This window comes from Cherax quadricarinatus, chromosome 84 (genome assembly GCF_038502225.1).
Source record: "Cherax quadricarinatus isolate ZL_2023a chromosome 84, ASM3850222v1, whole genome shotgun sequence".
Classification (NCBI taxonomy): domain Eukaryota; kingdom Metazoa; phylum Arthropoda; class Malacostraca; order Decapoda; family Parastacidae; genus Cherax; species Cherax quadricarinatus.
The window spans coordinates 8,424,286-8,496,374 of record NC_091375.1 but is presented as its reverse complement, the minus strand read 5'-3'; the positions used below and the strand labels follow the sequence as shown (position 1 = coordinate 8,496,374).

The 72,089-nt window shown below is 41.4% G+C and overlaps 1 protein-coding gene across 2 annotated transcripts; it reads right to left on the bottom strand.

The window, feature by feature from the left end:
• Positions 1-24,842: 24,842 nt before the first annotated feature.
• LOC128704447 (long-chain specific acyl-CoA dehydrogenase, mitochondrial) lies at positions 24,843-61,032 on the bottom strand. 2 transcript variants are annotated; one of them, XM_070103028.1, is made up of 11 exons: positions 60,873-61,032; positions 56,976-57,155; positions 55,676-55,813; positions 54,578-54,742; positions 51,540-51,771; positions 50,153-50,254; positions 46,813-46,926; positions 44,690-44,817; positions 41,464-41,714; positions 36,548-36,608; positions 24,843-24,977 (listed from the first exon to the last, which is right to left on the bottom strand). In XM_070103028.1, exons 1-9 carry the CDS (start codon positions 60,962-60,964, stop codon positions 41,528-41,530), a joined length of 1,338 nt encoding a protein of 445 aa, XP_069959129.1. In that variant the 5' UTR covers positions 60,965-61,032; the 3' UTR covers positions 24,843-24,977; positions 36,548-36,608; positions 41,464-41,527. The 2 variants fall into 2 exon arrangements, with proteins under 2 accessions (XP_069959129.1, XP_069959128.1); XM_070103027.1 differs by lacking the exon at positions 24,843-24,977 and having other exon boundaries at positions 36,007-36,608.
• Between the last annotated feature and the right edge of the window lie 11,057 nt (positions 61,033-72,089).

Below are 72,089 nucleotides of genomic sequence, written 5' to 3'. Positions count from 1 at the left end.
AGCACATCTTGTGTACTTAGCTGTCAGGGACTTGGAAACCTTACTTCCAGTCCTTGCATGTCATCCGCCCCCCCGCTGAAGTTGCTGCGAGGGCCTGCTTTGGGCCTCCATTGCACTGCACACCAGCCACTGTTAGTGCACACTAACGTTTGGTACGTCATCTGGCCATAGGGCCGGTGAGGTACCCCCCCCTTCCTGCTGAAGACCTGCCACACAGGTGCAAGTAAAGATAAATGTCACTTCCCTACCCGGGGAGCCAATGCCGGGTCACCAAAATGGAAGAGACCCGGGCCGGGATTACCGGCGAATCAAATAGAATAGAATAGAATAGAATAGTGAGGTCACAGACCCTGAGCTGCTTTGGGGATTAGTGTGGACGGTTACAAAGCATGGCTTGCTTCTGCAGTGTTTTAAAAATTGAGGTTGGAGAGTTGAAGGAGGAGGTCTTGCTTCTCCAGGAGGAGATTAGGAGGCTGAAGGTCCACCTCAATGGGTCTGGGAGAGAGTGTGAGGTGGCTGGAGTTGTGGGGAATGAGGCTTCTAGCAGCGAGGTGCAGTCTGTCTCTCGCTGTGAGGAGGCTGTAGTTGGGGAGGCAGCAACGGCTACCAGCAGTGAGGTGCAGCCCAGCACCTGCTACAAGTGGCGAGTAGTTCACAGTAATGGAAGGCGCATCAGAGTAAGGAAAGTTAAGAGTGAAGATCTGAAGGTAGGAAATCGCTTCTCTGTTCTTCAGGATGAATGTACTTCAGTGGCCAGTGAAGGTAAGGGTACTACTGCCCCTGCTAATGGAGGTAAGCGCATTCTTGTGGTTGGTGACTCTCAGGTAAGATACATTGACCATGCTTTTTGTAATAGGAATAAGAAGATGAGAGATAGAGTGTGCTTCCCTGGAGCTGGTGTTGGGGACATTGTCAACAGGCTGGATAATATCATGTCAGGTAATGGGAGCAAGCCCATTATCTGTCTCAGTGCTGGTGGAAATGATATTGGGAAGGGTAGGAGAGAAGAGCTGCTAGATAAGTACAGGTCAGCTATAGATTTCATTAAGTCTAAGGGAGGGATCCCAATCATATGTAGCATCTTGCCTAGAAGGGGAGTAGGAAATGAATGGTTGTCTAGGGCAATTGGTGTAAATTGCTGGCTAGACAGATACTGCAAGGAACTTGCAATCCCATTCATTGACAACTGGAACAACTTTTATGGCAAACATGATATGTATGCAAGGGATGGGGTACATCTCTCTGGGGCTGGGGTGGTAGCACTTGCAGACTCGATTGAGAAGGCCATTGGTGAAATGCCTATGATTTTAAACTGATGGAAGATAGAGGTATGGGTGTGTGTGGGAAACAAGCAGGTTGCAACACTTGGGTTGGAAACAGTAAATGTATAAAAGGCATTCAGCATGAAGTTATAAATAAAGACAATAGATCAGGTCAGCAAACAAAGGGGGACAGCAGAGGGCAGCAAGGGACTAGCTCCCTTAAGGTTTACTATACTAATAGCAGGAGTGTAAGAAATAAGATAGATGAGCTAAGATTAATTGCAAGTGCAGGAAACATAGATATTATTGCTATAACAGAGACCTGGCTCAATCTGAAAGATAGAGAGATGCCCTCTGAATGTCACATACAAGGCTATAAATTATTCCACACTGACAGGGTCAACAGGAAAGGTGGTGGAGTAGCGATGTATGTCAGAGACAATTTAAATTGTTGTGTTAGACAGGATATTAAATTAGAAGCGTCAGCCACTGAATCTGTTTGATTACAGCTTCTCGAGGGCCGAGAAAAACTAATTTTGGGTGTGATTTACAGGGCCCCAAATCTTGATAGGGAGTGCAGTAAACTTCTATGGGACGAAATTCGTAAGGCATCTACATACGAAAATGTTGTGCTAATGGGAGATTTCAACTATAGACAGATTGACTGGAGCAATTTGACAGGAAATTTAGAGTCAGGTGACTTTCTTGATACGATCCAGGATTGTTTTTTAAAACAGTTTGTGACAGAGCCAACTAGGGGAAATAACCTCCTTGACTTGGTTCTTGCCAGTAGGGAAACACTAATTAATAATCTTGAGGTTAATGATGAGCTTGGGGAAAGTGATCACAAATCACTCAGTTTTAATATATCATGGAATTCCCCTAATAATGGCAATCAAGTCTCCGTCCCTGACTTTCGCTTGGCTGATTTCATAGGACTGAAAAATTACTTAGGTGGGCTGAACTGGAATGACCTGACTAAGGGTCAGGTAGGTGGTGATGGTTGCCGATATGATGCTTTCCAGGGCATAGTTCTAGCTGCTCAGTCAAATTATGTTCCAAATAGGGAAATCAGATCAAACAAAAATGATCCTAAATGGATGAACAATAGATTAAAATATCTGATTGGTCAAAAGAGAGGCATATATAGGCAAATCAAAAGAGGAGAGGGGCAATTGAGAAATCGATATATTCAGTTAAAGAGAGAAATAAAAAAGGGAATTAGAAAAGCAAAAAGAGATTATGAGGTTAAAGTTGCAAGAGAATCGAAGACTAACCCAAAAGGATTCTTTCAGGTATACAGAAGTAAGATCAGGGACAAGATAGGCCCACTCAAAAGTTCCTCGGGTCAGCTCACTGACAGTGATAAGGAAATGTGTAGAATTTTTAACACATACTTCCTCTCAGTTTTTACACAGGAGGATACCAGCGATATTCCAGTAATGATAAATTATGTAGAACAGGACGATAATAAACTGTGCACTATTAGGGTCACAAGTGACATGGTCCTTAGGCAAATAGATAAATTAAAACCTAACAAATCCCCAGGCCCTGATGAACTGTATGCAAGGGTTCTAAAGGAATGTAAAGAAGAGCTTAGCACACCTTTGGCTAATCTTTTCAACATATCACTACAAACTGGCATGGTGCCAGATAAGTGGAAAATGGCAAATGTGATACCTATTTTCAAAACAGGTGAGAGGTCCTTAGCTTCGAACTATAGACCAATAAGCCTAACCTCCATAGTGGGAAAATTTATGGAATCAATAATTGCCGAGGCAGTTCGTAGCCACCTTGAAAAGCATAAATTAATCAACGAATCTCAGCATGGTTTTACAAAGGGGCGTTCCTGCCTTATGAATTTATTAACTTTTTTCACTAAGGTATTTGAGGAGGTAGATCATGGTAATGAATATGATATTGTGTATATGGACTTCAGTAAGGCTTTTGACAGGGTCCCACATCAGAGACTATTGAGGAAAATTAAAGCACATGGAATAGGAGGAGAAATTTTTTCCTGGATAGAGGCATGGTTGACAAATAGGCAGCAGAGAGTTTGCATAAATGGGGAGAAATCAGAGTGGGGAAGTGTCACGAGCGGTGTTCCACAGGGGTCAGTGTTGGGCCCCCTGCTGTTCACTATCTACATAAACGACATAGATGAGGGCATAAAGAGCGACATCGGCAAGTTTGCCGATGACACCAAAATAGGCCGTTGAATTCATTCTGACGAGGACATTCGAGCACTCCAGGAAGATTTGAATAGACTGATGCAGTGGTCGGAGAAGTGGCAGATGCAGTTTAATATAGACAAATGCAAAGTTCTAAATGTTGGACAGGACAATAACCATGCCACATATAAACTAAATAATGTAGATCTTAATATTACGGATTGCGAAAAAGATTTAGGAGTTCTGGTTAGCAGTAATCTGAAACCAAGACAACAGTGCATAAGTGTTCGCAATAAAGCTAATAGAATCCTTGGCTTCATATCAAGAAGCATAAATAATAGGAGTCCTCAGGTTGTTCTTCAACTCTATACATCCTTGGTTAGGCCTCATTTAGATTATGCTGCACAGTTTTGGTCACCTTATTACAGAATGGATATAAATTCTCTGGAAAATGTACAAAGGAGGATGACAAAGTTGATCCCATGTATCAGAAACCTTCCCTATGAGGATAGACTAAGGGCCCTGAATCTGCACTCTCTAGAAAGACGTAGAATTAGGGGGGATATGATTGAGGTGTATAAATGGAAGACAGGAATAAATAAAGGGGATGTAAATAGTGTGCTGAAAATATCTAGCCTAGACAGGACTCGCAGCAATGGTTTTAAGTTGGAAAAATTAAGATTCAGGAAGGATATAGGAAAGTACTGGTTTGGTAATAGAGTTGTGGATGAGTGGAACAAACTCCCAAGTACAGTTATAGAGGCCAGAACGTTGTGTAGCTTTAAAAATAGGTTGGATAAATACATGAGTGGATGTGGGTGGGTGTGAGTTAGACCTGATAGCTTGTGCTACCAGGTCGGTTACCGTGTTCCTCCCTTAAGTCAATGTGACCTGACCTGACTAGGTTGGGTGCATTGGCTTAAGCCGGTAGGAGACTTGGACCTGCCTCGCATGGGCCAGTAGGCCTTCTGCAGTGTTCCATCGTTCTTATGTTCTTATATGTAAAGTAAAAGGACACAAGTGCAACTAATGTGACATTTATTGTGGCAACGTTTCGCTCTCCAGGAGCTTGATCAAGCCATTACAAACAATACATGGACACAGAGGGTATATAAAGGCTCAGAGTGAGGTGCAATACTAGTGAGGTAATATTTCGATGTTCACTAGTGGTAGTAGTAGTAGTAGTAGTAGTAGTAGTAGTAGTAGTAGTAGTGACAAAATTAATACAATATGATAGAGCAATTAATTCGTACAAGAGTAAAAGGATATAAAAGCTATTACTTGGGTAACATAAAAATAGATTGGACAAATATAGACTGGAAAGAGGCAGCTTGTTTCAGTGTTCACTCTCTGTAATGTGCTATAACAGGAGAGACTATGTGATGGCAGGGTTTACTGTTTTCAGGAGGATTCTTGCTAAGACTTCGGAGATGGTGAAGCTGCCGTTGTTTTGTTTAATTGTATTCGAAACAGCGATCAGTGCTGATTCGAGGCACTTGCGTCTGCGGAAATTAGTTTCTTTGATCACTAGTTGGGCGCCTCTGAATTTCATGAGATGATTGGTGAAATTTCGGTGTTGTACACAGGCGTTGTTCAAGTTATCGTTCCTACATGCGTACATGTGTTCATTGAGGCGGGTGTCGAGGTTTCTTGCTGTTTCACCTACGTAAATCTTGTCACAGCCTCCATATATTGTATTACTTTTGTCACTACCACCACTACTACTACCAGTGAACATCGAAATGTTACCTCACTAGTATTGTACCCCACTCTGAGCCTTTATATACCCTCTGTGTCCATGTATTGTTTGTAATGGCTTGATCAAGCTCCTGGAGAGCGAAATGTTGCCACAATAAATGTCACATTAGTTGCACTTGTGTCCTTTTACTTTACATTACATGCATATGAGTAATCTCCTTGGAAGACAACAACGATATTGTTTACCATAGTCACCCATGTAGACATGTGAGAAAACTTAACCACCTCTGGTCACTGCAGGTGGCCCCTCGACCCTCACAATCTTATCCATATCTATCCGAGACCAGTATAAATTGGGTAGCACCCTCAAGTACGGCGCTACTAATTAATTGTGGACTGTATAGATTATATTAGTTTAACTGAATGAAGGGGGGGGGGTAGGTTACACATGGATATACCCATCAAGGAAAAAACACTTGTATATAATCCCACCACTTACCAGATATTCTCTGGTGGTCACTTGATGTGGTTGGATCACCCATAACCTATCCAATTAAAACATACCTAACTGGCCAGTATCAGTCTGCTATAACTAGAAAGGTTACTTAACTGTGGGTGATTGATGCTCCTTATTTCCTCCATACACCATCTCTTTTCGATATCCTGCTACACCGACACGGTTCTTATTCCAGCAGGACGAGGTATCCGTTGGTTTGTCCCGGTTTAGAAGTCGTGATTCCATGAACTTCACTTTCCTCGTGGCGGGAACAACGTGGTCTAGCGTGTTCACTCGGAGCAAGGCGACTTATTTCACTTCACGCATTCTCTTAACTTAGCGTTATTATCATTAATTACATTGCAATTTACAAGACGATTTAATGTCTCATAATTATTATACACATTAGAGATCACTCCATTAAGATCTGAGACCAATGAGTGATGATTAAACCAAGGGTAATTTTCCCCGGGACACAGTCGATGGCGACGCGCCAGTCACCCGGTCCTACCCTTATTCACTCATTTTACCACTTTATTACGGTGGTACCGTAAATCACGTTCCCTCACTCTCCACCAGGAACAGTTACGACACTTCCTAGTATGAAATGAGGCCTATATTAATCCTTAGGCTGCCGTGAATGCCAATTTCCTGGTTCCATGCTTTCCCAGCCTCCTCACTACCTTCAAAAACCTCCCACCTCACATGCCCCAGTTCGACCTATACCCCCGCACATCTGCGCATGCGCAGCGGGAACCCAGTTGGTTTCATTCAAAATACAAATACATGTTGACCCAAATCAACACATTAAACACTTATGAGGCACTATAGCTTCGGAAATTAAATAATTTCCACACCTTGTAACTTGGTCACGATTGTGACCAGATCTACCTGGTAATTATTGTTAGTACTGTGTGATAGTTATTAATACTGTATGGTAGATATTTTCCTTGCAGTTGTAAAAATAACATTGTTGTGACTTTTACAAGTCAGAGGGTCTCACTTTTAAAGATCACAGCAGTGTCATTATCACATTTGCTGGGAAAATGGTAGGATGGATAATGAGAACCTTCAAATCTATGGACACCAAGCCCATGATGACTCTTCAAATCACTTGTTCTCTCTAGGCTGGAACACTGCTGTACACTAATGGCCCCTTTCAAGGTAGGTGAAATTGCAGACCTTGAGAATATACAGAGAACTTTCACTGCATGCATACCTGGAGTTTACCTGGAGAGAGTTCCGGGGGTTAACGCCCCCGCGGCCCGGTCTGTGACCAGGCCTCCTGGTGGGTCAGAGCCTGATCAACCAGGCTGTTGGTGCTGGCTGCACGCAAACCAACGTACGAGCCACAGCCCGGCTGATCAGGAACTGACTTTAGGTGCTTGTCCAGTGCCAGCTTGAAGACTGCCAGGGGTCTGTTGGTAATCCCCCTTATGTGTGCTGGGAGGCAGTTGAACAGTCTCGGGCCCCTGACACTTATTGTATGGTCTCTTAACGTGCTAGTGACACCCCTGCTTTTCATTGGGGGGATGGTGCATCGTCTGCCAAGTCTTTTGCTTTCGTAGTGAGTGATTTTCGTGTGCAAGTTCGGTACTAGTCCCTCTAGGATTTTCCCTGCGTTCCAGGGAATACAGGTTTAGGAACCTCAAGCGCTCCCAGTAATTGAGGTGTTTTATCTCCGTTATGCGCGCCGTGAAAGTTCTCTGTACATTTTCTAGGTCGGCAATTTCACCTGCCTTGAAAGGTGCTGTTAGTGTGCAGCAATATTCCAGCCTAGATAGAACAAGTGACCTGAAGAGTGTCATCATGGGCTTGGCCTCCCTAGTTTTGAAGGTTCTCATTATCCATCCTGTCATTTTTCTAGCAGATGCGATTGATACAATGTTATGGTCCTTGAAGGTGAGATCCTCCGACATAATCACTCCTAGGTCTTTGACGTTGGTGTTTTGCTCTATTTTGTGGCCAGAATTTGTTTTGTACTCTGATGAAGATTTAATTTCCTCATGTTTACCATATCTGAGTAATTGAAATTTCTCATCGTTGAACTTCATATTGTTTTCTGCAGCCCATTGAAAGATTTGGTTGATGTCCGCCTGGAGCCTTGCAGTGTCTGCAATGGAAGACACTGTCATGCAGATTCGGGTGTCATCTGCAAAGGAAGACACGGTGCTGTGGCTGACATCCTTGTCTATGTCGGATATGAGGATGAGGAACAAGATGGGAGCGAGTACTCTGCCTTGTGGAACAGAGCTTTTCACCGTAGCTGCCTCGGACTTTACTCTGTTGACGACTACTCTCTGTGTTCTGTTAGTGAGGAAATTATAGATCCATCGACCGACTTCTCCTGTTATTCCTTTAGCACGCATTTTGTGCGCTATTACGCCATGGTCACACTTGTCGAAGGCTTTTGCAAAGTCTGTATATATTACATCTGCATTCTTTTTGTCTTCTAGTGCATTTAGGACCTTGTTGTAGTGATCCAATAGTTGAGACAGACAGGAGCGACCTGTTCTAAACCCATGTTGCCCTGGGTTGTGTAACTGATGGGTTTCTAGATGGGTGGTGATCTTGCTTCTTAGGACCCTTTCAAAGATTTTTATTATATGGGATGTTAGTGCTATTGGTCTGTAGTTCTTTGCTGTTGCTTTACTGCCCCCTTTGTGGAGTGGGGCTATGTCTGTTGTTTTTAGTAACTGTGGGACGACCCCCGTGTCCATGCTCTCTCTCCATAGGATGGAAAAGGCTCTTGATGAACACAGAGTTCCATGAGTCTGGCCCTGGGGCAGAGTGCATGGGCATGTCATTTATCGCCTGTTCGAAGTCATTTGGCGTCAGGATAACATCGGATAGGCTTGTGTTAATCAAATTTTGTGGCTCTCTCATAAAAAATTAATTTTGATCTTCGACTCTCAGTCTGGTTAGCGGCTTGCTAAAAACTGAGTCATACTGGGACTTGAGTAGCTCACTCATTTCCTTGCTGTCATCTGTGTAGGACCCATCTTGTTTAAGTAGGGGCCCAATACTGGACGTTGTTCTCGATTTTGATTTGGCATAGGAGAAGAAATACTTTGGGTTTCTTTCCATTTCATTTATGGCTTTTAGTTCTTCCCGCGATTCCTGACTCCTAAAGGGTTCTTTTAGCTTAAGTTCGATGCTTGCTATTTCTCTGACCAGTGTCTCCCTACGCATTTCAGATATATTGACCTCTTTTAGCCGCTCTGTTATTCTTTTCCGTCGCCTGTAAAGGGAGCGCCTGTCTCTTTCTATTTTACATCTACTCCTCCTTTTTCTTAGAGGAATAAGCCTTGTGCATACATCGAGTGCCACCGAGTTAATCTGTTCTAGGCATAAGTTGGGGTCTGTGTTGCTTAGTATATCTTCCCAGCTTATATCGGTTAGGACTTGATTTACTTGGTCCCACTTTATGTTTTTGTTATTGAAGTTGAATTTGGTGAATGCTCCCTCGTGACTAGTCTCATTATGTCGGTCTGGGGCTCCACGCATACATGTCTGAACCTCAATTATGTTGTGATCTGAGTATATTGTTTTTGATATGGTGACATTTCTTATCAGATCATCCTTGTTAGTGAAGATGAGGTCTAGTGTATTCTCCAGTCTAGTAGGCTCTATTATTTGCTGGTTTAAATTGAATTTTGTGCAGAAATTTAAAAGCTCGTGTGAGTGTGAGTTTTCATCAGAGCTGCCTCCTGGTGTTATTACTGCAACAATATTATTTGCTATATTCCTCCATTTTAGGTGCCTTAAGTTGAAATCCCCCAGGAGCAAGATGTTGGGTGCAGGAGCTGTTAGATTTTCCAGACAGTGGTCAATTTTTAACAGCTGTTCCTGGAATTGCTGCGATGTTGCATCCGGAGGCTTGTAGACTACCACAATGACTAGGTTTTGGTTCTCGACCTTTACTGCTAAAACTTCCACTACATCATTTGAGGCATTAAGCAGTTCTGTGCAAACAAGTGACTCTGCAATGTACAGGCCAACCCCCCCCTTTTGCCTGTTCACTCTGTCACATCTGTATAGGTTGTAACCTGGGATCCATATTTCGTTGTCCAAGTGATCCTTTATGTGGGTCTCAGTGAAAGCTGCGAACATTGCCTTTGCCTCTGCAAGCAGTCCACGGATGAAAGGTATTTTGTTGTTTGTTGCTGGCTTTAGACCTTGTATATTTGCAAAGAAGAATGTTATCGGACTGGTGGTATTGTTGGTACTGGGGGGGGATTTTTTTTTCCGGCATTAGTATCTGTATCTGTTGGTTTGGAGTGGAGGCCATCGACTGTGGTTCCACTCCAGGAATGACTGGATTTGGTGTACGATTTCTGCCATTTCCTGCCAGTTTTTTTTCCTTCCTGGCACTAAAAAACCTCTCCCTCTTGAGTGGCTGTGGCTACCCAGGTTTTCCCATGGCCTGGATGTTTTGTATCTTTTTGTCCCCTTTAGATGGTATGCCTGGCAATTTATGTTATAGCACAGTCTTTCCTGTACTGAAGAGGTACACAGTTCAGGGTGAAAAAGCTTACAGGAAGGGAGTTTGCATTTTCCTGTTGTCATATGGGCATGGCATTTTCTAGGGTGGTCATAGTTGCACGTCCCATCTGTTTTTCCAGATTTCCCATGCCAGCAGATACCAAGTGCATAGTATGTGCACAGGCTTGGTTTCCGTTTGCCTTGGGTTTCCGTGACTGTATTCCCTGTTGGTGCATGTTTCCCTGTCTTACTTGTATCCTCCCAAGCACCAACAATGGAGCTCCCACCAGTTGTTTTTGGTAATATATCCTCACTATTGCTAGTGGAGTCCTCTTGTTTGCTATTTCCTGCGGTATTTCTAGTTTGCAATATTGGTTTTATCTTATCTTTGACTACACTTGTTTCCCTACTATGGCTCCTGTCCCCTATGAGGTCATTTATATGTATTCCTTCCTGCGTATAATTCCCGACTACCTGGACAAAATCTCCAGCTTCACCATTACTGTCTCCCAGGACAGCATCTCCAGCTTCACCATTATTATTATTATAATCAAAAAGAAGCGCTAAGCCACAAGGGCTATACAGCGCTGCAGGGTAGGGAAGGAAGCAAGGGAATTGGATGGCAGAAGGGAGGGGGGATGATCAGCAGGTTACAGAAAACAGCGGGGCAGGGGATAGTACGGGGGTAGAGGGTAGCAAGAGATACAAGTAGAAAGGGCTGAAAGTATCAGAATTTGTGAAGTAAGTCAGTCGTTGTCAAAAAGTCAATGAGAGAGTCCGGATGAAAGGTGGGTCCATCAGCGAGAAGGGAAGGTAAAGAGAGAGCAGCGGGGCGAAGACGACGACAGAGGTAAATTCTGCGTGCTCGTTGATAAAGTGGGCAGTCCAACAGAATGTGGCTGACTGATAATGGAGCTTGGCAATTCTCACAGAGAGGAGCAAGACGCCTCTCCATGAGATATCCATGAGTAAGACGAGTATGGCCAATGCGAAGACGGGAGAGAGTAGTCTCCCAACCTCGACACTGGTGATAAGAAGACGGCCAGTAACCTATACTCGGTTTAATAGACTGAAGTTTGTTGCCGAGCATAGTAGACCAACGTTGTTGCCAACGGGTGTGAAGGTGGGAAGATATTACAGCAAAATAGTCCGTACATGGAATACCTCTATAAGAAACTGGTAGGTCATGTACTGCTGACCGCGCAGCAGTGTCTGCCTGTTCATTGCCCTGTACGTCAACATGACCAGGGACCCAACAAAAAACAATATCTTTATGCTTAGTAAAGATGCGGCGTAGCCAAAGTTGGATACGGAGGACTAAGGGGTGAGGTGTATCAAATTTTTGTATAGCCTGTAAAGCACTAAGGGAGTCTGAGACAACCACAAATGATGACACAGGCATAGATGCAATACGGATAAGTGCTGTAAGGATGGCATATAATTCAGCAGTAAAAATACTAGCTGAAGATAGTAAATGCCCTTGTACGACGCTGTCCGGAAACACTGCTGCGAATCCTACGCCGTCAGAAGACTTAGAGCCATCTGTGTACACAGCAATGGCATGAGAATGAGAGTGAAAGTGGTCAAGAAAAAGTGAGCGGGAAGCGACCGTAGACAGTTGGGCTTTCAAGCAAGGGAGGGAGAAAGAACAGACTCGAACAGCTGGAACTTCCCAGGGGGGTAGGGAAAAGTGAGATGCTACATGTACATAGAAAGGTGGTAGTTGAAGAGAAGACAAGAGCGAATGAAGGCGAAGAGAGAAGGGACGGAGTAAGCAGGGGCGGCGAACAAATAAAGAATGTCTACTAATATCAGTGACCATTCTATAAATGGAAGGATTGCGGAGATCATGAGAGCGTACATAGTAGCGCAGGCAATGGGCATCACGGCGATCGGATAAGGATGGAACGTTCGCTTCTGCATAGAGGCTTTCGACAGGGGAAGAGCGAAAAGCACCAAGGCATAAACGTAATCCTTGGTGATGAATGGGGTTAAGGCTAGAGAGAGTAGCAGGAGATGCCGCTGAATAGATCTGGTCACCATAATCAAGTTTCGATAAAATAAGGGTGGAATGTAGGTGAAGGAGGGTTCGACGATCAGCTCCCCACGAAAGATGAGCAAGGGTTTTAAGAAGGTTCAGCCGGCTGTGACAAGTTGCCTTCAGAGAGGTAATGTGAGGTTTCCAGGATAACCTACGATCAAAGAGGAGGCCCAGAAACTTGACTGTATCACGTTCAGGGATACGTGAGCCATAGAGGTACAAAGGATGATCAGAGATGACAGAGCGTCTAGTGAAAGTGATTTGGTGGGTTTTAGTGCTGGAAAATTTAAACCCATGTGTGGTGGCCCAATTGGAAACACGGTCGACTGCATGCTGGAGAGAAACTGTAAGGAGGTGACAGTCAGCGCCTGCACAGGCAATAGCGAAGTCATCAACATAGAGTGATGACCAAATATTTGATGGAAGACTAGAGGCCAAATCATTAATAGCAAGGAGAAAAAGTGTTGTGCTCAGAACACATCCCTGGGGGACACCTTCAGCTTGGACAAAGTCCGGGGAGAGCACATTATTAACCCGAACACGGAAATGCCTGTCAGTTAAAAAGTTCTTAAGGAAGGATGGTAGATTGCCTCGAAGGCCTAAGGAGTGGACTTGGGCTAAAATATTATACCTCCAAGTTGTGTCATATGCCTTCTCAAGGTCAAAAAATATGGCAATAACTGAGTGGTTATTCGCAAAGGCATTACGAACATACGTATCCAAGCGCAGTAAGGGGTCTATGGTAGAACGTCCCTTACGAAAGCCATATTGACGAGTGGAGAGACTGTTGTGTGTCTCTAAATACCACACTAAACGTCTATTTACTAGACGTTCCATTACTTTGCAAACTGCACTGGTAAGAGCAATGGGACGATAGTGGGAGGTTTCATGTCCCGTAGTGCCTGGTTTGCGGAAAGGGAGAACAATGGCGGATTTCCACAGCTGTGGAAGAACTCCTTGTGACCAAATAAGATTGTAAAGGCGTAATAGGACTGCAAGGGCTGACTGATGTAAATGTTGTAGCATACGAATATGAATGTCGTCGGGCCCAGCTGCCGATGATCGACAAGCTGAGAGTGTTGCCTCCAGTTCTTGAAGTGTAAAAGGCACATTATACTGTTCTTCTCTGAGAGAAGAAAAGTCCAAGGGTGCTAACTCTCTGGCAGACTTTGAGGAAAGAAATGAGGGGCATAGATGGAGTCCCTGAGAAATACGGACCAGATGATTGCCAATTTCATTGGCAACATCTAGTGGGTTTGCTATATCAACACCGGCAACTCGCAGAACAGGAGCCGGGTCAGGAGAATATTTACCACTCAGTTTTCGTACTTTTTTCCAGACTGCACTCATAGAGGAAGCAGAGGTGATGGTGGAGACATAATCTCGCCAGCAAGTGCGTTTAGCGTCACGGATGACACGGCGAGCGATCGCACGCTTCTGTTTAAAATCAAGGAGTCGCTCTGTGGTTCTATTGTACCGGTACCTGCCCCATGCAGCGCGTTTCAAACGTACTGCACGAGCACAAGCAGGAGACCACCAAGGCACGCATTTCTGAGAATGCCTGCCCGAAGTTTGGGGTATAGAATGAGAAGCTGCGGTGAAAACGGAGGACGAGAAGAGGTGTAAAAGCTCATCGATGGAGGACGAAGAAGGAACCTCTTTAAAAACAGTCAGGTGTGAGTAAAGGTTCCAATTTGCCCGATTAAATTGCCAGCGTGGGGTGCGAAGAGGTGGCGAATATGAAGGGGAAGAAAGAATGATTGGGAAATGATCACTGTCATGTAAGTCCGGGAGAACAGACCAAGTAAAGTCTAATGCGGCGGAGGAAGAGCAAACTGAGAGATCGATGCAAGAGAGAGTATGAGTCCGAGGATCAAAATGGGTGTGAGTACCTGTATTTAAAACATGGAGGGGGTGGGTGGCAAGAAAAGCCTCTAACTGAATTCCACGGGAATCACAGTGAGACCCTCCCCAGAGGAAATGGTGGGCATTAAAATCACCAAGTAACAGAATCGGTGGCGGTAATGACGAAACAAGGAAGGCAAAATCCGGAATAGATAATGCCCGAGAAGGAGAGAGATATAAAGAACAGAGCGTATACCACCTATGTAAGTGGATACGGGCTGCTGTGTAATGCAGCGAAGTATGAATAAATAGTTGATGGTACGGAATATCAGTGCGGAGAAGAAGGGCACTTTCATTAAAGGTCCCATCAGGAAAAGGATCTGAAGAATACAACAAATTATAGCCTGAGATGTGAGAAATAACAGCAGAGTGTAATTTTGGTTCCTGTAAGCAAACACCAACAGGGGCAAACTGGGAGAGTAACATCTGAAGCTCACCCCGATTACCCCTGAGGCCGCGTATATTCCACTGTAAAAAGGCCATGATTGGCAATGATAAAGATACTTGAAATCCGCAGGTAAGGGTTCCTACGGACTAGAAGGGTTAGAAAAGTCCACATGCGGAGGCAGTGGAAAATGTTCAAGCAGCGAAGGAACGGTGCGCTGTGAAGAAAGGAGTTGCGCAGATGGAGCAGAGGAGAGAGAAAGAGCGGAAGGTGGATCAGTGTCCATTGATGGTTTGGTCTCTGCAATATATTCAGAGATTGCTTCAAGTGTTTCGGAATTCAGAGATGTCGTATGGGAGACAATATTGGGAATGGTAGGGGGAGGATGAGTAAAGATTGGAACTGTATTGGACTGTACCAAGGTAGAGGGGGGCGAAAGGGTGGAGGGAACTGGAGAAGCGTGGCAGGGGACAGAAGAGACAGGAACCTGGGAGGTGGCAGAAGAGGAAGAAACTTGGGAGGGAACAGGGGAGGAAGGTACATTACGAGGAGGAGGGTGAACCTCTGCACTTGTAACCGAGCCAGTGAGAGGGGAAGAACTAGGGACAGAGACAGGGAGGGTAAAATGAGGAGGTGGAAGATGGGTAGGAGGTGTTACCGGACCTTTTTTTGACTTTTGAGAAGTAGAGGGACGATTGGGAAGAGGTGTCGTACGAGGTCTCGTCGATACTGAGGCTTGTGAGAGAGAACTCGAAGAAGCGAGATTAGACTGAGGCGTTGAAGTAGGGACGTCTGAGCCGAGGACAGCAAAAGGATTAGATACAGGAGTGATTATGGGAGAGGTAACCACAGAGGTGGGTGTAGAAGATGGGATACCAGAAGTGGGGGGACGTTTTGAAACACGGGAATAAGAAACACGTGGGAGTCTCCCTTGGAGGCGGAGATGAGAAACTGCCATGGCATAAGGGAGACCTTCTGTCTCTTTGAGGTAACGGATTTCCCGCTCGTTTAAATAGACCTGACAACGGCGAGAGTACGAAGGGTGAGCCTCATGACAGTTAAGGCAAGAGGGAGATCGATTGCAAGACGTATTAGAATGGTCATTGGCACCACAGACTGGGCATTCGGCGATAGATCTGCAATATTTCGCTGGATGGCCAAATCGCCAGCAATTTCTACACTGTTGTGGTGTAGGGATCACCTTTCGAACTTGCAACCGATGTCCTGCTATATAAACGGAGGATGGGAGTTCTCGGCTGTCAAAAGTTAAACGAGCCACATTGCTAGGGTATCGTCTCCGCCCACGGGCAGGAAGAACGTAAGTGTCTACCTTGAGGATTGGGAGATCTTGGAGTTCCAGCTGTTCGAGAATGTCGGTGCCACATGTCTGGAAATTTTGTTGAACTATGGTATGGGGCAGAATAACGGTACCACTACAAGAATTGAGGGAATGATGTTTTTCAAGGGTGACAGGAACAGTATCTATATGGGAAAGACGAGAGAGCTCACGAGCCTGGGTAGCATTCTGTACGGTAATGATGCGCGTACCGCTCTTAAGAGCATGAAAAGAAATATCTTTACCAACATGGCGTAGGAGTGCCTTGCCAATACTATGGTCAGAAAGATAGGCAGTAGAGGAAGTTGGTCGTAAAGTGAAGAATTTAGTCCACTGTTCAGTCTGAAACTGAGCGTGGAAAGGTAGTGAAGGACGTGTCAATCGTTTCTGAGAAGAACGAGAAGGTGAAGGTGGAGAAGTATCATCAGCAGGTAATTGTCGTTGACGTTTAGGCGTGGGACCAGAGTTGGTCCGACGTGGAACGGGTCGGCGATTTGAAAATTGCCGCACCGTAGAGGGAGAGGCCGGAAGCATAGTCAGAGGAGAGCGAAGGTCTGATAAATCGAAGGAGTCAGTCGAGGCCTCAGTACCTGAAGCGGGTGAGGAAACAGCACCGGCAATAGGTACAGAGGCATGAGGAATGTCTGAAGAGTGGTCCAAAGACGAGGCGGGGTCAGAACGGGGTGCGGTATCAAGAAGGGGCCCGGGGGTACTAGGTTCATGGACTAGGGCTGCCATGGTTAGGTTACTTCTTTCTTTTTGTTTTTAAGAAAAAAAAAGAAAGAAGAAAAGAAAATAAAAACAAAAAAAAGAAAAAAAAAGGGGGGACCGGGGAGGGATAGTTCCTAGGAGGAATGAAAGGGCCAGAAATCTCCCTCCGCGCCCAAGAGGACTCGACACCGCTAGTAGCGCAGATGCAGCATGGAACCCGTGCCATACCCTACCCTTCATGCCAGTAAACCAGCAATCTGGGATAGCAACCTCACATCTGCCGAGCTACCTCGGTGGACAAAAGAGAGGGCGGCCGGATATCCGCCACAAAGCATACCTCCTTCAGCCACCACCCCCGGAATCCGAAAGGTGGCTTCCAGAGATACACCCGTCGCCCAAAAGACACCCAAAGCTACTCCGGGATACCGGAGAGGGATCGGGACATCCCTAGGCAATCCAGATTCCACGGCAAACTACGCCACCGCCAAGAAACCTCAACGGAATGGGATGGACCCCGGTGTCCTTTCCCCTACCTAGGAACTAGCGCGCCTGTGGGAGAAATCACGAAGGCTAGAAAGAGGAAGGGCAAAAGGGAGGGGTGAGGAGGAGGAGGAGGAATGGAAAAAGGGGAGGATGGGGAGGATGGGATAGGGGAGGGGAGAATGGGGGGTAATTAGGTTCGGTCTGAGGAAGAAGACCGACAGGGCTAATTCCTCAGACCAAGAGCCTCTTCACCACGCCAAGGAGCCCCCCTTGAAGAGGAGCTTCACCATTACTGTCTCCCAGGACAGCACCTCCAGCTTCACCATTACTGTCTCCCAGGACAGCACCTCCAGCTTCACCATTACTGTCTCCCAGGACAGCACTATCAGCCCCACATTTACTGACTACCAGGACATGACCTCCAGCCTTACAGTTTCTGACTACATGGCCAGTACCATTCAGCCCAGACTTTTTTAGGTTCCCATCTGTTGTAGAAAGCTTCCAGGTTTTCTATGAAAGCAGCTTTGATGTTGTTCTCTTTTAATACCCTTGTGATTTTAGTCCACAGATTTATCTCATTTGGGCATACCCAAAAACACTTCCCTGTTTTAACACTGCTTGTAGCTAGTTCTTGGATATCTGCACAAGGGGCGTGACACCAATTTCCACAAAAATGACAATTTACCCATGTGGAAGCCCGTTTGTTTGACTGACCACAGACTACACACAGCTTCATAATGATTTGAATGGTTGATTTACTGCAATTCTACTAGCAACCTCTTGAATATTCTATTAATAACCTCCTTAAATGAAGCTCTAGCTATTTGTATTTCTGTTTCTAACTGTTTTTGTATATTGGACAGCTTACCGTGCACATTCCTGATTTATATTTAATGTTTGTGTTTATAAGGGCGCCTACAACCCCATCCGTTTACAGTCTGCTTTATTGTCCAACGAAACCGTTTGAAACCAGTCAAGGGTTCGGACCAGACAAGGGTTCAGACCAGTCAAGGGTTCGGACCAGTCAAGGGTTCGGACCAGTCGATCTGATCTGATCAGTGGGTCACTTATTTAAAACATACTGGTCGGTGATTTGAGCTAACACATGTACAATAAAACACCTAAATTACTGGGAACGGTTGAAGTCCCTCGTATGATTCGTTTATTATTCCACCAGTGGGTTTTAGCTTCACGTGCTGTGGCTGCATCATGGAAGAGCTGGATGACGAATTCTTGAGGCAGAAGTTTCCCTAGATAGACTGATTACATCATCTTCATTTCACTACTACACCTGCTGCCTCTGTATTTGACTGAAGAAGCCTACTGTGTAGGTGAAACGTTTCACCAATAAGGATATCCAACTGTTGGACATATGTTTTAATCATCAACTTGTCAGTATTTTGTCATTTTCAATATAAAGGTTTCTCTCCCCGACAGGAATCGTGGGGAGACTTCTTGTGGAGAGTTGCTACTACCTGCCTGCTTGTCTGTGGTGAGGTCAGCAGCGAAATCATAACATCAATGGGTTCAGTAGTTAAGTCTCCCTAGGTGAGGCAATATTCCAGCTTAATATAGAAGGTTTATACGAGTTTTGTTCCATTATAGAAGTCTTGGTATAGTGCTTAGTTTCTCAGCTTAATGAAAGAAATTGCTTAACAGAAAACAAACATTATCAATGTCACCAGGATTTCCTTCTCCATGAATCTCTTGAGTGCACTTCCAGTATGGAGGCCGAGGGGGAGGCACTGTTTACAGAAATCACGACGCTCTTTGTCTGTGAATATATGACAGGTGGCACTACTACGAAATGTATGACATTTGAGTGCAGCCAGTTCTGATGTCATTATATATGTGCTTAAGTATTTGTGTAGTCACAGTTGATTATTGTTCACTGCCTGTATCTTGTTACATGTTGATTATGTACCCATATACAGTGGACCCCCGATTAACGATATTTTTTCATTCCAGAAGTATGTTCAGGTGCCAGTACTGACCGAATTTGTTCCCATAAGGAATATTGTGAAGTAGATTAGTCCATTTCAGACCCCCAAACATACACGTACAAACGCACTTATATAAATACACTTACATAATTGGTCACATTAGGAGGTGATCGTTAAGCGGGGGTCCACTGTATTTTGTACCTGAGTTTTAAATAAAATAAAAAAAAAAAAAATGAATGACAGGTGGCACTACCACTAAATATGACAGGTGGCACTACCACTGAATGTATGACAGGTGGCACTACCACTAAATATATGACATATGGCACTACCACTGATGTATGACAGGTGGCACTACCACTGATGTATGACAGGTGGCACTACCACTGATGTATGACAGGTGACACTACCACTCACATCCCCCTCACGCTTATCATTACACTCATTATTATTACTATCATCATCGACACTACCCTCATTATAGCCATTACATGTATTATCAACACCACCATTATATTCATCAACATTATCATCATAAAGGACACCACCTCGGAATTCCCTCCAGATTTCAGATTCCTCCAGTTCTGATATGTGCGAGGGCATATTGTATATAATTATAGTAAGACTTACCTCACCTAGAGACATGAAGAGCCAGTCAGCTGAGACTGGTGGCTGACTGACTAATGATTTAGCTAGGCTGGTTGTGTCAACACAAGCAACATCACAAGTGTGAGAAGCAGAGGTGATGGACCTCCGGCAATGCGCTCCCCAAGTTACTTGCTCAGCCCCACTGTCTGAAGTCAGGAGAATTGATAGGGAACAGTGTAGTAAAGAAATTTGTCTTCCACGAATACCATTCCGGAGGGGTTCAAAGAGGCCACAGTTATTCCTAGCTTCAAGAAAAATAGTAGGTCTGACGTCAGCAACTATAGGCCTCTTAGTATACTCGACGTGAATTCCAAAATTCTAGAGAAAGCAGTGTACTGTCAAGTAGTTGAGTATCTTTATAACAACAACATTCTCCATAGTTATCAATCAAGTTTCAGATCTTATGTGACTGACACCTCCCTAATTAATCTGATGGACTACCTGAGAACTCAGATGTCGCTCTGGAATCTCATAGGTATGGTGACCTTAGACTTGCAAAAGTCCTTCGATACGGTCAACCATAATATATTATGTAAGAAACTACAAGCTATCAGAATAGATTCTGTAGACTGGTTTAAGTCCTAGCTGAACAACAGGAAACAAATTGCCCCAGATCAACAATACATAATCAGAACCCTTGCCAGAAGCATGTAAAGTTCCCCAAGGTACTATTCTGCATCACTTATTGTTCCTATGTTATGTGAATGGCATGTCTATCAGTGTCAAGTGCAAGCTTCTGTTGTATGCAGACAACAGTGCTCTGTTAGTGTCAGGTAAAGACCCACAAGATACAGCTAATGTACTATCACTGGAATGGGAGTCCTGCATCAAATGGTTAGTAAACGACAAATTATCGTTACACTCTGGGAAAATGGAAGCCATACTCTTTGGCACGAAAAAATAAACTGAAAAGGGTAAATAATTTTAATGTCTAGTGTAATGGGGAACCCATCACTTCAATATCTTCGGTGAAATATCTTGGAATCCCCTTTGACCCATGCATGTCAGGAGAATAATAGTGAACAGTGTAGTAAAGAAAGTGAATGCCAGACTGAAGTTCCTCTACAGAGAAGCTCAGTGTTTACCTACTGAGGCTCGCAGGACCCTATGTCTAGCTCTTATACAGTGCCATATAGATTACTCTTGCCCTTCATGGTACTCTTCCTTAACAAAAAAGCTGATAGACTACAAATCAACCAGAACAAAATGGTGAGATTCATCCTGGACCTGGGTCCAAGAGAGCATGTAGACCAGGATGAATTACAACAACTGGATATGATGAAACAACTAGAGTTAAATCATGTTTACAAAACTGCTCACAAGAGTCCAAAATATCTTGCTACCAAGTTTGTCAAGGATGGGAACCAAAACAAGCATAGTACCAGGGGAAGTGAACACAACTTTGTAGTAACCACAGTAGGTAGTCAGGCTTCAAACACCTTTTAATGTTCAGCAGTAAAGGAGTGGAATGGACTGCCTTCACACGTCATAGCATAGGCCAGTTCAGAAAGAGAGCTAAAAGGTACCTAATGAATGAAGCTACAGAAAGGGAGGAGAGTGATTTTTGTATTTATGTATACCTGTACCTGAATAAACTTACTGGTATCTGGAAGGCCTAGGGCCTCATCCTTGAGTGTGTAGGGTAAGGTGGGAACCCTGCAGCTGGTTGTGATGTGGGCAGCCCTCACACTGCAGTCACCATGTGCTGCCATGACTCCTGACGTCTTACAGTTGATTCATTTTACTGCAATGGTCTGGCTTCTTTAATCATAACACTGGCATGATGTACGAGTCTTTGCACACATTGCACACCAGTGTGACTGAGCTGGGCATTTCTTAGCAATGTGACCCCAGCACTGACACTTGTAGCATTGACGGTGAGGTGGTCTGTATAAGGCAATGTTCTAGAGCATATTAGCTTACTGATCTCACTCTACAACTTTTTCTTATTTTCAGCAAAGGGTGTTGAAAAACATCACCCACTCTCATTGGCTTTTTTACATACTCTCCCCTCCATAAATCACTTGTACATTGCAAAAACCTTCCACATACAGTATGTACTTACTTTTTCTCCTTTACCACCCTCTCTATGTCATTATTCCACCAGTTGCTCCTCTTCCCTCCTATACCCATAAATGTCTGCTGCACACACTAACATTGCATTCTTAACTCTACCCCATACCTCTTTAACTCTCTCCTCATTACTTGTACTCATCTTTCTCCCAACAGTTGTTTATATTATACCCTCACCATCACCTTTACTTTAATAACTTTCACTTCTCTCTTACTCACTGAGAACATTCTCCTTGTACTGCATTTACCTCTTACTTTCACTGTAGCTACAACTAAACAATGATCTAGCTGTTGCCCTTCTAAATACATGCACATCCAGAAGTCTACCCATCAACCATTTACCTACTAATACATAGTCTAACAAACTGCTGTTATTACACACTATGTCATATTGTATAAACTTATTTATCCTCTTTTTTTTCAAAGCATATACGTATTGCCTATTACCAAACCTTGGGGTGGCCCGGTGGCCTGGTGGCTAAAGCTCCCGCTTCACACACGGAGGGCCCGGGTTCGATTCCCGGTGGGTGGAAACATTTCGACACGTTTCCTTACACCTGTTGTCCTGTTCACCTAGCAGCAAATAGGTACCTGGGTGTTAGTCGACTGGTGTGGGTCGCATCCTGGGGGACAAGATTAAGGACCCCAATGGAAATAAGTTAGACAGTCCTCGATGACGCATTGACTTTCTTGGGTTATCCTGGGTGGCTAACCCTCCGGGGTTAAAAATCCAAACGAAATCTTATCTTATCTTATCTTCTGTACATAGTTCAGTCAGAGGCCTTCATTGTTATTTACCCCTGGCACTCCAGACTTACCTACTATGCCCTCTTAGTTTCTCCCACTTTAGTAATTAAGTCCCCTACAACAATTATCTTATCACTTAGTTCAAAACTCCCTAAGCACTTATTTAACTCTCTGAAATATTTCCTCGTCCTCTGCACATCTCTTCCCTAGGTGAAGAAACACTTACTGTAAATCTCTTCTCATATCCCACCCATATTCTAATCCACATAATTCTTGAATTTATCATAATCAATCTTAAGTAATAAATCTTAAAGCTCATACAGCAATGGGAAAATGGTTCCATCATTTAGATAAAAAAAAAAAAAGGGGATGGGGTTATTTAGGCTTTATCCATGATAAGGGAGGCAAGCTCAGATTCCTTGCATCAGGGGTCCTTTATTGTGATGAGGATGAGGCCCCTTCCCAAAGGATGCACAACATCAAGAGCGTATCTCTTTAACATGTTGCCTTTGGCAGATAATATATTTGCAATCAACACATTCTCAATCTACCGAGTGTTGAGTTGGATATGTGACTGACACTGAAATGAAAAAATGACTATGTGACTATTATAATGTCCACTCAGTGGGTATAATGGTATGCTATAATTTACTAAATTTTTGTAACAATCTAACCTAACTAAAGATAAGACAAACTAACCTCATCTAAATAATGTACATAAGAGAAACTTTCTTGAAATTGTAAGAAAGAAATCTGTTGCTTTGGGATCAGTTTTCAAAAGAAAGTTCTAAGCCTATACAGGTCATAGTCTCTTTTGGACAATAACAGAGTGCTCGCACACAATCTACTCATTGATGGGACTACACTACAGAGGTATACTGTATATTCTCTCCTCGACCTAAACTGTTGTTTACTTAATATGTACTGAAGAAGGGATAGTTTACAAATAAATAAATCACATGTTTTGTGCATTTATTTAAAAACAAACAGCCTTTTTAAAATGAAAACCAATACTGAACACCATAAAAATTTGTGATTCTTACAATAATGCATTGTTGGTATGTCATCCAAACCATCTTACTATTATTTGTTATAAGTACAACACTAATGTACATACTATCAAAATGTATTTTATACATACATCTTTCTCATATATTAACACAGCAGTAATGGCTGCAATATGATTAAAACCATATTGAAATACAAAAGGCATTTACAATATTACAATATATATATATACTGCAGATGTTATTACTCAGTACAACAACCTTTGTCTCAATACTCAGCAACCACAGGTGTTAATCAAAAAAAAAAAATTTAACAAATTACAAAATCTGTCAAAATTATAACAATTATTCTAGTCTGACACATTTTGAAGGTATGTACATAGAGCAGGCCAAAACTTCCTTTACCATAATGAAAGTATTTACACAATTTTATGTAGCCAATTGTATTTTCAGAATTAACTTATTCACTGAATTCTGGCAGAAACATGAAGACTAACTTGTAAATAAATAAGGTTCTTATAACACATGTATGATTATTAATACAGTTTTCCTTTCCTTTCTAAAACATACTTTAATGCCAAAATGAATTGTCTGGCACTCCCAAGCTCCACCAGAAAACGTCTAACCATTTAGGTAACCCAAATTCTACATACTCAGTGTTAACAGTGCTCAAATTTACATTCTATTTGCACCATTGTATACTTATAATTCTGATAGTGTATACTTAACTTGTATTGCAATCATACAAATACAGTGGACCCCCGCTTAACGATCACCTCCAAATGCAACCAATTATGTAAGTGTATTTATGTAAGTGCGTTTGTATGTGTATGTTTGGGGGTCTGAAATGGACTAATCTACTTCACAATATTCCTTATGGGAAAAAATTCGGTCAGTACTGGCACCTGAACATACTACTGGAATGAAAAAAGTTCGTTAACCGGGGGTCCACTGTATAACATATATTATTTTCACCTGAATTTCACTTCAACCCTTCTAGTAGTACTTTGGTAAACTGTTCCTAAGCAATTAAATGGACAAATAAACTAGGAAAATGGGTCTATTACACAAATAACCCGCACATAGAAGAGAGGAGCTTATAATGACGTTTCGGTCTGACTTGGACCATTTACAAAGTCACATTTTTCATTAGTGTGACTTTGTAAATGGTTCAAGTTGAACCGAAACGTCGTCGTAAGCTCCTCTCTGTTATGTGCGGGTTATTTGTGTATCGTTCATGTCATGGTATTGTGCCTTTTTTTGTTATTTATAAAATGGGTCTGTTGTTTGAGCCAAATGACCAATGATAAATGACCCAGAAAAATGTTGAAGATATTAATTAGAAAACTGGATAAACTCACAATTATAGGGAGCTCAAAAGTAAAAGAAATATAAGTACCTAAAAAGACTATGATAAACACCACGTCTTATGTAAATTCCCGGTACCAATTATCCACACTTCATTATCTCAGAAAAATGAACAAAGCATTTCTGAAGTTATGAATCTTAGCTACTATTATAGGAAGGTAGTTATAGCAGTTACTTTCGTTTTTCTTTTTGGGCCACCCCACCTCAGTGGGATGCGGCTGGTACGTTGAAAGAAAAGAAAAGAGTTATGGCAGTTGATGCACACTGTGATTCATTACTACTGCACTACTATTATTAAATTGCCTGCTGCTGCAATGACTATGATTAAAAAACAATCCGAATAGTACTCTGGTTTAAAACCAAAAAAACTAAACACTACCATTTAAATGATTAAGAACGAAATCCCCTTCCTAGACAATGTAGATTATGTTACAGTGATCAATCACTATAAATAACAATCACTATAGTGAGAACTGAATTATAGAAGGAAGTTTATGTTAAAGTGATCACTTTAGTGATAACTGTACTATACAAGGAAGTATGCTATGTTACAGTGATCGCTATCTTGATAACTGTATTATACAAGGAAGTATTTATGTTACAGTGGTCACTATAGTGAGAACTGTATTATAGAAGGAAGTTTATGTTAAAGTGATCACTTTAGTGATAACTGTACTATACAAGGAAGTATGCTATGTTACAGTGGTCGCTATCTTGATAACTGTATTATACAAGGAAGTATTTATGTTACAGTGGTCACTATAGTGAGAACTGTATTATATAAAGAAGTATGGTCACTATCTTGATAACTGTATTATACAAACTAAATATAAAGACTACTGGCAACAAAAATGTATCATTCACATTTGGGCCAGCTTGAGCCCAGAGCACATGGTCATACAAACAAAAAAAAAAAAACTGTTTATTTACTATCCGAATAAAAACTCTTAAAATATGGTAACTATAAAAAATTTTCTATGAATAGGCACTGATTGGTTCAGATATCTGTACAATACAGGAGGGCCCCCGTTTGTTTAGCTCTTAGGTTTCTGACCCCTGTGTGATAAGTGAAAACCACCAGTGGGTGGAAAAGAGCATTATTTTAATTGACAAATGCATTTAAAATACAGTGGTCCCTTGTTTTTCGTAATTAATCCGTTCCTGGAGCCGTTACTATAAACGAAATTTACGATTTACGAATCAATTTTCCCCATAAGAAATAATGTAAATACAATTAATCCGTTCCTGACACCCAGAAGTATTAAAACAAAAAAAACTTTTACATGAAATATACATGTAGTACATAAACAATACAATGGGAAATGATGAATGAAACATTAACAGCATAACACTTACCTTTATTGGAGATTCTTCTTAGTGTATGGGAAACTGGAGGAGGAGAGAGAGTGGATTGTTTATAGTTTGGAAGGGGAATCCCCTTCCAGCAACATCTCAGGTACCAATTGCTTTTCTGGGGTTGCTTGTCTTCTGTTTCTTAATGCCACTAGGACCACCTTGAGAGTCACTGGAGTCCTGTCTCGCAAAATAACTGTGGAGAGAGCTCTGGCTTCTCTTTAACACTTCCCTAAAATGGCCCAAGACTTTGTCACTGTACATGTTGCCAACCTGGCTTGCAACAACCTTGTTAGGGTGATCTTTCTCCATAAAGCTTTCCATCTTACTCCACATAGTAAAAATCACACTGTGTATGCCAGTACGGTTCTTAAATCTCTCAAACCAGCCTTTGCTGGCCTTAAATTCACCCACATCACCACTATTTGCAGGCAATTTCTTTACCAAATCTTCATGCAACTGCCTAGCCTTTTCACAAATAATCGAAGTCATAAGAGTATCTCCTGCTAATTGTTTCTCATTTATCCACTCCAATAATAACTTCTCAACCTCTTCGAGTACTGGTAATCTCATTTTTGTCAGCATAGTTACCCCTTTTGCAACAACAGTGTCCTTGATTTCCTTTTTCTTGGCCACTATAGAACATAAGGTTGTGTAGGGTTTCTTATACATTCTGGACAGTTCGGCCACACTTATACCACTTTCATATTGTTCAATGATGGTTTTCTTAAATTCAATCGTATTTCTCACCTTCTTTACCACAGGCTTGGCACTAGGAGCTTTCTTTGGAGCCATGGTAGCTTATTTAGTACTTGCAAGCACTAAAATAAATGGAATATTATGAAATATTTCGCTGGAGCACGTGAGGGGACCTTCGCTCACTGGTAAACAATGCCAGACTGGCTGCCGCCCCAGCTCACGCCGTGGGTATGCGTCCTGGACAAACTACGACTCACGAGTCAACCTATGAAAAGCGAGTCCATGTTTATACGAAAATACCCCTATGATTGGCGAAATTTACGATTGCCGGGAACTACGAAAAGCGGGGGACCACTGTACCTGATAACATGTTTACACCATCATATATCAAGTATTAGGCATAAAAAAAGTGATCAAAAAATAAAATAAATACACAGTACAAGACACGACTACACAAGTGAGATTCACCATTGTCGTGTTCACACTACTCGGATCAAACTCATGAGCATCTGCCTTTTCTCCATGGGGAAGTGGAACAGAATTCTTCCTCCGTAAGCTATGCATGTTGTAAGAGGCGACTAAAATGCCAGGAGCAAGGGGCTAGTAACCCCTTCTCCTGTATAAATTACTAAATTTAAAAAAGAGAAATTTTAATTTTTCTTTTTGGGCCACCCTGCCTTGGTGGGATACGGCAGGTTTGTTGAAATATAAAAAAAATTAAGTACTGTACTGTATAACCAAGTCCCAATATTTCTGGGAGCAGAGATACACCACTGGAAACAATACTTGGCTTGTATGCTCTGAGAATGAGTTTCATGAACACCTGAAATCTTCATAAATATTAGTGTTCACACGCAATCACTGTGGAATGACATAATTATTTATGAATATGTACAAAAAATAAAACAGGCCTATTATCTATAAGTTAATGATGAAATATTTCCACAGTGTTCCCTTTTAACATTTTATGCTTCTTTTCCTCCTTTTTTTACATAGGTGTGTGGATAATATAAATATTTTAAGTTCCAACTTGGAATAAATACTAGATATTTACTTACATATATTAACCCTTAAACTGTGAGAGAAACTGAAAAAAAAAAATTCCTGTCTCTGTGGGACGATTTAAAAAAACTTACAGATCGACAACAGGGGCATAAAAGCACCAGCGATATTTACATTTTACAATTTACTGATGCAAAAATTATTTTTTTTAATTGTTTTTAATATTCAACACTATGTATACCAGTTTCTTATATTAGATGGGTTTAAAGGTGTTTGTAGGACTTCAAACATTTAGGGGAAATCCTTAGCTCAACATTGCTCCACTTAGAATATACGATGCATTTGTTTTTCTACTGTTTTTTATTATTCTGGCCTTTAAAGGCTATGTACAAGGAATACTTATAACAATGCAATTATTTCAGAGAGTATTTCTTCTCAAAACATTGAAATATATTACATTACTGAGTTACATATATGCTTATACAGTGGACCCTTGCTTTACGATCACCTCCCAATCGCCGGGTCACCATCTGGAGAAGACCCGGGCCGGAAATACCGGCAAATCTCTAACTAACTAACACCTCCCAATGCGACCAATTATGTAAGTGTATTTATGTAAGTGCGTTTGTATGTGTATGTTTGGGGGTCTGAAATGGACTAATCTAATTCACAATATTCCTTATGGGAACAAATTTGTTCAGTACTGGCACCTGAACATACTTCTGGAATGAAATAATATCGTAAACCGGGGGTCCACTGTACTACTTTTGTGTACTATCTTCTTATACCAAGGATATGTATAATGAATACTTATAATATTACAATTGTTTCAGTGTAATACTCCTCAAAACATGGAAATTATTCACACCGTTTGACTTCAGTGGGTTATCCTGGGTTAAATATACCTAGTGTACTTTGTGGCTGAATTTCATCGTTTGTATCATGAAACTATAATACTTGACGTGCTGTTGGAGTGTGAGCAAAGTAACATTAATGAAGGGATTCAGGGAAACCGGCAGGCCGGACTCGAGTCCTGGAGATGGGAAGTACAGTGTCTACACTCTGAAGGAGGGGTGTTAATGTTGCAGTTTTATGACTGTAGTGTAAAGCACCCCTCTAGCAAGACAGTGATGGAGTGAATGATGATGAAAGTTTTTCTTTTTCGGGCCACCCTGCCTTGGTGGGAATTGGCTGATGTGTTAATAAAAAAAAAAATAAATCTGGACTAAATAAGTCATCTTTGTACCACTTGCACACCCTGTTTGCTGGCAGATGAAGCTGGTAGTAGAACAACATCTCCTGGTTCATTGTTTACTTTTGCTAGTGAGGTATACAAGTATGTGGGACATACAGTCATCACCTGAATAGTTAACCATGATACATTGTGTGCACACTGCTAGCCTTAGATCTTTTTCAAATGTATAAATAGATGGAAGAAAACCTTAAGAGTTGTGCTGAGGTCAAAAATATTGGCAGGTGGCAGATTTGTGGGTATGAAAAATTGTGCATATTAGTACCGCGGTCAGAGTTAAGGGTTAGAAAAATTTCTTCATAATATTCCCGCTAAAAATCAGGGTACATGTTGTAGCAGAAAATATGGTACCAAGTATATTTTTTTTAGTATGTAATTGCAACATTACAAGATTACAGGTATGTCTTGCTACGTCTACTTACATTTAGGTCACACTACACATACATGTACACGTTTATTTATACACACTCATCTGAGTTTTCTTTGATTTAATCTTAATAGTTCTTGGTCTTATTACTTTTCCTTTGATATCCATGGGGAAGTGGAATAAGAATCTTTCCTCCGTAAGCCATGCGTGTTGTAAAAGTGAACTAAAATGCCGGGAACAATGGGCTAGTAACCCCTTTTCTTGTAAAGATTACTAAAAAGAATAAGAAGAAAATTGTTTAAGTGGGAAGTCTGAATGTGCATGGATGTTGTGCAGATGATAAGAAAGAGATGATTGTGGATGTTATGAATGAGAAGAAGCTGGATGTCCTGGCTTTAAGTGAAACAAAGCTGAAGGGGGTGGGAGAGTTTCAGTGGAGAGGAATAAATGGGATTAGGTCAGGGGTTTCAAATACAGTTAGAGCTAAAGAAGGAGTAGCAATAATGTTGAAGGATAAGATATGGCAGGAAAAGAGGGACTATAAATGTATTAATTCAAGGATTATGTGGAGTAAAATAAAGGTTGGATGTGAAAAGTGGGTTATAGTAAGCGTATATGCACCTGGAGAAGAGAGAAGGGTAGAGGAGAGAGAGAGGGATTTTGGGAAATGTTGAGTGAATGCGTGGGGAGTTTTGAATCAAGTGTGAGAGTACCTGTGGTTGGGGATTTCAATGCTAAAGTGGGTAAAAATGTTGTGGAGGGAGTAGTAGGTAAATCTGGGGTACCAGGGGTAAATGTAAATGGGAAGCCTTTAATTGAGCTATGTGTAGAAAGAGATTTGGTAATAAGAAATACATATTTTTATGAAAAAGAGGATAAATAAATATACAAGGTATGATGTAGCACATAATGAAAGTAGTTTGTTAGATTATGTATTGGTGGATAAAAGGCTGATGGGCAGGCTCCAGGATGTACATGTTTATAGAGGGGCAACTGATATATCGGATCATTATTTAGTTGTAGCTACAGTTAGAGTAAGAGGTAGATGGGACAAGAGGAAGGTGGCAACAACAAGTAGGAGGGAAGTGAAAGTGTATAAACTAAGGGAGGAGGAAGTTCGGGTGAGATATAAACGACTACTGGCAGAAAGGTGGGCTAGTGCAAAGATGAGTAGTGGGGGGGTTGAAGAGGGTTGGATGAGATTTAAAAATGCAGTATTAGAATGTGGGGCAGAAGTTTGTGGTTATAGGAGGGTGGGGGCAGGAGGAAAGAGGAGTGATTGGTGGAATGATGAAGTAAAGGGTGTGATAGAAGAGAAAAAGGTAGCTTATGAGAGGTTTTTACAAAGCAGAAGTGTTATAAGAAGAGCAGAGTATATAGAGAGTAAAAGAACAGTGAAGAGAGTGGTGAGAGAGTGCAAAAGGAGAGCAGATGATAGAGTGGGAGAGGCAGTGTCAAGAAATTTTAATGAAAATAAGAAAAAATTTTGGAGTGAGTTAAACAAGTTAAGAAAGCCTAGGGAATGTATGGATTTGTCAGTTAAAAACAGAGTAGGGGAGTTAGTGAGAGGGAGGTATTAGGTAGATGGCGAGAATATTTTGAGGAACTTTTAAATGTTGAGGAAGAAAGGGAGGCGGTAATTTCATGCACTGGCCAGGGAGGTATACCATCTTTTAGGAGTGAAGAAGAGCAGACTGTAAGTGTGGTGGAGGTACGTGAGGCATTATGTAGAATGAAAGGGGGTAAAGCAGCCGGAACTGATGGGATCATGACAGAAATGTTAAAAGCAGGGGGGGATATAGTGTTGGAGTGGTTGGTACTTTTGTTTAATAAATGTATGAAGGAGGGGAAGGTACCTAGGGATTGGCGGAGAGCATGTATAGTCCCTTTATATAAAGGGAAGGGGGACAAAAGAGATTGTAAAAATTATAGAGGAATAAGTTTACTGAGTATACCAGGAAAAGTGTACGATAGGGTCATAATTGAAAGAATTAGAGGTAAGACAGAATGTAGGATTGCGGATGAGCAAGGAGGTTTCAGAGTGGGTAGGGGATGTGTAGATCAAGTGTTTACATTGAAGCATATATGTGAACAGTATTTAGATAAAGGTAGGGAAGTTTTTATTGCATTTATGGATTTAGAAAAGGCATATGATAGAGTGGATAGGGGAGCAATGTGACAGATGTTGAAAGTATATGGAATAGGTGGTAAGTTACTAAATGCTGTAAAGAGTTTTTATGAGGATAGTGAGGCTCAGGTTAGGGTGTGTAGAAGAGAGGGAGACTACTTCCTGGTAAAAGTAGGTCTTAGACAGGGATGTGTAATGTCACCATGTTGTTTAATATATTTACAGATGGGATTGTAAAAGAAGTAAACGCTAGGGTGTTCAGGAGAGGGGTGGGATTAAATTATGGGGAATCAAATGCAAAATGGGAATTGACACAGTTACTTTTTGCTGATGATACTGTGCTTATGGGAGATTCTAAAGAAAAATTACCAAGGTTAGTGTATGAGTTTGGGAGTGTGTGTAAAGGTAGAAAGTTGAAAGTGAACATAGAAAAGAGTAAGGTGATGAGGGTATCAAATGATTTAGAATTTTAGATAAAGAAAAATAGGTAGTACGTTGGTAGACAGCAACCACCCAGGGAAGTACTACCGTCCTGCCAGATGACTGTGAAACAGAAACCTGTAACTGTTTTACATGATGGTAGGATTGCTGGTTTCTTTTTCTGTCTCATAAACACGCTAGATAACAGGGATATCTTGCTACTCCTACTTACACTTTGGTCACACTTCACAGACATGCACATGCATATATATATACATACATCTAGGATTTTCTTTCTTTTTTTTTGGGTCACCCTGCCTCGGTGGGAGACGACCGACTTGTTGAAAAAAAAAAAAAAAAAAATCTAGGTTTTTCCCCTTTTTCTAAATAGCTCTTGTTCTTCTTTATTTCTTCTATTGTCCATGGGGAAGTGGAAAAGAATCTTTCCTCCATAAGCCATGCGTGTCGTATGAGGCGACTAAAATGCCGGGAGCGATGGGCTAGTAACCCCTTCTCCTGTAGACATTTACTAAAAAAGAGAAGAAGAAAAACTTTATAAAACTGGGATGCTTGAATGTGCGTGGATGTAGTGTGGATGACAAGAAACAGATGATTATTGATGTTATGAATGAAAAGAAGTTGGATGTCCTGGCCCTAAGCGAAACAAAGCTGAAGGGGGTAGGGGAGTTTCGGTGAGGGGAAATAAATGGGATTAAATCTGGAGTATCTGAGAGAGTTAGAGCAAAGGAAGGAGTAGCAGTAATGTTGAAGGATCAGTTATGGAAGGAGAAAAGAGAATATAAATGTGTAAATTCAAGAATTATGTGGATTAAAGTAAAGGTTGGATGCGAAAAGTGGGTCATAATAAGCATGTATGCACCTGGAGAAGAGAGGAATGTAGAGGAGAGAGAGAGATTTTGGGAGATGTTAAGTGAATGTATAGGAACCTTTGAACCAAGTGAGAGAGTAATTGTGGTAGGGGACCTGAATGCTAAAGTAGGAGAAACTTTTAGAGAGGGTGTGGTAGGTAAGTTTGGGGTGCCAGGTGTAAATGATAATGGGAGCCCTTTGATTGAACTTTGTATAGAAAGGGGTTTAGTTATAGGTAATACATATTTTAAGAAAAAGAGGATAAATAAGTATACAAGATATGATGTAGGGCAAAATGACAGTAGTTTGTTGGATTATGTATTGGTAGATAAAAGTTAAAAATAGGAGAGGAGAGTTATTAAATGGAGAGTTAGAGGTATTGGGAAGATGGAGGGCATATTTTGAGGAATTGTTAAATGTTGATGAAGATAGGGAAGCTGTGATTTTGTGTATAGGGCAAGGAGGAATAACATCTTGTAGGAGTGAGGAAGAGCCAGTTGTGAGTGTGGGGGAAGTTCGTGAGGCAGTAGGTAAAATGAAAGGGGGTAAGGCAGCCGGGATTGATGGGATAAAGATAGAAATGTTAAAAGCAGGTGGGGATATAGTTTTGGAGTGGTTGGTGCAATTATTTAATAAATGTATGGAAGAGGGTAAGGTACCTAGGGATTGGCAGAGAGCATGCATAGTTCCTTTGTATAAAGGCAAAGGGGACAAAAGAGAGTGCAAAAATTATAGGGGGATAAGTCTGTTGAGTATACCTGGTAAAGTGTATGGTAGAGTTATTATTGAAAGAATTAAGAGTAAGACGGAGAATAGGATAGCAGATGAACAAGGAGGCTTTAGGAAAGGTAGGGGGTGTGTGGACCAGGTGTTTACAGTGAAACATATAAGTGAACAGTATTTAGATAAGGCTAAAGAGGTCTTTGTGGCATTTATGGATTTGGAAAAGGCATATGACAGGGTGGATACGGGGGCAATGTGGCAGATGTTGCCGGTGTATGGTGTAGGAGGTAGGTTACTGAAAGCAGTGAAGAGTTTTTACGAGGATAGTGAGGCTCAAGTTAGAGAATGTAGGAAAGAGGGAAATTATTTCCCAGTAAAAGTAGGCCTTAGACAAGGATGTGTGATGTCACCGTGGTTGTTTAATATATTTATAGATGGGGTTGTAAGAGAAGTAAATGTGAGGGTCTTGGCAAGAGGCGTGGAGTTAAAGATAAAGAATCACACATAAAGTGGGAGTTGTGACAGTTGCTCTTTGCTGATGACACTGTGCTCTTTGGAGATTCTGAAGAGAAGTTGCAGAGATTGGTGGATGAATTTGGTAGGGTGTGCAAAAGAAGAAAATTAAAAGTGAATACAGGAAAGAGTAAGGTTATGAGGATAACAAAAAGATTAGGTGATGAAAGATTGGATATCAGATTGGAGGGAGAGAGTATGGAGGAGGTGAATGTATTCAGATATTTGGGGTGGAGGTGTCAGTGGATGGGTCTATGAAAGATGAGGTGAATCATAGAATTGATGAGGGAAAAAGGGTGAGTGGTGCACTTAGAAGTCTGTGGAGACAAAGAACTTTGTCCTTGGAGGCAAAGAGGGGAATGTATGAGAGTATAGTTTTACCAACGCTCTTATATGGGTGTGAAGCATGGGTGATGAATGTTGCAGCGAGGAGAAGGCTGGAGGCAGTGGAGATGTCATGTCTGAGGGCAATGTGTGGTGTGAATATAATGCAGAGAATTCGTAGTTTGGAAGTTAGGAGGAGGTGCGGGATTACCAAAACTGTTGTCCAGAGGGCTGAGGAAGGGTTGTTGAGGTGGTTCGGACATGTAGAGAGAATGGAGCGAAACAGAATGACTTCAAGAGTGTATCAGTCTGTAGTGGAAGGAAGGCGGGGTAGGGGTCGACCTAGGAAAGGTTGGAGGGAGGGGCTTGGACTTCCAGCAGGCATGCGTGAGCATGTTTGATAGGAGTGAATGGAGACAAATGGTTTTTAATACTTGACGTGCTGTTGGAGTGTGAGCAAAGTAACATTTATGAAGAGGTTCAGGGAAACCGGCAGGCCGGACTTGAGCCCTGGAGATGGGAAGCACAGTGCCTGCACACTGAAGGAGGGGTGTTAATGTTGCAGTTTAAAAACTGTAGTGTAAAGCACCCTTCTGGCAAGACAGTGATGGAGTGAATGATGGTGAAAGTTTTTCTTTTTCGGGCCACCCTGCCTTGGTGGGAATCGGCCAGTGTGATAATAAATAAAAATAAAATAAAAGAAAAATTGGATATCAAATTGGGGAAAAGGAGTATGGAAGAAGTGAATGTTTTCAGATACTTGGGAGTTGATGTGTCGGCGGATGGATTTATGAAAGCTGAGGTAAATCATAGAATTGATGAGGGGAAAAAAGGTGAGTGGTGCGTTGAGGTATATGTGGAGTCAAAAAACGTTATCTATGGAGGCAAAGAAAGTAATGTATGAAAGTATAGTAGTACCAACACTCTTATATGGGTGTGAAGCTTGGGTTGTGAATACAGCAGCGAGGAGGCGGTTGGAGGCAGTGGAGATGTCCTGTCTAAGAACAATGTGCGGTGTAAATATTATGCAGAAAATTCGGAGTGTGGAAATTAGGAGAAGGTGTGGAGTTAATAAAAGTATTAGTCAGAGGGCTGAAGAGGGGCTGTTGAGGTGGTTTGGTCATTTAGAGAGAATGGATCAAAGTAGAATGACATGGAGAACATTTAAATCTGTAGGAGAAGGAAGGCGGGGTAGGGGTCGTCCTCGAAAAGGTTGGAAGGAAGGAGTAAGGGAGGTTTTGTGGGCGAGGGGCTTGGACTTCCAGCAGGCGTGCATGAGCGTGTTAGATAGGAGTGAATGGAGATGAGTGGTATTTAGGACCTGACAGTCTGTTGGAGTGTGAGCAGGGTAATATTTAGTGAAGGGAATCAGGGAAACCGGTTATTTTTATATAGCCGGACTTGAGTCCTGGAAATGGGAAGTACAATGCCTGCACTCTAAAGGAGGGGTTTCGGGATATTAGCAGTTTGGAGGGATATGTTGGGTATCTTTATACATATATGCTTCTAAACTGTTGTGTTCTGAGCACCTCTGCAAAAACAGTGATTATGTGTGAATGAGGTGAAAGTGTTGAATGATGATGAAAGCATTTTCTTTTTGGGGATTTTCTTTCATTTTTGGGTCACCCTGCCTCGGTGGGAGACGGCCGACTTGTTGGAAAAAAAAAAAAATTGCAACACAATAACAATGTTGCTAGGAGCCGAGGCATTCCATGAGACTTCTAACATTAAATCTGTGGCATCAAGTTATCTAAATATTAAAGGTGAATACTCCTGAAATAGCAAAAATAAGTTGACCAATATTTTGGTCAACTTATAACAAAGTGAAAAATAAAAGGTCAAGCCATATTTTCTACATTCATTTTTTCCAGAAATTCTCATTAAATCTCTCTAAACCTAAAATATTCTAATACATACTGATGTATGCTTCTATTTGTAACTTCAGTAATATCTAGAAAACTAATTGCATTGTTAAGTTATCACTCTTCACTTGACACCTACGACACGATGATGACATCTAACTGCAGCATTGCTGGATGAAGTTTAAGAAGGTCCTAGGTTCAAATCCTGTGCTGGGTGAGACATACAGGATAATCTTACAAGAACTTTTTATGTTGACTTAAAAATAAAGGAGTACCTGGATGTCTGTGGACTGCTGCAGGTTGCATCCTTGGGTTGCTTTTACTGTATATTCTTGGCTATAAAGAAAGAAGAAAAATAATATAAATAAAGGTTATAAAGATAACAAAAATGAAAGATTAAAAAAAAAAAAGTTTGCATCTTAATTATCTGAACAACTACAATATCTGATCTAATAGCAAGACCTCTTCTTACACTACCACTGATCAATGCTCTCTCCACCTTAGTAGTTAACAACAACTACAGTATCTTCTCTAATAGCAAGCCCTCTCCCTACAAAAAACACTGATCAATGCTCCCTACATTACCATTGATCACTGTTCCCTACACTACCACTGATCACTGTTCCCTACACTACCACTGATCACTGTTCCCTACACTACTACTGATCACTGTTCCCTACACTACCACTGATCACTGTTCCCTACACTACCACTGATCACTGTTCCCTACACTACTACTGATCACTGTTCCCTACACTACTACTGATCACTGTTCCCTACACTACCACTGATCACTGTTCCCTACACTACTACTGATCACTGTTCCCTACACTACTACTGATCACTGTTCCCTACACTACCACTGATCACTGTTCCCTACACTACCACTGATCACTGTTCCCTACACTACTACTGATCACTGTTCCCTACACTACCACTGATCACTGTTCCCTACACTACCACTGATCACTGTTCCCTACACTACCACTGATCACTGTTCCCTACACTACCACTGATCACTGTTCCCTACACTACTACTGATCACTGTTCCCTACACTACCACTGATCACTGTTCCCTACACTACCACTGATCACTGTTCCCTACACTACTACTGATCACTGTTCCCTACACTACCACTGATCACTGTTCCCTACACTACCACTGATCACTGCTCCCTCCACCTTCCTAGTCAGCAATAAAATTACCACTTGAAACTAGCAAAATCCGTGACTCGGTGATGAAGCATCAGTGAATAACAACCACAGAAATTAGTAACACTTACTGGGAGATAATTTAACAACAATCAAGACATTAATTCACATACAGTAAGGCCTCACTTACACGGTAGGTTAGGTTCCAGGCTATCGCTGGAAAGCGGTATGTAAAACACATACACTACACTCATTACTTACCTTAAAATATTTGTAGTCTTAATGTTGGGTGAGAGATGAGTAGTGTTTATTGTACGAGGTCAGGTGTGGTAGGTAAGACAGCCCACCTGTCCACTCCACCCACACAAAATATACTATGACATTTAATTGTCTTTTCGATGCCATCTGGTGTTAGGCTAATATCAGAGATTTCTGAAGTGACCAAATTTTGAGTCTTAGTCATAAAAAATTCATTTAGATTGTTGACCCTGATTGTTGGCCCCTTTCTGAAACTCATTCTATGTCACAAAATTTTTTTGGAAAAAAAAAAAAAAATCTTATGAAATAATAGAGAATCTTTTCCCGATGGTAATGACACCAAAAGTACGAAATTTGGTCGAAAACTCACGGAATTACGCTCCAGCGAAGTTAGCGGTCTCGGCGACATGTACGCATCAGCGATTTTGCCGACTTTGAGCCCTGTTTTTGACCAATTCTGTTGTTCCAGTTGACCAAACTCATAGCTATTTCTTTAGAACTCCATTTTTTCTATCAGTTGAGTACAAGAAACTGCCCATTTACTGATTTGAACTACCCAGTAAAGTGGTCAGAAATTGGCAATTTGGCCAATTTCACGCAAAGTAAAAAAGATGCCAATTTCAATATAGGGTCCAAAATAAACAATGTAGACATTCTTGGCACTAAAATAACATACCCTCTGTTCATTAGTCATGTCTCTAGGCCCATCTTATATTACTATTGCTTTCTATTTTGATTTTTTATTCATACAAAAAATACAAAATTTACTGTTATGCAGACTACTGCATTATTGTAAAAATGGTATAAATAATATCAGTGCACTAGTGAATGAATATCAGACTCCCCAATTGACATGTATTGGACGTGTGGTGTGATTTGCTTACTCTTGAACATTGGTAAAAATTGAACATTTCCGCTACTTTGAGCTCAATTTCAAGGTCGTTTTCATCGTGAAACTAATCAAAATCATCTCTATTTCTGTAATATGTTTTCCATTTTATCATGCAAGACCATGAAAACGAGAATACAAAGATAAATACTATATGAAAATGCACCACGAAGTCGGCGTTTTAATCCAAAAAAACGGTCAGTTTTTTCTCATTATGCACTGTGTGCTGTAGGATTTTTTTTATGTGGTGCACAATGACCACACAGACCCTTTCTCTCACATGTGGGCCTACCAGCTTTCTCCTGCTTGATTTGAAGCTGTTAGAATTTACGCGTATAAATACGTCCAAAACAGTGGTGCGTAAGACGTATATATACGACCACAACAGTCAAAGGGTTAATGGATCACTGAACACTGAGTCATATTGGGACTTTGGTATCTCACTCATTTATTTGTGTAGGTCCCATCTTGTTTAAGCAGGGGTCCAATACTGGATGTTGTTTTCCCCTTAGATTTGGCATAAGAGAAGTATTTCAGGTTTCTTTCAATTTCCTTTATGGCTTTATGTTCTTCTTTAGATTCTTGTCTCCTCTAAGATTCCTTAAGCTTAGTTTCGATATTTTCTATTTCTCTGACCAGTGCCTCCCTTCATATTTCAGATATGTACTGGCCCCTCTCAGCAGCTCTGTGATTCTTCACCTATGCCTGTATAGGGAGCGTCTCTCTTTCTAGTTTGCATCATCTCTTTCTTTTTTCTTAATGGAATGTGCCTTGAGCAGACCTCAAGTGCCACAGAGTTAATATTTTCTATGCAAATGTTCGGATCCGTGTTCATTAGAATATCTTCCCACTCATTTCATTTAGCACATGGTTGACTTGCTCCCAGTGTATGTTTTTGTTACTGAAGTTGAATTTTGTGAAGGCACTGTCATAACTGATCAGATTTTGCTGGTCAGGAGCCCTGCGCATACATGATTGCACCTCTGTTACGTTGTGATCTGAGTGTGTCTTTGATACTGTTATACGTATATTACATATCAGATCATCGTTGTTGGTGAAGATGAGGTCCAGTGTATTTTCTAGTCTTGTAGGCTCTATTATATGCTGGTTTAAGGTAAATTTGGTGCAGAGATTTAATAGCTTGTGTGCATGTGAATTTTCATCTGAGCTGCCTCTGGGAGTGATTTCTGCTAAAACACTACTTGCTACACTCCTCCATTTTAGGTGTCTCAAGTTGAAATCCCCCAGTGGCAAGATGTTTGGCGCAGGAGTTGGGAGATTTTCCAGACAGTGGTCAATTTTCAAAAGCTGTTATAAGAACATAAGAACATAAGAATGTAGGAACACTGCAGAAGGCCTACTGGCCCATGCGAGGCAGGTCCTTATCAAAACGACCACTACCTAAAGATACCCAAGAAATAACTCCCGTACCAAATGACTCCATTCAAACCCAGTCCCTCCCACTCATATATTTGTCCAGTCTCTTCTTAAAGCTACCCAAGGTCCTAGCCTCTATCACCCCACTGGGAAGACTGTTTCACGCATCTACAACTCTGTTAGAAAACCAATACTTACCTATGTCCTTTTTAAATCTAAATTTATCCAACTTAAATCCATTATTTCTGGTTCTTACCTGGTTCGACACCCTCAGTACTTTATTAATATCTCCCTTGTTTATGCCCGTCATCCACTTACACACTTCAATGATATCTCCCCTCATTCTACGCCTCTCCAGAGAGTGGAGATTTAAGGCTTTAAGTCTATCTTCCTAGAACTGCTGGTAAGTTGCATCCACAGGCTTGTATACAACCACAATGGCAAGGTTTTGGTTTTTGATCTTTATTCCCAAAACTTCAACTATATCACTTGAGGTGTTTAGTAGTTCTGAGCAAATGAGAGAGACTGTGACGTACAAGCCAAAATCCCCCTTGTTGCCTGTTTAGTCTGTCGCATCTGAATAGGTTATAACCTGAGATCCATATTTCGATGTCAAAATGATCCTTCATGTGGGTCTCTGTGAAAGCCGCAAACACTGCATTTGACTCTGTGGTGGTCATTATCTACACGTCTTACACCTAGGTGGTGGTCATTATCTACACATCTTACACCTAAGTGGTGGTCATTATCTACACATCTAACACTTAGGTGGTGGTCATTATTTACACATTTTAAACCTAAGTGGTGGTCATTATCTACACATCTTACACATAGGTGGTGGTCATTATTTACATATAACAAGTCAGTGTGACTTTGTAAATGGTCCAAGTCAGACTGAAACATCGTCATAAGCTTCTCTGTTTTATGTGCGAGTTATTTCTGTAGTGTAATTTACAGTATACAGGAGAAGGGGTTAAAAATAGAAATGGAAAATAGAAATAGATAATACAAATACATAATAAATGTAAAGTTAGCCCAATCACCATTTACACAATTAAATTGTGCCAAGTTTATCCACAGGATTTTGCAAACCTTTAATACCATACTGTGTATGGGTAGCTGAACTAAAGGAAACAAGAAGTAACATGATTTTTTTTTTTTTTACACAAATCAATTTTACATGCTAAGAGCTGTTACTGTACCTCAGTTTTTTTCAAAACCCAGCCCTATCTAAGGTATACTACCACCCCCAGGATGCCACCCACACCAGCTGACTAACACTCAGGTGAACAGGAACAGCAGGCATAAGGAAATGTGCACATTTCCACTCATACCAGGGAACAAACCCCAGATACTCAGATTGTGATTATAGTGTTTCCATAACTCTTATTATTTTTAATACACCAGCCATCTCCTCAAGTAGTTACTCAAAAAAGGAAATGCATTAACTGGTAAGACAATATTTTTGAAAGAGCAATATCAGTTAGTGAACACAAACATTCCACTGTTACTCACTATATTCAAGACACTGTTGACAGTGCTGCAGTGATGGATGCATCACGTCTCCCCAGCCTGCTCGTTAAAGCCTCTTGTCACCAACAATTTGACGAGCAATTAATTCTTTCATGATCTCGTTGGACCCACCATAGATGGTCTGTACTCTTGCATCTACATAGGCCTTACAAATTGGGTATTCCCACATATACCCCCAGCCACCATGGAGCTGCACACACTGATAACCAACACGATTCTGCATCTCTGACATCCTGCAAAGAACATCACTTAATAATGATGTAGCGATGATGATAAACTGAAAATTTTCTTTGGAATATTAACACAAGCATGTTAATGACTCAAGTAAACTGGCTATTAATTGATTAAAAACTTAAAAGTATACAATAATGCTAACTAACATATATTATTAAGTATTCCTGAAGGAGTACTGTTGGGTGGTTGCCAGAATTTTTTGTGTTGTTCTTACAAGTTTCTGCTTATAACTTGAGAATGCCTAATCTAACCAACTTCAAATTTTCAATGCTCTTGTACCATCATTAACACTTTCAGTGGCTGTCACACAGAGCTATGTCACAGAGGCCAGGGGTTTCTGATGCAGTTCTATGTCATATGCTCAGCTCACTCAAATAAGCTGTGAGCAGTAAATTCTGGCCCAGATATGAAAGAATGGGTCTGTGCATGATGAAAAAAAGCAAAACTGAACATGTGAATAGTTTAAAATAATGAATGTGAGGTGTTTTCTCATTTGATTTTTATAGTTTTATTGGCTGTTATTTGGTGTCATTTGAATCATTATTTTGGTTGGTTTGAGGAACGGGAGTCGGTTGAAATTGAGGTCAAAGTAGCAGATATGGGTTTCTATTAGGTCTGATTCAATTATACCATAAATCATGACCAATCATTCCTGGTTATATTTTATTATCTGAGAAATAAAGAGTAAATCTTCTATTTTTGTGATTATGAATTCAACAGGGAGGTACTACCGTTCTGCCAAGTGAGTGTAAAACGGAAGCCTGTAATTGTTTTACATGATGGTAGGATTGCTGGTGTCTTTTTTCTGTCTCGTAAACATGCAAGATTTCAGGTATGTCTTGCTAATTCTACTTACACTTAGGTTACACTACACTTGCATGTACAAGCATATACAGTGGTACCTCGAGTTTTGAACTTAATCCATTCCAGAAGCTCGGCCGAAACTCAAATTGTTCGAAAGTCAAAGCAATATTTCCCATAAGAAATAATGTAAATCCAATTATGTAATCCGTTCCAGACACCCAAAAATATTTAAAAAAAAAAAAAAAAAAATTAAGAAAAAATATAGTTTTACATACAGAAAACAATGAAAAATAAATATAAAGCACTAATTTCAACGGATAAATAAATATTAAAAAAAAAAAACATTTAAATCAGTTTTACCTTTATTGAAGACTCTTGGTGTATTGAGAGGCAGGAGAGTTTGTTTGGAGAGAGGACAAAATACTTGAATATGACACTAATATAATTTCTACGGCTCATTTATCTATCATAATTCATTTAATATATAATAAACAATATTAATAACATAGAAACATGATATATGCTCTAGAATGAATAAAATATGTCATTATGTATGTGGAGTGGTGGTGGTGGTGTTGTTGGGTTGATAAGGGCCACTGAGAGCATAAGCCGTATAGTAGTGGTGGCAGCGGTAGTGTTGTCAGTGGCCCTATATAGTACCTCAAACAACAATGGAGGAGGTAAGTTTCGTGTTGTCATTTTTCTATCACTTAATCGCTTAACTTACTTGTTACACCGTTAATGCTACACTATCACTGGCTGGTGTTATAGTCTTTATTGACTCCTGCTGCTTTAGTATCGTACATATTGTAGAATCACTGAATCACTGAAAAAGGCACATTCTCCCCTCTCTCTTCCTCCTCCACTTTCGTACTTGCTACAATTTCTTTCTTCAATTCTATTGTGCTTCTCACTTTCTTTGGGCCCATAGTTAATTATGTAGTAGTCGCACTCAATTTACAAGCACAAAAAATAATAAATTTTTGTGAAATGTTTGGATGAAAGCACAGGGTAATGTTCACTCGAGGAGAAACAAAGTCAGACTGACCCACAACGCATGTGCCGGCAGGTCTGGTATGGCGGCCAAAACTCAAGGTACTGTTTGAAACTCAAGACAAAATTTAACCGAAATAAGTGACCAAAACTTGGGGTGGCTGAAACTCGAGGTCCCACTGTATGTACACACCCCTCTGGATTTTCTTCTAGTTCCTTAATAGTTCTTGTTTATTTCCTCTTATCTCCATGGGCAAGTGGAACAGAATTCTTCCTTCATAAGCCATGCGTGTTGTAAGAAGCGACTAAATTACCGGGAGCAAGGGGCTAGTAACCCCTTCTCCTGTATATATTACTAAATGTAAAAGGAGAAACTTTTGTTTTTCCTTTTGGGCCACCTCGCCTTGGTGGGATATAGCCGGTGTGTTGAAAGCCCAAAGAAAGTTCTTAGTGCCAGCCCTTTGGTAAAGAAGGTGAGAAACATGACAGAATTCAAGAGACTGTAGAAAAATAAGAAAGGGGCGTACATTTAGCCAAGCTTGCCAGGATGTATGGGAAGTCAAAATCAACAATCTGTTCCATCTAGCAAAGAAAGTAGAAATCAAGGGAGCTAAAGCTGCGAAAGGGGGTAAATATGCTAATGAAGCATGTTCAGTGACAATACCTTGTCCCATTTTAAGCAAATCTTAAAAAGACACCAGAAACAGAGCTCTCTGGATGGATTTTTAGTGCAACAGGAGTCCGGTGCCAGTAAAAGACAAAGAAGGGAAGTAACCCCAGAGAGGGCTTTGATACCTGAAGTCTTTATGGAGGAAGATTCCCCTTCCAAACAATAATCTTAACTCTCCTCTCCTCGCCTTCTTTAATACACCAGTAAGAGTCATCAATAAAGGTATATAATGCTCATTTATCATTAAAATTAGTCATTTATATTTATTTCTCATTGCTTTCTGTATGTAAAACTATAGTTATTCTTTAAAAAATATATTTTTTGTTAATATTTTTGGGTATCTGGAACGGATTAATTGTATTTATATTATTTCTTATGGGAAATATTGCTTCAGTTTTCGTACATTTCGGATTTAGACCGACTTTCTGGAACGGATTAAGTACAAAATCCAGGGTTCCACTGTATATCATGTTATAATAATAAGTAATTTTAATTCATTATACTTACCAATATTTACACATTGATGCCATGCTACCATCCAATTTCCCAACATTATGCAAGTCAATGCACTGGTCAGTGAAGGCACGAGCAACACAGATCTCTGTCTTTAGTTCTGCAAGTTTATGCTGAACTGTCTGTAAATAAAAAATAAAGATTTACAGTATATGTTTGAAAACAGACACACAAATGCAGTACAATGAGTCAATAAAGCATTTTGTTACAATGCATTTGTCTCTGGCTCTATTGCATCGATATACGCATTATGCCACTGCTCACCACAGTATATGTATATTAGTATTTATAAAAAGTGGCCTCCTGAGTGGCAATATTAATCTGCTCCAGGTGTATTGTACCTTAAATCTATTGTAGCTTAAACCTCAAAATATATGGTTTTATGGAAAATTGTTCAAAGAACCAGGAAGTGCCACTTTTACTGTACATTGGACGTGAAAAGTTGGTGGTGTGGTGGTGGTAGATAGGTTAGTGGTTGGTAGTGTGGTGGTAGTGGTGGTGGAGAGGGTAGAGAGAGGGTTACTGGTTGGTAGTGTGGTGGTGGTGGTAGTAGTAGAAAGGGTAGAGAGGGGGTTACTGGTTGGTAGTGGTGGTGGTGGAGAGGGTGAAGGCTACAAATTCTTCCAAGCAGCATCGAGACATTGAGTGAAAACTTCTGTCCAGGACTTCACTATGAGCCTCAAACAATCCAAGATATCATATCACATTCATATTCAACTTAACATAGTTTCAACTTACAATGGTTTTGTTGGAACATAACCACATCGTAAGCTGAGGGCCACCTGTATACATATTGCATTTATACTTGTTTTATGCATGTGAGTGGTAAATAAAGATATAAAATGAGAATAAATTAAGAAGTGATGAGGAAAATTTTTTTTAACACATTGGCCATTTGCCACTGAGGCAAGGTGAACCAAAAACGAAGAAACACTTTCACCATCACTTACTCCATCAACGTTTTGCCAGAGGCATGCCGATACTACAGTTCAAACACTGTCTACATTTTATTTTAAGACACCGGTCATCTGGCCTTAGTGGGAGACAAGCAGTGTGCAAAGAAAAAACAGCATAAGACATCCTCATCACATCTTATGCTGCTAAATGGCCACATCATTTGTTTAATTAATTCCATATTCATGTGGCATTCTAGCATTATAGCTATTGTAACTTTGTATATTTGACATATGATTCTGCTATTGCAGAATGAGTGTGAATGTGTGGCAATAAGAAAAATGTGTTTGGTGTTTGAAAACTGAGTAAGATAAAGGTAAAGATAAGGTAAAGGTAAAGGTAAAGGTAAAGGTAAAGGTAAAGGTAAGGTAAGGTAAGGTAAGGTAAGGTAAGGTAAGGTAAGGTAAGGTAAGGTAAGGTAAGGGTAAAGGTAAAGGTAAAGGTAAAGGTAAAGGTAAAGGTAAAGGTAATGGTTAAGGTAAAGGTAAAGGTTAAGGTAAAGGTAAAGGTAAAGGTAAAGGTAAAGGTAAAGGTAATGGTAATGGTTAAGGTAAAGGTAAAGGTAAAGGTTAAGGTAAAGGTAAAGGTTAAGGTAAAGGTAAAGGTTAAGGTTAAGGTTAAGGTTAAGGTTAAGGTTAAGGTTAAGGTAAAGGTAAAGGTAAGGTTAAGGTGAAAGTAAAGGTAAATGTAAGGTTAAGGTAAAGGTTAAGGTAAGGTTAAGTTAGGTTTGAGATTTGTTGTGTGACTTGGAAAAGTGAGTAATGAACATGTTAGTAGAGAGAGCAGGTCATCTCTGTTACTAGAAAACAAAATACAGCACAACAAAAGAACCACACACTATCACTGTCTGTTGAGTACTTCTTCTTTCAACAAACCAGCTGTATCCCACTGAGGCAGGGTGGCCCAAAAAGAAAAACAAAAGTTTATCCTTTTAACTTTAGTAATGTATACAGGAGAAAGGGTTACTAGCCCCTTGTTCCCTGCTGAGTACTTATTCTCTTAATTCCATGTATCCCTCTCACTCTACCAACAAACATTCCTTTTTCCTCAGTCATCTACATCAAGTGCCACACTTCTTTAACACTTTATTCAAACACTTTAAATAATAAAGTATGCTTGAAGAAAAAGCTATTTTATTTAACACCCTCCCATACAGTACCTACCTGGAGATTGGAAAGTGTCTTGCCAAATGCCTTTCTAGACATGAGGTAAGCCCGAGTCTCTTCCAACTGCCACTCACAGTTGGCACATGACATGATGCCAATAAGAAGGCGCTCCTGGATAAAACAAAGTTTAATTCATTAGTTTAAGATGAAAATAAATAATATATGCAGATCCACTAACAATTATTGTATTAGCACAATACTGTGGGGTCATCCCTACAAATATACAGGCTTTCATATTTATGGATTTACATTATTAGGAGTTTTTATACTGATGGGCAGCCAGGGAACAAATTCAATTGTCCATTTTTCTGGCTCAATGACTTTCCAATTATGAAATCACTTATTATTTTGCCAATTATTTCTTATAAATACTAATTAACCTGGTAAAGTGTATGGTAGAGTTATTATTGAAAGAATTAAGAGTAAGACTGAGAATAGGATAGCAGATGAACAAGGAGGCTTTAGGAAAGGTAGGGGGTGTGTGGACCAGGTGTTTACAGTGAAACATATAAGTGAACAGTATTTAGATAAGGCTAAAGAGGTCTTTGTGGCATTTATGGATTTGGAAAAGGCATATGACAGGGTGGATACGGGGGCAATGTGGCAGATATTGCAGGTGTATGGTGTAGGAGGTAGGTTACTGAAAGCAGTGAAGAGTTTTTACGAGGATAGTGAGGCTCAAGTTAGAGTATGTAGGAAAGAGGGAAATTATTTCCCAGTAAAAGTAGGCCTTAGACAAGGATGTGTGATGTCACCATGGTTGTTTAATATATTTATAGATGGGGTTGTAAGAGAAGTAAATGTGAGGGTCTTGGCAAGAGGCGTGGAGTTAAAGATAAAGAATCACACATAAAGTGGGAGTTGTGACAGTTGCTCTTTGCTGATAACACTGTGCTCTTTGGAGATTCTGAAGAGAAGTTGCAGAGATTGGTGGATGAATTTGGTAGGTTATGCAAAAGAAGAAAATTGAAAGTGAATACAGGAAAGAGTAAGGTTATGAGGATAACAAAAAGATTAGGTGATGAAAGATTGGATATCAGATTGGAGGGAGAGAGTATGGAGGAGGTGAATGTATTCAGATATTTGGGAGTGGACGTGTCAGCAGATGGGTCTATGAAAGATGAGGTGAATCATAGAATTGATGAGGGAAAAAGGGTGAGTCTGTGGAGACAAAGAACTTTGTCCTTGGAAGCGAAGAGGGGAATGTATGAGAGTATAGTTTTACCAACACTCCTGTATGGGTGTGAAGCATGGGTGATGAATGTTGCAGCGAGGACAAGGCTGGAGGCAGTGGAGATGTCATGTCTGAGGGCAATGTGTGGTGTGAATATAATGCAGAGGATTCGTAGTTTGGAAGTTAGGAGGAGGTGCGGGATTGCCAAAACTGTTGTCCAGAGGACTGAGGAAGGGTTGTTGAGGTGGTTCAGACATGTAGAGAGAATGGAGCAGAATGACTTCAAGAATGTATCAGTCTGTAGTGGAAGGAAGGCGGGGTAGGGGTCGGCCTAGGAAAGGTTGGAGGGAGGGGGTAAAGGAGGTTTTGTGTGCGAGGGGCTTGGACTTCCAGCGGGCATGCGTGAGCGTGTTTGATAGGAGTGAATGGAGACAAATGGTTTTTAATACTTGACGTGCTATTGAAGTGTGAGCAAAGTAACATTTATGAAGGGATTCAGGGAAACCGGCAGGCCGGACTTGAGTCCTGGAGATGGGAAGTACAGTACCTGCACTCTGAAGGAGGGGTGTTAATGTTGCAGTTTAAAAACTGTAGTGTAAAGCACCCTTCTGGCAAGACAGTGATGGAGTGAATGATGGTGAAAGTTTTTCTTTTTCGGGCCACCCTGCCTTGGTGGGAATCGGCCAGTGTGTTAATAAAAAAAATAAAAAAAATAATTAACCAGATTGAAGATTTTTTCTAACATACTGACTGTCTCCCACTGAGGCAGGGTGACTATCACTCACTCCATCACTGTTTTGGCAGAAGTGTATAGACACTATAATTAAAAAACTGCAACATACTTCCACCCCTCCTTCAGAGTGCAGGCACTGTACTTCCCACCTCCAGGACTCAAGTCTGGCTAACCAGTTTCCCTGAATCCCTTCACAGAATATTACCTTGCTCACACTCCAACAGCTCGTCAAGTCCCAAAAACCATTTGTCTTCACTCACTCACACCTGCTGTATGTCCAAGCCTCTTGCACACAAAACCTCCTTTACCTCCTCCCTCCATCCTTTCCTAAGATGACCCCTACCCCTCCTTCCTTCCATTACAGATTTATACACCCTCCATTATAAATATTACTATTCAGATATTATTTTTTATTTTTTTATTATCACACTGGCCGATTCCCACCAAGGCAGGGTGGCCCGAAAAAGAAAAACTTTCACCATCATTCACTCCATCACTGTCTTGCCAGAAGGGTGCTTTACACTACAGTTTTTAAACTGCAACATTAACACCCCTCCTTCAGAGTGCAGGCACTGTACTTCCCATCTCCAGGACTCAAGTCCGGCCTGCCGGTTTCCCTGAACCCCTTCATAAATGTTACTTTGCTCACACTCCAACAGCACGTCAAGTATTAAAAACCATTTGTCTCCATTCACTCCTATCAAACACGCTCACGCATACCTGCTGGAAGTCCAAGCCCCTCGCACACAAAACCTCCTTTACCCCCTCTCTCCAACCTTTCCTAGGCCGACCCCTACCCCGCCTTCCTTCCACTACAGACTGATACACTCTTGAAGCCATTCTGTTTCGCTCCATTCTCTCTACATGTCCGAACCACCTCAACAACCCTTCCTCAGCCCTCTGGACAACAGATATATTGAGGGAAAATGGTAAAAGAAAAGATGTTCACAAAATATGTTAGTGGTGCCTGCTCCTAAAAAAATGTAGATAAGATTGAAAAAACTCTAAGACATTTAACAAAAACTAAACTACGATTGAAGGTACCAAGAACTACATAAAAAGACAGTGAAATGATACAAAAAAATAACTAAAGATTTATTACATCAACAGATCATGAGGCAAAATTTTTAAATCAAGACATACAATGCCCAAAAAGAATTAGACTGTCATTCTTCAAAAAGAAAGGTATTCAAGAGGTGGTAGTATTCACTACAACCATTAGTAACATCAATCAATGATATGACAAACTAACCTCTAAAGCTGGGATACTATGAGCACAGCTCTCTTCCTGTAACTACAGATACTAAATGTGTAACCACATGCCAAAATATAAATATCCTAAGCCTGAAAATAATCCACAAAGGGACTGAGGTCACTGAGAGTAAACAAAATGATGAATCAATGAAAAAGCACAATAATGGAGATCTCACCTGAGGCAACTCATTCATAAGATAGTAGAAGCCATGATTCTCCTTCCCTAGCAAGGCAGACGCAGGTAAACGAACATCTTCAAAGAATAACTCTGCAGTATCCTGAAAGTCAAAACCAATTTTTTGGATTAATTTTTTAACACATCAGCCGTTTTCAAACGAGGCAGGGTAACCTGAAAAAGAAGAGACACTTTCATCATCACTCAATCCATTATACTGTTTTGCCAGAGGTGTGCCAATACTACAGTTCAAAAACTGTAACACATTTCTTTGGATTAAATCAGAGGTTTTCAAGAACAACTCTAAAGTTTTCAAGAATAAATGACAGGTTTTCAAGAACAAATCAGCAGTTTTCAAGAACACATTAGAGGTTTCCAAGAACACATGAGAGGTTTCCAAGAACATATCAGAGGTTTCCAAGAACACCTCAGAGGTTTTCAAGAACAAATCAAAGGTTTTCAGTCATGTGTGACAAATGATCAGTATGTATAAAGATACAAGAATAGGTAAAACATGTACATACAAAATGCATCTATTGAAGTACTGGCAAGTAGAGACATGTGAGATGATGTAGCAGCAACAACATGATGTTATATTTCCACGTCACAGACTCTCTTGTCATTCTTCAAATTTCCAACGTAAATAAAGCTGGTCATTTTCAGTAATGTCAACATGACTCTTGAAAATATACCAATGCACTGTGAACAATAATTCACAGTTATTGTTCACATGGTAGCACATTTAGTTGTACTGAACCTTGTAAAATGCTTCAAATTACGAATGCAACACCCCAAAATTCAATACCGATAACAACAACAACAATAATAATTTTTTAACACACAGAGGCAGGGTGACCCCAAAAAAAGAAACTCTCTCACTATCAGTCACACACAATCACTGTCTTTGCAAAGGTGCTCAGATACAACAGTCTTTTTTTTAAATATGTTGGCCACCTTGGTGGGAAACAGCTGACATGTTAAAAAAAAATTAAGTAATTTATACAGAAGGGGTTACTAGCCCGTTGCTTCCGACATTATAGTTGCCTCTTACAACCTGCATGGCTTATGGAGGAAGAATTCCTTTCCACTTCCCTATAGAGAAATATTAATAATAAAGATATTATTACTATTTACCATTATAATAATCATAATGAAGTGCTAAATCCATAGGGCTTATATGGCATCTGAGACATGGAGGGCAATCAGGAATGATCCGAGAAAGGGGAGTACCACTCAAATTCTAGGATCAAGAGCCCTTCACCAGCACCATAGAAGCACCCCTTCCCCTCCCTCCTTGAAGGGACTGACACAAAGGTTGTTAACTATTAACATAACTGTCATACTTGCATAGCTCAAAAAGCAAGAGAAGAGAGAAAGAAGAATCATACCTGTGCTCTCAAGCCCATCTTCTCCAGCTTGCGACCCTTCCTAAAGCCTGGCGTTCCTGCATCCACCAGGAACAACGATATTCCGTGAGCTTTTGTCTTAGCACTGGGATTGGTGATAGCAACAACAATAACCACGTCACACATGTATCCATTGGTAATGAAGGTCTTAGAACCATTGAGGATCCAGTCATCACCGTCCCTGCGAGCATTCGTGTGCACACCTTGTAGGTCACTGTGGAGATACAAACATACAATGCCCATTACAGCAATCAGAATTCTAATTTAAGGTTGATCTTACACAGTAAACCCTGCATTTAATGAACTTTGACAAATACACACATGGGACACAATCCACTAGGTCGACTGATTTGAAAACAAAGTCTGTTGGTTACAGAATTGTCCATCATTGTTAAAATTGTAGCAAAAGAATCTCATCTCTATCCACCACAACTGCCATTACTGGGCACCCACTCTCCCACTATTAGTCTGTTTAATTGAAAACTGTCATTCAACATGTGCTGCTTAAATAAAAAAACCATATTAACTTTAAAGAACTACTGCTCTAACAATACCTGTTTTATTCTATTATTTACTAATATAGAACTCAGAACAAGTATATAAAAAACTGAAAAGATGTGAAAAAGCATCAAGAAACCTCTCTCTAGAGGGGTTCAAGGAATGCTTAAACACCTATGGCAACTTTCAGTTCTAAATCTACACTGTAAATATTTTCTGTGAAGTACAGATATGATGAATCTACTACTGAAAGAAGTGGATTAATATTCTGAAGAAAGCAGATGTCCTTTAATGTAGCTAATGTATAAGCCATTATAATTTAATACTGAAAAAACAATCAAACTAAGAAATTAATAAATATGTACACACAAAGACAAATGATATAAGATACACGACATTCTGCTTCTGACTCTCGCCTCAGCAGGTCATAGCAGCTCTCCTTACTTGTTCAGTCTCCCTACGATCCCCGTTGGGGAGGGGAACCTCTACCATCTCCACGATGTCTCATCGTGTGAGAATTAAGCCCAAATCTGCTGTCGTCGACAGCGCCACGAAGCTCGAGCTTGCAACCTCACTCAACACTTGTCTTCACGCCAAATTCTCCAAGATTACTTCACTGAAAGAATCCTTCATCGTCACCTTTCTCGATGATACTGAAGCTGACAAAGTACTTACACCTACAGCTATGAAGACATTAGAAGAACGCTGTTTTACCATCTCCACGTCACCATACATGCTTGCAAAACGCTCTGTGTTCATGAAATGCCTTGACAGGCTAATCAAGAACATGTCTATCGAAGAAATTATGTCATCACTCGAAGACCTCAACACTTGGGCCAAGACCGACTCTGTTGTGAAGATTCCCAATGCTTCCTCGATGCTCTAGGCCACGTTTCTAGACGTTACCATGCGACCAGAGCATTGTCCGATGGCCTGGCCATCTCTTACTACTTCATCAACCCTCGACAGATTGAGCCTGAACAATTCACTTACATAACACCTTGTTGGACATGCTACTCGTATAGTCACTCTACTGCCAACTGCAATGTGAAGAATAAGAAGATATGTTCCATCTGTGGGTCTGCAGATCACGACTTTCGTTCTTGCATTTCCACTGCCGCTCCCACCTGCATCAACTGTAAGAGTGATCACCATACTCTTGCAGCCAAATGTTCAGTGTGCAAGGATATCCTCTCTTAGAAACTGAAAGAAGAAACTAAGAAGTCTACAGGAAACTCTCCTACTTATGCTGCTATAGCTAAGCTTCAGACGACCACCACCAAGATTCTACAAGCCACTCAGCAACCTCCACCACTCACCGCCTCTCCTCTACCAGATGATATTTCCACAAAATTCTACTACTGCCTGATGTATGCACACATGCAAAATGCAGCTAACCCGGGTTGTTTTAATACAACTATAAATGATATTCTTGCCCTCAACAATCTGCCATCATTCAACTTCCCAGCTAGTCCTGCTTCAGCTGATGTTTTGAAGATTATCCCAAAAATCGTCAGTTTCAAGGCACCAGATGACTTGCAAGATTTGAGTTCTGCAGAAGCCACCTGCTCTACTTCGCAATCCACCAATGAGAGACCACCACCTCCTCCAGCCACTGCCACTGCCAAGAACCAATCAGAGCCCTCAGTGCCTCACGTGCCTCCACCTTCCTCCACCAATGAGAAAACGCCTCCAACACCAGCCACCACATCTATCAAGACACGAGCAGCGTCCTCGTCTTCCACCACTAACGAAACAGACCAATCAACGACTTCACTTGTCCCTCACTCTAAGGATAAACAACAATATAATACGATACGTGGATTCTCTTTCTACACTACTCCTGATTATCCCAAAGAAATGGATGCACAGACATTGATCCCCCTCCTCCAGAGTGACGAAGTCAAGTACGTCTGTAATCCATCACGTTTTCTCTTCCTTAGAGAACTCATCAATCTCTTTAATGCTCCAGAGATCGACCAAGACCACAAATTTAGAATCAGGCTCATGCCAATACCGAAGTTCCAGACTCTTTCTAATGGGACAGTAGCTTAACACAACTCAAGCCGACCACCACCAATACAACTCATCCTGCTTGCTGCCTTCTGACACTCCCAGCTCCTGCCGCTGCCTTCGCTATCCTCTCCTAGTGAGCCAAGTACCGACATCATTCAAGCCTCTCCATCTAAGCCTCCAGTACTTTGTACCACATGTCCCAAAGTGGTTGGGCCACTTGCCTTGTTTCCTCCTCTTCCCCTCCTTCCCATCCTTTTCCAGTATTTCCATCCTTCCTCATCCTTCTTCCTTCCCATCTCACGACAGCTCTGGTCGTCTTCCTCGTCATACACACAAATGTTTTTTGCCTTGGAATAAGAAAACCTTAGACAAAAAAGAATAAGAAACCTAAGATAAAAATAGTAAAAATCCTAGCATTATTTGCTTTGTTTTCCTAATTCTGACTCGAGCAAAAGTGCATAGCATAGCAGAGAGAGAGAGTAACCTCTCGTTTCACCTCTCCTTACCTGCCAGCACCAGGCTCGGTCATAGCGATGGCTCCAATCTTGCGTCCAGCAGTCATTTCAGGGATATATTTGTCAATTTGTTCTTGAGAGCCATAATGGGTGATATATGGCATGATAATATGTGTGTGTAGAGGAAATCCAGGTCCTGAGCAATTTACATACATTCTGAAAAGTAGGGAGATAATGCACAAAAAAAGGCAGAGGGCAGATATGAAAAAAGGTAAAAAACGGGTGGGGGTAAGAAGAGGAACAATAAGGAAAAGCACGAAGAAAATGGCATGTAAGTAAGTTATTCAGGTATACACAAATACAGTTACATAGATTATCAGTACTAAAACCAATCAAAATCATCTTTATTTATGTAATATATCTTCCATTCTATCAAATGAGACCAAGAAACCACAAACACAATCGTAAAAACCATGCAAAAATACACCACAAAGTTGATATTTTCATCCACAAAACATCGTTGCAATATTTTTTTCATTATGCACTGTATGCTGCAGGATTTGTTTCATATGGTACACACTTACACACAGATGCACTCTCATATCTATGCCTAAATTTACCACTCACAGCTTATCTGAGTGAGCTGAGCTCATGATGTAGATCTACAGCTTGGACCCCTCAAAGGGTTAAGTAAAGAATACTATGTGCATTTTGCTTTGTAAAGCTCACTAATACTGTAAAACTCTACATATAATTTAGCAAACGGTTATGCACTATGCAAACTACAGGCACTCCTCAACTTACGATGGTTCAACTAACAATATTTTGACTTTACAATGGTGCAAAAGCAATGATTCTGGAGATGAAGCTTGAGATAATTACCCAACTTTTGCAAGTTGAATGTATTTCTCTAAAAAGAATTAAAGTTTCATCAAAATATACAAATCTATCAGTATAAAAAAATTCAGTACAAAACTGTATAGCATGCAAAACTAAAGAACACTTCCTAACTTAGATAAAAAGTGAAGCCTTGGTGAGCACAGGTGCTGTTAACAGATTTAGACACCTTCCTAAAATAATAGAAAAGTATTAAGTGTACCATTTAAACTTTTGATACACTGTTCATCCTAGAACATCGAAATCACTTACTGTTCTTCCATAATGATGGCACCATCCTTGAAGTCACCTCCAATGCCACCCATCTCAGCAGGAGTGTCAGTACCCAGGAGGCCTTGTTCACCAGCTTTCAACCAGCACTCACGTGACACATAGCCATCTTTCTCAAATCTGAAATATGATTGACTTTATTAAAGACAAAGAAGAGGCAGTGGTGGCAGCGGCAGTGGTGGCAGCGACAGTAGCAGCAGCAGCAGCAGCAGCAGAGGCGGAGCTTCGGCGGCAGCAACGGCGGCAGCAGCAACATGCACTGTTAACAGTGCATACCTGATCAACTTTTCTCTCTTTCATACCTCAAATTCAATCTAATTTCGAGTAAATGTATTCCATCAGTATCTGTGAGGGGACATTCTATGAGAATCTTGTAGATGGTACATTTACATATACATGTACAGAATGTGTATTTCAGTGACGAAATTCAAGGAAGACTTCATGGCCTCCCATGACGATCATGATACAAACAGGGCTTCTGATGAACATGTAACATTTCTGCAGGCCATGGTCTTGGGAGTCAAGCCTGCAGGCACGTAATGTCATGCATTACAGTAATATCTTGAGCAAAACTGCTAGGTTCAGATTATAACACCATACACAAGTCATGCATCAGAAACTCCAACCATAAATACTGGGAATTAAGAAGTATTTAAAATACTTTTTCATAAGCTTTTGTAACCTAATTGAAAATAAAGACAATATTATTTGTAGTTACAATGAATAATAATCATAATAATTTTTATTTCAGCATGAAACATGTTTGTACAAAGGAGTATAACAATTGGGTGTACATGCCAAAAGCTCCTTTATATGCAGAGAATTTCAACTATACTTAAGACTATTTAAGATTAATCAGGCAATAATAGTGCAAAATTGTGTATATGGTCATTAGGCTAGTTACAATGAATAAAAGAAAATTGATTATTCTATTATTCCATGCTATATGACTTTAATAAGTTTGGAAGAGAAGAATTACAGTTTTGATTATTAACTTAAGGTGGACACAATGGAATAATTAACAATACATCTGAGATGATTACAGATGTTGAGAGTAAGCATATATTGATTATAATGATTTACCTACGTTCACGATATTGAGCAAATGGATGTACAGGTTATTTACATATTTATTTAAGTGAGGTACTGATAACAATGTTAATGTGTATTTATGATTTACTGAATTACCTGTGATCTCTAGCAATACATTTCCCATCATTTTCATTTGATTATTGTATATATGGTAATTCTTTCAACAGAGATACATATTAATTTGACTCACTGGGCATGGTGAGGTAAAACCTCTTCATTGAAAAATTTCCGCACAGATGTCCGGAAGATGTCGTGATCTTCGTTAAAAATGGGTCTAGTACCAATATCTGTCATCTTTGGTGCCTGGGCAGTTGAAGGTCGATAGTGAATGGCCTCCTCTTCGTGATCTGATGATACTTCCCCATCACGCCTAAGGTAAAGTAAAATTTTTATGACAGGAGATAACAACTTTGCCAGACAATAAATATGTAATTTGGGTAATTTATCAATTAAAAAATCATGTGCCATTGGTATACATACAAATAAGTGATCCCATATAATGGCACTGTATAAATAAAAATTTGTATCTTAAGTACTGACCTTGAACACTGTTTTCCTTCTTGTTATCTGTTAAGTGGTTCCGAGCATTATCTTCCCTAAGGTCTAATCTTAAGGCCAGGCCTAATAGGTTAAGGTTATATTACTTGATTAAGAACTAATAAGACACACACAAGAAAGTAAAGAAGAAAGTAAGGGTACTGTATGTGTAATGTGAGTGTATGTAGAAGTTTACCTGTCATCTCATGTGTTCATGTGACAGCAAGAAAAGGTCAGCAATTTTTTTTTAATTGACACATGGCCGTTCCCCACCAAGGCAAGGTGACCCGAAAAAGAAGAAACACTTTCATCATCATTCATTCCATCACTGTCTTGCCAGAGGCATGACCACACTAGTTATAAAACCGCAACTTATCAACACTCCTTCAGAGTGCAGGCACTGTACTTCCCACCTCCAGGACTTGGGTCCGGACTGCCAGTTTCCCTGAATCCCTTCATAAATGTTACCTTGCTCATACTCCAACAGCACATCAGGTCTTAAAAACCATTTGACTCCACCCACTCCTATCTAACATGCTCATGTATGCTTGCTGGAAGTCCAAGCCCCTCGCACACAAAACCTTTTCTGCCTCCCTCCATTATTATAATAAAAAAGAAGCACTAAACGTACTAGGGTCATAACCGCCTCCCTCCGACCTTTACTAAGCCGACCCCTGCCCTATTTCCCTTCCACTACTGATTTCTACACTAAGTCATTTTATTTCATTCCATTCTCTCTAAAACTCCAAACCACCTCAACAACCCCTCCTCAACCCTCTGGATGATAATACTTTTAGTAACCCCACACCTCCTCCTAGTTTCCAAACTATGGACTCTATGCATTACATTTACACCACACATTACCCTCGGACACATCTCCACTGACTCCAGCCTTCTCCTTGTTACAACATTCACACCCCTATAAGAGTGATGGTATAACCATCCTCTCATGTAAGGAATGTGAGGAACAATAGAAAATGCCTTGAATCATGTGTACCTGTGCCTAAATAAAACTTAATATTCAACTGTGTAAAAACATATGGGTATATAGTGAATAAAGAAAAAATAAACCAAGTGCATATAAACTGATATATACATATCCCTATCCATTTGGTGCTCTGTGGCCTGGTGGCTAAAGCTCTGCTTCATACAGTGAGGGTCCCGTTTCGATTCCCAGTAAAGGGGTGGAAACATCGAACGTGTTTCCTTACACTGGTTGTCTATGTTCACCCATCAGTAAAATGGTACCTGGGTGTTAGTGGACTGGTGTGGGTGGCATCCTGGGTGCTAGTGGACTGGTGTGGGTGGCATCCTGGGTGTAAGTGGACTGGTGTGGGTCGCATCCTGGGTGTTAGTGGACCGGTGTGGGTCGCATCCTGGGTGTTAGTGGACTGGTGTGGGTCGCATCCTGGGTGTTAGTGGACTGGTGTGGGTCGCATCCTGGGTGTTAGTGGACTGGTGTGGGTCGCATCCTGGGTGTTAGTGGACTGGTGTGGGTCGCATCCTGTGTGTTAGTGGACTGGTGTGGGTCGCATCCTGGGTGTTAGTGGACTGGTGTGGGTCGCATCCTGGGTGTTAGTGGACCGGTGTGGGTCACATCCTGGGTGTTAGTGGACTGGTGTGGGTCGCATCCTGGGTGTTAGTGGATTGGTGTGGGTCACATCCTGGGTGTTAGTGGACTGGTGTGGGTCGCATCCTGGGTGTTAGTGGACTGGTGTGGGTCGCATCCTGGGTGTTAGTGGACTGGTGTGGGTCGCATCCTGGGTGTTAGTGGACTGGTGTGGGTCGCATCCTGGGTGTTAGTGGACTGGTGTGGGTCGCATCCTGGGTGTTAGTGGACTGGTGTGGGTCGCATCCTGGGTGTTAGTGGACTGGTGTGGGTCGCATCCTGGGACAAAACTGACCTAATTTGCCCGAACTGCTCTGCATAACAAGTGACTTTCTATATAGTAGTATATCACTGGTGTCAGCTAGGCATGTATACCTTGTACTTGTAAAAATAATGATATTATCATCATTATTATTATTATTATTATTATAAGGGAGATATAATCATCAGAATATGTATGAAAAATCCAAGGTGAGTCTTCATAAAATATAACTTCTTTATCCATCATAACTAAAGTATAATCAATCAGTAATTATATAAGTTGAAATACAACTCAATACATACACTAAATTATGTATATACTGTATGGTTAAACTAAATCCAGAAATATTTATCAAGTTTTTTACAAGATAAAAACTAAACTCGTAGTAACATAACTCGTAGCAACATAACTCGTAGTAACATAACTCGTAGTAACATAACTCGTAGTAACATAACTCGTAGTAACATAACTCGTAGCAACATAACTCGTAGTAACATAACTCGTAGTAACATAACTCGTAGCAACATAACTCGTAGTAACATAACTCGTAGTAACATAACTCGTAGTAACATAACTCGTAGTAACATAACTCGTAGCAACATAACTCGTAGTAACATAACTCGTAGTAACATAACTCGTAGCAACATAACTCGTAGTAACATAACTCGTAGTAACATAACTCGTAGTAACATAACTCGTAGCAACATAACTCGTAGTAACATAACTCGTAGTAACATAACTCGTAGCAACATAACTCGTAGTAACATAACTCGTAGTAACATAACTCGTAGTAACATAACTCGTAGTAACATAACTCGTAGTAACATAACTCGTAGCAACATAACTCGTAGCAACATAACTCGTAGTAACATAACTCGTAGCAACATAACTCGTAGCAACATAACTCGTAGCAACATAACTCGTAGTAACATAACTCGTAGTAACATAACTCGTAGCAACATAACTCGTAGTAACATAACTCGTAGTAACATAACTCGTAGCAACATAACTCGTAGTAACATAACTCGTAGTAACATAACTCGTAGTAACATAACTCGTAGTAACATAACTCGTAGTAACATAACTCGTAGTAACATAACTCGTAGTAACATAACTCGTAGCAACATAACTCGTAGCAACATAACTCGTAGCAACATAACTCGTAGCAACATAACTCGTAGCAACATAACTCGTAGGGGAAAACTTTTATTATAACTGAATCTAAAGAGAACACTACACCAGTATGGGTTCACACAGCACCTTAGGTAATATGATGCACTGACTTCTGATCCAAGGAAGTGGAGAAAGTCCTACATCACCGGCACTAACCCCCCACCCAAGACTTATATAACTTTAACATATAATTATATTGCGACCTTAAATAACCCACTATCGTCAACCCACCGGCTTATTATATATATATTTAAGACTTATAATAACTATAAATATGAAGAGGAAACCCAGAATTTTTACTCATATATATATCATGTCCCGTAATTATTTATTTTACTTACACCTACTTTATTCTTATTATTTTAATAACTATTTTTGGGGGATTAAAGCGAATTTCATGGTGATTTATGTGATATAAAATTAATTTCACTTGAGGAGAGCATAGTTGGTGTTGGGGTTCATGTGAAGTGGTTGATGTAGGACCCAGAGCTGGAGCTTTGACTTACTTGTGAGTGGTTGTGATGGACCTTGGGCCCAGAGCTAGAGCTCGGGCGAGCAGTTGTCCAGGCAGACGCCTGGTGGTGGCCATGAGAGACATTATTAGTGAGAACTGCTGTGTCCCTGAGCCCGTCAGCTGCTGTACTAACTCACTCCACCGGTGAACACTCACTCAGTCAACACTCACTCAGTCAACACTCACTCAGTCAACACTCTCACTCAGTCAACACTCACTCAGTCAACACTCTCACTCAGTCAACACTCTCACTCAGTCAACACTCACTCAGTCAACACTCACTCAGTCAACACTCTCACTCAGTCAAAACTCACTCAGTCAACACTCACTCAGTCAACACTCACTCAGTCAACACTCTCACTCAGTCAACACTCTCACTCAGTCAACACTCTCACTCAGTCAACACTCTCACTCAGTCAACACTCACTCAGTCAACACTCACTCAGTCAACACTCTCACTCAGTCAACACTCTCACTCAGTCAATACTCACTCAGTCAACGCTCTCACTCAGTGAACACTCACTCAGTCAACACTCTCACTCAGTCAACATTCACTCAGTCAACACTCTCACTCAGTCAACACTCACTCAGTCAACACTCTCACTCAGTCAACACTCTCACTCAGTCAACACTCAGTCAACACTCACTCAGTCAACACTCTCACTCAGTCAACACTCAGTCAACACTCTCACTCAGTCAACACTCACTCAGTCAACACTCTCACTCAGTCAACACTCAGTCAACACTCAGTCAACACTCAATCAACGCTCAGTCAACACTCAGTTAACACCCTCACTCAGTCAACACTCTCACTCAGTCAACACTCACTCAGTCAACACTCACTCATTCAACACTCTCACTCAGTCAACACTCAGTCAACACTCAGTCAACACTCATTCAACACTCTCACTCAGTCAACACTCAGTCAACACTCAGTCAACACTCACTCAGTCAACACTCTCACTCAGTCTATGGAAAATTTTCTAGGGTGCTTACCTGTATGTACCTCAACATTATATACATACCAGTAATCTCATTGGGAGACAATCATATTGTTTACCGTAGTCACCCCGTGTAGACATGTGAGAAAACTTAACCACCCCTGGTCGCACCAAGTGGTCCCCTCGACCTCACAATCTTATCCATATCTATCCGAGACCAGTATGGATTGGGTAGCACCCACAAGTACGGTGCTACTAATTAATTGTGGACTGTATAGATTATATTAGTTTAACTGAATGAAGGGGGGGGGGGGGGGGTAGGACACACATGGATACATCCGTCAAGGAAAACATTTGTACATAATCCCACTACTTACCAGATGTTCTCTGGTGGTCACTTGATGTAGCTGGATCCCTCGTAACCTATCTAATTATAACATACCACTACTGGCCAGTCTAAGGTTGCTATAACTAGAAGGGTTACTTAACTGTGGGTGATTGATATTCCTCATTTCTTGATTCACCATCTCATTTTCGATGTCCTGCTACACCGACACGATTCTCATTCCAGCAGGACGAGGTATCCGCTGGTTTGTCCTGCTTTAGACGTCGTGACTCAAGGAGTTTCCCTTTCCTCGTCTCGTTAACAACGAGGTCTAACGTGTTCACTCGGAGCAAACGACTTATTTCACTTCACATATTCTCTTAACTTAGCGTTATTATCATTAATTACATTACAATTCACAAGCCGATTTAACGTCTCATAACTATTATACAAACTAGAGGTCACTCCATTAAGATCTGAGACCGATGAGTGATGATTAATCCAAGGGTAATTTTCCCCAGGACACAGTCCATTGTGACGCGTCAGTCACCCGGTCCTTCTCTTATCACACTTTTACCACTCTATTACTGTGGTCCCGTAAATCCCGTTCCCTCACTCTCCACCAGGAACAATTACGACACTTCTTATTATGAAATGAGGCCTATATTAATCCTTAGGCCACCGTGAACGTCAATTTCGTGGTTCCATGTTTTCTCAGCTTCCTCACCACCATTCAAAACAACACGCGCTTCCCCCTCCCGCACATCCGCGCATGCGCAAAGGGAACTCTTGGTTCTACTCTTATTTTCAAATACATTTTTGACCCATATAGACACATTAAACACCTATTAGGCACTATAGTTTCGGAAAATTAAAAAATTTTCCACACTGCGGCCGGGCGGAGGTCGTTGCTAGACGACTTACATAATGTGGAGTACAATTTTTTCCATCTTCACTGGCCACCCATATTTATTGAACTCTCAAAATGGACTAATTGGTGTTCCATTCTCTCAGGGGCATAAGCCTATGCTCCCTGGATTAAGTTATTGGGCATACTGGAATTTTGAGACTTTACCAATAACAAGTCTCTCAGTATCCCAAGTCAGCCCCAGCACATTACTGCATACAGGCACCAACTCCATGGCCATCTATATTTATTGATCCCTCAAAATGGACTAATTGGTGTTCCATTCTCTCAGGGGCATAAGCCTATGCTCCCTGGATTAAGTTATTGGGCATACTGGAATTTTGAGACTTTACCAATAACAAGTCTCTCAGTATCCCAAGTCAGCCCCAGCACATTACTGCATACAGGCACCAACTCCATGGCCATCTATATTTATTGATCCCTCAAAATGGACTAATTAGTGTTCCATTCTCTCAGGGGCATAAGCCTATGCTCCCTGGATTAATTTATTGGGCATACTGGAATTTTGAGACTTTAACAATAACAAGTCTCTCAGTATCCCAAGTCAGTCCCAGCACATTTCTTCATTATTTCATTAACCCCTTCACATATCCTCATTAGTTCCTCTTCAGTTGACGTCACACCCGGAAATTGTCCACATAAGATTATTTACCCAATTACTTCGCTCAGTGGACCGCCTGTGCACTTAAGGTGTGCATTTATCGTCGCCTGAAGTAAGAACAATTTATTATTTAACTGCTTATTAATTATATCATTATAAGCAGTCAACAATTTTGGTGTCTTGCTCAGTTCGCAGAGCTGGGTCCTTTAACTGTCCATACGCCATCCTATAATTAGTAGGTAATTCTGGACGGTCAAGCTTCCACGGAAGTCGCACCCAGTAATGTCCAGATTCACATTTAACATCCTTCAGGTATTGTTCCTGAGTAAAGGAATCATTTGGACTTTCCTCATTTACATTAATCCCTATGCTGTCCAGCTCCCACAAATTAGACTGGTTCAACATCATTCTCGATAGAAGAATACTTGTACTGGGTTGACCTTTCATGAGTAAGACACCGTGACCGTATTCACTACTTCCTCTAGTCATTATTACTAGGCGGTAGTCTGCCATATATTACATGGCCCGTACCAGTGTTGAGGAGAGTGACGCCGTATGGTTTTGGATTTATGCCCTTTATCCTGAAATTTTACATCCAACACCGTCAAGGCTACCTCAGCTAGGCCATCATTATTGCCATTAGCTGCAACCTTTACATCAGTCACTGTAGTGTCAGGGTTATTAACATTATCATTATTGTCACCATTATTATAAGAATCACATACAACCCTGCACATAACTGTATGGTGCTTTCCCTTGTTGCATTGATAGCAACTGTTCAATTTGGTATGACAATCCTTTACATTATGATTGTCTAGACATCTGATAAATCTGTCAAGTTCTTTCATTCTTTCCACTTTAATATCCCATGAATTACAGGCATTACAATTTTTAGTGAAATGAGTACCCTGGCAGAAGAGGCAGTCTCTCTTTTCCTTGCCTGACCTCTTATTAACTGGGTTACACTTACTGAGGTACTTATTCCTCTTACCTTGATGTGAGGAACCACTATTACTGATTCCTGACTTGATATGTGCCTATTTAACTCTTAACTATGATTATTACCACTGGGATTATTTTTCCCTTTTGAGGCTTGACAGATACTTCAGAGTCATTATGTGTTATATCCTTAGAACTGTTTGGCTGACTGGTCTGCAATTGAACAATTAATTCCTGCCGACCTAGTCTGATTTCCTCCAGACCGTACTATGGAGGTTTTGGCAAACACACCCTTTGCATTAATAGGTTGATCAACTGCCTGGCTTACACCCTTTAATTTATTCAAAGCCTTACTTTTACAAGACAGTTTTTCTTCCAATTCGTAATGTTGATTAATTAAAACATTCATTTCCATTCCATCTGCACAATTCTCTAGCAGATCTCTTTCACAGTCTTTAAACCACAATTTGTACCAATCAAATCTACTCTCTAAAGCATCTAAATATAACTTTAATTCATTAGGGTTCACGGTTCTTTGATTCACTAAATCAAATGCCTTCGTCACATGGCTTTTAATAGCCTGTAATGATGCTTTCATTACTCTAAAATTCACGGACTTGTCAGCCACATTAACTCCATTAGATCCAGTCATGGTTAGAGAATTATTAATCACTGATTATACAACTTAAGTAGGCGCCTTATAAGAGTAATTCTTGCACTTTACTCTTGTATAAATCCTAGCCACACATGTGCTAGCAATTAATTGGGCTAATTGTCATCCATCACACGATCGATTAAACTTGTGCACCCTACACCCACTTCCTTCAATCAGTCACTTAATTATTAAGTAATTAATTCAATTAATTTTTTCACTGATTGCATCCGGTTCGAAGGACCAACGGGCAGATATGGAAAATTTTCTAGGGTGCTTACCTGTATGTACCTCAACATTATATACATACCAGTAATCTCATTGGGAGACAATCATATTGTTTACCGTAGTCACCCCGTGTAGACATGTGAGAAAACTTAACCACCCCTGGTCGCACCAAGTGGTCCCCTCGACCTCACAATCTTATCCATATCTATCCGAGACCAGTATGGATTGGGTAGCACCCACAAGTACGGTGCTACTAATTAATTGTGGACTGTATAGATTATATTAGTTTAACTGAATGAAGGGGGGGGGGTAGGACACACATGGATACATCCGTCAAGGAAAACATTTGTACATAATCCCACTACTTACCAGATGTTCTCTGGTGGTCACTTGATGTAGCTGGATCCCTCGTAACCTATCTAATTATAACATACCACTACTGGCCAGTCTAAGGTTGCTATAACTAGAAGGGTTACTTAACTGTGGGTGATTGATATTCCTCATTTCTTGATTCACCATCTCATTTTCGATGTCCTGCTACACCGACACGATTCTCATTCCAGCAGGACGAGGTATCCGCTGGTTTGTCCTGCTTTAGACGTCGTGACTCAAGGAGTTTCCCTTTCCTCGTCTCGTTAACAACGAGGTCTAACGTGTTCACTCGGAGCAAACGACTTATTTCACTTCACATATTCTCTTAACTTAGCGTTATTATCATTAATTACATTACAATTCACAAGCCGATTTAACGTCTCATAACTATTATACAAACTAGAGGTCACTCCATTAAGATCTGAGACCGATGAGTGATGATTAATCCAAGGGTAATTTTCCCCAGGACACAGTCCATTGTGACGCGTCAGTCACCCGGTCCTTCTCTTATCACACTTTTACCACTCTATTACTGTGGTCCCGTAAATCCCGTTCCCTCACTCTCCACCAGGAACAATTACGACACTTCTTATTATGAAATGAGGCCTATATTAATCCTTAGGCCACCGTGAACGTCAATTTCGTGGTTCCATGTTTTCTCAGCTTCCTCACCACCATTCAAAACAACACGCGCTTCCCCCTCCCGCACATCCGCGCATGCGCAAAGGGAACTCTTGGTTCTACTCTTATTTTCAAATACATTTTTGACCCATATAGACACATTAAACACCTATTAGGCACTATAGTTTCGGAAAATTAAAAAATTTTCCACACAGTCAACACTCACTCAGCCAACACTCGCTCAGTCAACACTCACTCAGTCAACACTCACTCAGTCAACACTCACTCAGTCAACACTCACTCAGTCAACACTCTCACTCAGTCAACACTCACTCAGTCAACACTCTAACTCAGTCAACACTCACTCAGTCAACACTCACTCAGTCAACACTCAGTCAACACTCATCAACTTCACGTCATCTGCGAACAGGGACACTTCAGAGTTTATTCCTTCCATCATGTCGTTCACATATATCAAAAATAGCACTGGTCCTAGAATTGACCCCTGTGGGACCCCGCTCGTAACAGGCGCCCACTGTGATACCTCTTCACGTACCATGACTGGTTGCTGCCTCCCTGTCAGGTATTCCCTTATCCATTGCAGTGCCCTCCCTTTTACATGCGCCTGATCCTCCAGCTTCTGCACTAATCTCTTGTGGGGAACTGTGTCAAAGGCCTTCTTGCAGTCTAGGAAAACGCAATCTTCCCACCCCTCTCTCTCGTGTCTTACTTCTGTTACCTTGTCATAAAACTCCAGGAGGTTTGTGATACAAGATTTGCCTTCCATGAATCCATGTTGGTTTTCATTTATAATCTTGTTCCTTTCCAGGTGTTCGACCACTCTCCTCCTGATAATCTTCTCCATGACTTTGCACACAATACATGTCAGAGACACAGGTCTGTAGTTTAATGCCTTGTTTCTGTTTCCTTTCTTAAATATGGGGACTACATTAGCTGTCTTCAATTTCTCAGGTAGTTGCCCAGTTTCAAGGGATGTGTTGAAGATTGTGGTTAGAGGCACGCACAGCATCTCTGCTCCTTCTCTAAGGACCCATGGGGAGATGTTGTCTGGTCCCATCGCCTTTGAGGTGTCAAGGTCACTTAAGAGCTTCTTCACCTCCTCCTCAGTTGTTCGTATGTCATCCAACACTTGTTGGTATATTCCCTCTTGATGTTCCCTTCTGTGCTGTCTTCCCACAGCCCTTCCTGTCTCTACTGTAGAAACTTCCTTAAATCTCCTGTTCAGCTCCTCACATACCTCCTGATCATTTCTAGTGAGTTCTCCACCTTCTGTCCTTAATCTGATCACCTGGTCTTTGACTGTTGTCTTCCTCCTGATGTGGCTATACAACAGTTTCGGGTCAGTCTTGATTCTCGATGCTATGTCATTTTCATAATGTTGCTGGGCCTCCCTCCTTACCTGTGCATACTCATTCCTGGCTCTGCGACTGATCTTCCTATTTTCGTGTGTTCTCTGCCTTCTGTACTTTTTCCATTCTCTATTGCACTCTGTTTTTGCCTCCTTACACCGTCGGGTAAACCAGGGGCTCGTTCTGGTCTTCCCGTTATTACTGTTGCCCTTGGGAATAAACCTTTCCACTGCCTCCTTGCATTTTGTTGTTACATATTCCATCATTTCATTTACTGGCTTTCCTGCCAGTTCTCTGTCCCACTGGACCTCCCGCAGGAAGTTCTTCAACCCTATGTAGTCCCCTCTTTTATAGTCAGGCTTTTCCCATTCAACTCCTGTTATTCTCTCCATTTGCAGCTCTACTATGTATTCAAAGCACAGAACCACGTGGTCGCTAGCTCCTAGGGGACTCTCATACTTGATGTCCTCAATATCTGAGCTGCCCAGGGTGAACACAAGGTCCAATCTTGCTGGTTCATCCTCCCCTCTCACTCTGGTAGTGTCCTTAACATGTTGGTGCATGAGGTTTTCCAGCACCACGTCCAACATCCTGGCTCTCCATGTTTCGGGACCCCCATGTGGCTCCAGGTTTTCCCAGTCAATCTCCCTGTGGTTGAAATCCCCCATAACCAGCAACTTTGCTCTGCTGGAGTGAGCTCTTCTTGCCACCTCAGCAAGTGTGTCCATCATTGCTCTGTTGCTCTCTTTATATTCCTCTCTTGGCCTCCTGCAGTTCTGTGGTGGATTATACATCACTGCAATGACCACTTTGTGTTCCCCAGACTGAAGTGTACCTGCTATGTAGTCTCTTTCTCCCGTCTCATCTATGCCTTCCATTTTCTCGAATTTCCATCTGTTTTTTATGAGCAGAGCAACCCCACCTCTCCCCCTGCCCCTTCTGTCTTTCCTCATGATCTGGTATCCTGGTGGGAAGATTGCATCTGTTATTGTCTCCGTGAGTTTTGTTTCTGTAACTGCTATGATGTCTGGGTACTTCTCATTGATTCTTTCTTGCCATTCCTCATGTTTATTCGTTAATCCATCTGCATTTGTGTACCAAACCTTCAACTTCTGTTCTAATACTGTAACTGTGGTGCGGGAAGTGGAAACAGAGGGATCGGTGTGTGATGGTTGGTTTGGATTGTTCAGTTGCCTTGGGGGTGTCGTGGCTGGAGTCCTTCTGCAGGTGTTTCTGGGGGGTGTGCTTGTCCTTCCATTTGATCCTGGGTTATTCTGCTCTCCTTTTTCATTTCCTTCCATTTCTCCTTTGGTTTTTGAACTCTCTCTTTCATTGTCTTTCTTTCATCTTGTGTTCTGTCTCGATCGAGGTACACACTCCGGAACTCCTGCTTGCCTCTCAGCCGTGCTTTCTCCTGCAGGATCATGGTTCTGGTTGATTCTGCCTTGAAAATTACTTTGAGAGGCCGATTCCTTTTCTTTGTGAACCACCCAATTCTCCGAAAATTTGCCACCTGGGTCATGTCCCCCTCGCCTATCACCTTTGTGGAAAATTTTTAATTTTCCGAAACTATAGTGCCTAATAGGTGTTTAATGTGCTGATATGAGTCAAAAAAATATTTGACAATAGGATAGAATCAAGAGTTCCCTTTGCGCATGCGCGGATGTGTGGGGGAGAGGTCGACTCGGGCCATGGGGGAGGCGGGAGGGTTTTGAATGTAGTGAGGAGGCTGGGAAAGCATGGAACCAGGAAAGTGGCATTTACGGCGGCCTAAGGATTAATATGGGCCTCACTTCATAATAGGAAGTGTCGTAACTGTTCCTGGTGAAGAGTGAGGGAACGTGATTTACGGGACCACCGTAAAAAGGTGGTAAAATTAGTGAATAATGGTTCGACCGGGTGTGACTGGTGCGCGGCCATTGTGTGTGTCCAGGGGAAATACCCGGGAGTTAATCCTCACTCATCGGCCTCAAATCTTAATGGAGTGACTTCTAACGTGTATAATAATTATGAGACGTTAAATCGTCTTGTGAATGGTAATGTAATCAGTGATAATAATATTAAGTTAAGAGAATGCGGGATGTGAAATAGATCGCCCTGCTCCGAGTGAACGCGTGATTCTCGTACCGAGGATAGTGAAGTTTTACTGAATCACGACTTCTAAACCTGGACAAACCAACGGATACCTCGTCCTGCTGGAATAAGAACAGTGTCGGTGTAGCAGGACATCGAAATGAGATGGTGAATGGAGGAAATAAGGAGTATCAATCACCCACAGTTAAGTAACCCTTCTAGTTATAGCAGACTGATACTGGCCAGTTAGGTATTTTGTAATTGGATAGGTTATGAGTGATCCAGCTACATCAAGTGACCACCAGAGAATATCTGGTAAGTTTTTAGTTTAATATGTTTATTATGCACCCCATACCCATCCTGTGGGCGGTAGTCAAAAGATTACAGAGGTACATAATTGGTCCAGGGACTGGACTCCAAAGTTTTGATAGCTGAGCAAGTTACAAAGGTAATGAACTAGATCTGGTCATAATCATGACCAAGTTACAAAGGTAATGAGCTCCAGGTAGAGCTGGTCACACTCATGAATAATTGCAAAGGTAATGAATCATAAACACATTAATCATGAGAATTTACAAAGGTAATGAGCTCCAGGTAGAGCTGGTCAAAATCATGACAAGTTTCAAAGGTAATGAATGATAAACACGTTATCACATGATTACAATCATAGACAAATTACAGAGTAATGAGCAGTTAACAAACATAGCAGGGAATTCATCCATTGCCCCAACAACAGATGTTGCTAGGTGCCTGTCTCTCCTCGGCAGACAGCCATTGCAAACAGCAGCAAGTTTCCCCGGGATCTGCTGCTTGCACGAGCACCATCGACCCTCCCCAAGAGGTCCAAGAAGCCAGTGACTCCATTAACAGCCCGATGGAGAGCTCCCCTAGGGACATGGCAACGTCCTGGTGGACGCCAAGTTGACTGAAGATCCCAGGCTCTCGTGTGCACGGATGTTGAAGTACACACTGCCTGTGGCACACCTGACAGCTGCCTCGTGGTCGAACTCCACGATGCTGTCCCTGTAATGGAAGTTCCTGTGAGCCCGGCACTCCCTGCAGTGCCATCGCTGACATCGTGGGTTAGGGGAGAAGTACCCTCTATAGATGGGGTGGCGCTGGGAGTTGGGTGGGTGAGGCGGGGGAGACGGGCAGGGGTGAGGCGGGGGAGACGCGCAGGGGTGAGGCATTATGAGAGGCAACAACACATTATGAGAGGCAACTACACACGCACAGGGCTCAACATGGCCGACACGGCAGGTTGTGTAGTGGGCTAGCTGCGGGATTTTCAAGGATATTTCCTGGTCAAAGAGGATGACCAGGTCCCTACTTAACAGAACTAAGTGTGAATGCTTTGAGAAGATACCAGAGCAGCGAACGGACATCCCAGTGCTTCGTTTCAGCGTAAATAGTTGAAGTATTGTGCAGTTTTAGATGGTTTGGTGTTGTTGAGTCAGGACCAGTCAGCGCCTCCCCCCCCTCTCCACTGGGGGGGAGGGGGAGGGCGTGGGTAGTAAACAGTGACCCTCTCATAACGCCTCACCCCTGCGCGTCTTCCCCGCCTAACCCACCCAACTCCCAGCGCCACCCCATCTGTAGAGGGTACTTCTCCCCTAACCCACGATGTCAGCGATGGCACTGCAGGGAGTGCCAGGCTCACAGGAACTTCCACTACAGGGATAGCATCGTGGAGTTCGACCGCGAGGCAGCTGTCAGGTGTGCCACAGGCAGTGTGTACTCAGTTCCTCAAGCTTCAATATCCGTGCACACGAGGGCCTGGGATCTTCAATCAACTTGGCGTCCACCAGGACGCTGACATGTCCCTAGGGCAGCTCTCCATCGGGCTGCTAACGGAGTCACTGGCTTCTTGGACCTCTTGGGGAGGGTCGATGGTGCTCTTGCAAGCAGCAGATCCCGGGGCAACTTGCTGCTGTTTGCAATGGCTGTCTGCCGAGGAGAGACAGGCACCTAGCAACATCTGTTGTTGGGGCGATGGATGAATTCCCTACTATGTTTGTTAACCGCTCATTACTCTGTAATTTGTCTATGATTGTAATCATGTCATAACGTGTAGATGAATGGTTTAGAGAACCGACATGTTGATAAATTAGACACATGTGCAGCTCTTGGGTGTCTTTGTTGAGGAAACGTTTCGCCAC

Coding starts and splice junctions, on each gene's coding strand:
- LOC128704447 (XM_070103028.1), bottom strand. CDS start 60,964: ATGTCTCTCATGGCCACCACCAGGCGTCTGCCTGGACAACTGCTCGCC. Junction 51,772..54,577: donor ACCGAGCCTGGTGCTGGCAG/GTAAGGAGAGGT, acceptor GTATCTCCACAG/TGACCTACAAGGTGTGCACA. Junction 44,818..46,812: donor AGACACTTTCCAATCTCCAG/GTAGGTACTGTA, acceptor TTTTATTTACAG/ACAGTTCAGCATAAACTTGC.